This window comes from Patagioenas fasciata, chromosome 5, assembly GCF_037038585.1.
Source record: "Patagioenas fasciata isolate bPatFas1 chromosome 5, bPatFas1.hap1, whole genome shotgun sequence".
NCBI lineage: Eukaryota > Metazoa > Chordata > Aves > Columbiformes > Columbidae > Patagioenas > Patagioenas fasciata.
Window position 1 is genome coordinate 61248422 of NC_092524.1, and position 72089 is coordinate 61320510.

The window sequence follows — 72089 nt, forward strand, 5'->3', positions numbered from 1 at the left end:
AAGTGGATCGAGTAAACTGCAGCAGCAGCAGCATAAAAAACACATAATGACTATACAGAAGGAACAATCTAAGCACGGAAGAATAGATTAAGGCAGTCTTATTTGCACGTAATTTGTTCCTTTGTGAAAATGCTGAAGACCTTAAAAGCCTTAGTAAATGCCTTTAAGGGAATATGACAGAGAAAGGACCAAAAAAATCAATACTCTTGATTCTTTTTCTCCTAGTTTGCATTAGTGTAACCTACTGGCTGAGTCTGTGTAATTTGGATGTCATCTAAATTTGCAGTTCAGACAGACTGCTAAATGTAGCTCAACAAGACAGAGCCTTGTCTGTCTGATTGTGACTAATGTAGAGAAAATGAGGTGTCTGATAGGGAGCTCAAAACTGCCATTCCCCATGTAAACTGAAGATTTCAATTTTTCATTCCTTTTCAGTTAGAAATTACATCAGGAAACAAAGCACACATGGAAAATGCACAGGAAATCTGGCTTTTGCATTGCCCATTTTTTGTGCAAATGCTGCAGCCTTATTTGATGTCATAAAAGATTAACCAATTAGTGAATTAAAGAGAAAAATGATTTTTTTTGGGTGTCATTAATCAAGATTATTTCCTTTACCCTGTGGGGAGGAAATACCATAGGCAACAAGCTGTAATAATGCTCAACGAGCTCTAATTTATTTGAACTCCTTTCCAGGCAGAAACTGTGGAACTTCTTTCTGAGTGCACTCGCAGGACTGCTCTTTAAGTTGCTTGGGCTTGGGCAAAGAAATTGCAGAGAAAATTAGTTTCTGCCTCTTTAATGGCTGGGTGGGAGAAGAGAAAGCATGTCTTCAAGGCAGTGATGAAGAAATGGGTTGACACAATGACAGCCTCTTACACATCTCTTTTTATTGAATACAGGAAGACATAAGATCCTTCTAATTGCTCATTTTCTACCTGCCATAGAAGACAACAGGAGGAACAAAAGAAAAAGGAACAACACTTGTCAAATGATCCTAAGGATCTAATTCTCACAGAAGCTTGTCCAAAGGGACTTTGTAGTTCTCTGACATGTAGTACTACAGACCCATCTTGTCTGCTGAATGGTAGAAGAAGATGAGGAAATGCTAATTCCTCAGACTGATGTCTCACTATAAATGGAGACTCTGATCTGAAAACATGTAGGGATACACTTCACAGGCTTGCTGAAGTCAATAGTTAAGTGAAACCAAAATGGCAGGGTGATCATTTCATTAAATCTCAGACACGAATTTGGAAAAATAACTGACAGAATGAATACCATATTCTGTTTTAAATCTTTCGAGACCTTGGCTCAATAGCTAGAAGAACAGTTTATTCTGTGCATAATTAAAATGGCCACAAGAAAGGAAAGCTTATTGTAATGGAAAATGTGGTGTCACGTCTTGGAGCAAACTGAAGTGTTGCAATAACCACAGCATAGCTGTGCTTGGAGACGGCTCCAAACCCAAATGGTGCAAAGACTTTCCTTGGTTTTAATAAGCATTGCAGGAGGCACACAGAAAGCATTTGACTGAGAATTCAGTGTGTACCAACGAACTGGGAGCAAGAAGGGGAGCTCATTCTAGGCTGAAATCGGTTGAATGGAAGGGGAGATTTCCTGGCTTTGGAAACACCTGGTTATTCATTAACATGCTGTACTGACTTTTCCCTTGGAATCCATTACTTGGACAAGTTTTGGAAATTTGTCCTCCCTATTTTCCTTCCTTTCTTTTTGCTGCTTCCTAAGATGATGCACGATTCATTTCCATTCTTTACTGCCTTTTTCATTTTGGCAAAAATCCCTTTGTTGATGTAGTGCCTTTTTTTTTTTTTTAAGAAAAAGTATATATTTGATTTTTTTAATGTCAGTCCATTGCTTATTGAAAAGCAGTGGCTTTAGAAAGCATCCTATCTTATAAGTATTTAGTTTTAGTATTTATTAAAATTACTCTAGTATGACACTTTTTGGAAAGAAAACATTTATCATTTGACTTCAAAATAACATTTTGCTTTGATATATGAATCAAATGTATTTTTTTTTTTTTAATATTTAAGTCAGAATATTGCAAAAGTTTTTAAAAAGCTAAAAGAAATAATTGTCCGATCATTGTGGTGAAAGAAAATACATAAAAAGAGTTAATGCATTTTTTTAGACTAACTTACATAGCTGAAGAAAACAGCCAGTCTGCCCAGTTGGTCTAAGGTAGGTGTAGCAACCTGGAGAAAAAGGCAATTAGAAGATGATCCAAAGACTACATTCTTGAACATACTTCAATATTTTTTATCTGAAATGTCAACTTTTTGCTCTGCTTTATGATTCTTTTTGTGTAAATCTTTTCCCCAGGGTGGGAAAATTGTCCTTCCACCATCCTGCCTCTCTTCAGCCACATGTCCATCCAGAAACTTCAGCTTGTTTCTGACAGATGAGATGATAGATGTCACTGTGATCATAGCCAGGGTGTGGTACTGCCTTCCACTCTGTATTCAAATAACAAAGCACCGTGAACTAGGGGATTGTTCCTTTAGGTTGAAGTGACTAAGATTAGAAGAAGATATTCAGAAGGTCTGGCAGCTACATAGGAAAAGTTCGGTCAGGGATTAGCGCAAACACAGAAGGTTTGATCATGACAGAACCCAGAGCAAAAGCAGTATCAGCTCTGGTGCTGCAGCAGGCATGGAGATGCTGAGGCCAATGTCTCTGACCTGGTTCCACCACTCTTTCTTCCTTGGTCCCTGGGGGCAGGAGTTTCCCCCAAACCCTCTGTTCTCTTTCCAGTCAATGACTGGAGCCAAGGCTCTGCTTGTTTCTTATACCAACTGTCCTTTTGTCCCAGTGGTTGCCAAAGGCGAGGAAGCAGCCTGTGTGGTGACAAGCTGTGGCCTGGAGCCTATAAGAAGAAAAAGGTGAAAAGGCCTTTTATTCCTCTGTAGTACTATTTAGTACTAAAACCACAAAGAATCTTGCAGCTGCCTTGAAACAAAGGAGCTATTAAAATAGTAATTTCAAGAGTGTTTTTGCTTTCTGGAAATGCATGGCATGGTTAGCTCATGTTTCCTTAAAGTTTCTTTGCAGCTGAGAGTGTGAAGAAGTTGTTCAAAACATTTCACATTCTTGTGGAAACACAGGTCAGGAATGTGAAGAATGAGAAGAAGAGATCCCCAAAATATTGTAACCATTAAGATAAAATGGGTAGGTTGTGCAACATTAATTCTAACACTAAACCTCCTGCCGCAAAACATTTTGATTTGCGCAGAAACTAAAAATGTTAAATGCAAGGTGAGGATTTCAGCCACCATCCATCTTCACATGCTTCTGTTTGCCAAGACCCGAAGGGTGGGACATGTGGCATGTGAGGCACTCTGTCCCATGCTCTGATTTTATGATCACAATTGCTTCCCCTCCTCATCTTATCAAGCCTAAGACACACTCGAGAGACTGAAAAGTTATGGTCTCGCATTGTAGCTACACTGAACATGCAGAGCTGACAGTGTTACAGCTCTTCTAAGGCCTTAAAGTGTTTCAAAGATAAGAGAAAAAGTCTTATTGAATTAATTGCCTTTTGGACAGGATACCATGTATGAGTTCTTATACAATATACATAAAATTCCGTTAACGTGTATAGGTCTTTTTCTTTTGGTTCTTTGTGCACACATCTTGGCTTTAGAGCAGTGAACTTATTTGAGGTTTAGATGAATTGAGCATGCCTGTATCAAATGGAAAGTAAGAAGGAGAAAGTGGGAGGCAGAAGAGGTAAAGCACAGATGAACCTTAGCTGAAATCCTGCTCCTGATGCCGACAGTGGCAGGTTTATTTTGTATGTGGGACTTCATCTATGTAAAAGCCAGCCACTCCTGTCAGCCTCCTGCAGTTTTTGAAGGCTTCTTCATTTTCTCGTACATAATAAAACAGGCTTGTCCTTTAGGGAGAAAAAAATTATTATAAAAATGACCTCATCCGTGAAGAAGACTATGGATGTCTAATTCAATGGGGCAGAAGCTCAGAAATCCAGACTAGCTCTGTGGCAGTAAGGAGCAGTTGGAAAAACCCATCTCTCCTCAGCATTGAGCACTTAAGTGAATCAAACATGAATGAGAAATACCTGTGCCCAAAGACAAATGCCTGGAATTCAGTTTCCTTGCTGGAAAGAGCAAGTGAGAAAGCAGACTTAGATTCTACTCATTTCACAGTATTAATATTTTTCATTATTCAGTTTTTCATCTATAGTGGGACTAAGGCTTAACTCATAATCAGCCTGAAGCTAGAAACCATGAAGTAATTTCCACCTTTGGCTGGCATTATTTTCACATAGAGTGACTGTTGGTTGCCCCTCTCCCTTTCAGATAAGAGTTTTTTGTAAGAATGATATCCTCTTGGTGAGTTCCAGCCAAAGGCTGGCGGCGGTTTGACTGCGACTTGTTAGCAAAAAAGTCCCCTTTTTCTCACTGCTGAAAGACACTGGCAAGTCTCCTTGCTGCTTAATACCTCAGTTTACCAATGAAAAACAACACAAATAATGTTCTTACTTCCCTCAGCATCGGACTTGCATTCTGGAGAAAGATCGTATTTTCTGGACATGCTGCTAGTAACTTCACTTCTATTCCTTTTTAAAACTTGTAAGCTATTTTTCTTTCTTTTCTCCTTTCCTTTTTCCTCTCCTCTCCTCTCCTCTCCTCTCCTCTCCTCTCCTCTCCTCTCCTCTCCTCTCCTCTCCTCTCCTCTCCTCTCCTCTCCTCTCCTCTCCTCTCCTCTCCTCTCCTCTCCTCTCCTCTCCTCTCCTCTCCCCCCCTTTCCCCCCCTTTCCCCTCCTTCCCTTTCCCCTCCTTCCCTTTCCCTCTCCCCCTCCCCTCCCTTCCTCTTCCCTCCCCTTCCTTCCTCTTCCCTCCCCTCCCCTCCCCTCTCCCTTTTTTCTTCTCTCTTTCTCTCTTTCTCTCTTTTCCCTCTCTCCACTGATTTCAAAATTTTTAATGATGATTTTTAATCCTGGGAGTGCCATCAGCCTTAATATAATGCTTTGCACTCTGTGTCTTCTCCTATCTTATTCAAACCAGATTTTCTTCCTTTTTCTCCCTCCTCAGTGCTTTATTGCTGATTCTGAGATCTGTTCTCTCATTCTTATCTGCAATTTATTATATCTATTTTTCTGTACATTTTCTCAGTCTCTGACTTTCCTGTATTTTCCCTACTTTTATTTTTCAGTTTTACCCTTTTCCTCTGCCCCTAGTTTTATCACAGTCTCTTTTCCTTCTCTTTCAAAGCTCTATTTCATTAACTGTACTGAGAGAAGTAAAAAGTTTACATCAAACTCAGATGAGTTTTTCAAATAATTTGTTTCACTGTAGTAGTTATACTCTTTATGCATCTGTATACTATTTCCAGTGGAGGCTGGGACAATTCTTTGCATGCTGTATCTTTTTCCAGTGTGTTGAAATGTTTTTTATTCAATTCTCTGTGCACAGATTAGCTTGTTGTGTCATTGTTCTGCTGCCTCCCGTGTGTCCCTAAATCCATTGTTATAACTTCTGAGTTAAAATTATTTGACAAAAGCCACTTGAGTGTGTATGAAGCAATACCATTTAATCTCCGTTCTTTGGGGAAGTAAATGGACTCCTCCCTGACATTGTGGAATCATCTCTCTGAATTATGAACATTTTTTCCTTCGCTTTCTATGGGGCTTCATATCTTCACTGCAATGCCATTTAAAAGACTCTGTAATGTGAACTTGCTGTGAAAGCTTGACTGGCTCTGCTGCTCTGTCTTTCTTTTGTGAGACACTGGCTGGTTTTAGAATATACAGATTCCTGAACTCGCTGCTCCTTGGGAAAGAGATATCTCTAGGAAAGGACCTTGCCATATATCACTTTTTTCAGCACATTCCTTCGTAATGTTTTTTGTTTTAAAGTAGTGAATATTGTGGGTCCTCTGAAGCTTAAAATGAAAAGCATGGTGCTTTTCAAAAAATGTATTTTAAGAGCTTTATTTCTGCTGACAGCGCAGGTCTCAAGAGCATTCTGTCTGAGAAAGTAGCTTTAGACTGCATCCTAGGCAATGCACTACAGCATGCAATTATTTTGTTCAAGCCACCTCTTGCTGACCTTTTTGCTCATTCCTAATTGTGAGTCAGCTATAGCCAGCTCCTCTCTTGAACACTCAGTGATCAGGGAGTGTTTGGGCTTTTCATGAACTCCAGGTCCTCTGACCTCCTCAATGACAACACCACCAACACCAAATCAAATATTTTCTTCCTTTTTCTACCTTCTTCAAATCCCCTCCATGATGACAGTTTCCCCAGAGCATCCCCACCCCCAGGAGTGGCAATGCTTAGAGCACAATGCTGTCCTGGAGGATATTCTTGAAGAAACTCCTTGTGCAGCCTTTCCTCCCAGCTGTTCATCTTGAGCCACCAGGCATTTGCCAACCTGAAAAATGGCTTCATTACCAGAGTCTTAATTTCATATTAATTTTGACTTGGAATTTTCACCTTTTGAAAACTCACCAGCAAAACTGTGTCTTCATTTTTTTGAAAGCAACTTAAAGATGTAGGCAAACATTCATTCAGCTCTTTCCTTTTTAGTCCTACCCCTTAGACAAGCTACTTTAGGAAGGCCTGACTGTACATGATAAAGCCATAAATTTGATGCACAGATGGTCCAATCGTCTTTGTAATTATTGTATTGCACCATTAGGTACACGAGGGTTTCATTTGTTTAAGATATATTTTTCTTCTAATTGGAATCTGTCGTGGCAGGTTGGCTTCTCTGTTTGCTGGTGGACAAAATGTTTGTGTAACAGGTTTACTGGGATATGTTGAGCTCAGTGAAAGGATATTTTTTCACCATCTTCCAATAAAGAACAAGTCATGTGTAATATATGGTGCTGTTGGCTGACCTGTTGTTGTCATAAAGATAACGTGTCCGTTGAGAGAAGCATTCTCTGTGAGGTTAGCGATTTGTTTTTAGAATGAGTTTCCTATTAACATTAAATAGAGAAATAGCAATTATTTGTAAACAGTTCATTTAAATCCACAATAAAACATTCCTGCCTGCTTGGGGTAGAAAATAGCATGGCTTCTACAAAAATATGATAAAAAAATACCACTTAATCATTTGGCTAAACAAAACACCATATCCCTTTTTGTCAATTCCTGAGATTTAATTAAAACACAGAGGTTGATTCCAAACCAAACCAAACCAATGCCTAATTATCACAAGTGTTAATTACTAGTCTTGCTTTAAGTGAATGACTAATAGAACAGAATGGCAAATGCATTCCCAACAGCAAACAGATTTACTGACAAATGAAGCAGGATGCAAATTGAGGGCATCTTCTAGCTTTTGAAATCCTGCTTTACCTCTGCTGTGAATAATAAATGGGAATTGTTTTAGCCCATGTTGGGGTTTGTTTATCGTGAAATTCTGCTTTCTGATTGAGGCCATGAAAACAGAAAATGAAAATAGGGTAAATACCTTAATCCATTCACCCTTCTCTATCCAGTGGCATATTTTAAATAGGTGAATACAGAATAAAGGAAGTCTGTCTGCTGTTTGTATTCTTCAAGGCAGATACTGAAATCAAGTTGAAGCTAAAATACATATTTCAAATGGGAGTACCTCCAGAAGACAGACATTTATAAAGAACTTGTAAATGGAAGTGTTTTTGTACAGCTGTTAAAGCCAAAACAGTGCCTGTTGCCAGAAACCATGGTCTCTTCACACTCAGGGCAACTCACTAAATTGCCACCATAGTTAATGACAAATGCTATAGCTTTTCATTTTTAAACTATAGAGGTGAGGGTTTTTGTTTCCATTCTTACTGTTTGCTATATAGAAAGCTGACCTACCCTTTTGCTTAATTCCTGGGATTTGATGTAGCATAGAATTAGCATGAAATAGAATAGAATAACATAAAATATCAAAGAATCCAGGAAAGTTGACACTAGTTTAGGGACAAACATGGGAATACTCTTATGATAGCTGAGACATTTATTTGCAAAGGTGTGAAGGAATAAGGATGCTCAGAGACTGAACAGGATTTTAGTGGGTAATGTTTTCATAGATTCGGTCCCAAGGCTTGCAAATGTTAACCTTCTACTTAATTTTGTGTTCTTGGCATATTCTGTGAAGGTAACAGAACTGTGAACAACCAGAAACTCAGTCACAAACAAAGCAGTTTTGTAAGGTTGGAAGTTGTGCTCCAAAGATGCTTTCCACTTCCTTGATGTGATTCATCTGTGCATCTCTGTACCTGTTTATCTTTTCATCCACTTATTTTTGTTTCCTGTCGCAGATGATCACAATATATTACAAGTTCTAAGTTCTCCAAGTTTAAGTTAAAATAATTTTAATTTGAAGTTACTCACTACATATTCACATAGTTATTTCTGTGGTATAGAATAAGAAAGAATTATTCTATTTCCTCTCAGAAAAAACACAGTTCCAGGTGAAGCTGATGAATTTAAAGATAGTAACCATGGTACAGTGACATTTTACATTCGTATTACTGCCTGAATTGTAGCACCTCAGAGTGTTTTGTGAACATTATTAAGTTTAACCTCCAGCTTCTCATGGAACAGGGATTGTTATCACCATTCTACAAACACAGTAAGATGGAGGGCTGCATTACCCTAAATCTACACAGTAAATTGGCAAATAAATGTATATAAATGAAATGTGTTGACTCAAAGTCCAGGTACTCTTGATCAGGCTTACAGAGCATCCTGTCCTGTGTTGTGAAATCAGTTCCATTCTTTGCTGCATTGGACCTGATGGAGCAGGTCAAACTGATGGTTTTGCTGGAAATCAGCTGCCTGACTGTCCACCAAAATCTGTGGGGTTTGTTTTGGACGAAGGAAAAGAAACACCAGTGATTTAACTTGCTGTTGATAATTACTAGCAACAACATCAGACTAACCTCACCTTAAACTTAAAACAATACAATTCTTCTCTGAACTGCCCCTTGATTTGATCAGATTTGGGTCTGTGTTGGCTTCCTTGCACTCCCTGTTGCTTCTTTGCTTCTGGGAGAAGTAAAACATTGATTCCTTTCTGAGTGATATGTCACCAGGGACCTGGTCCTGTGCATAGTGGATCTAGCTGGGAGTTGGTCTTTTCCATTTCATGACAACTGTTGCAAAGAATAACCTTTTTTTTTTTTTTTTTTAATCTTGTGATATTAAGTTCCAGATATTTTATGCTAAACATGCAATTTCAAGCCTTAATTCAAGATACACCACTGGGAATTGCAGAGTGCTCTCCTTAATGGGAGCAGGATTGGTACATCAGCCCCCTGGTGTGTTAGAGCATTACATCAGCTACTTATCAGCAGCATTTTTGTACTGTTTGTATTCAGATGAGATTAAGTCTCAGTATGATTTTATTCTGGCCTCCTCTAAATTAGATTAGTGCAAATCAATTGAATCTTTCTTTCAAAGAGGTAATTTGTTGCAGATATCTTGCAGGATCTACTATTGAAATGGGATCGGTTGATACAGCATTCAACAAGGTTGATCAGCTGTACCAAAATGAAGTGGTTTGGTATTCATTAAAAAATGTATTGCTTCTGTGGCTGACGAATTCCTTTTCGAGTAAGACTCTACATTTGACAGGAGTAGTCCAAAGCAACACATTATTTACTGTTGTTGGGTATTCGTTTTGGAAAAGAGCTGAGTTGGAAATCATGCAAGCATCTGTTACATAGTTAGATTAGATAATGTAAATGTTTTGAAAATGCAAATGAAGTTAATGATAATTAGTAATGATGCTTTTCTACTTTTATTAATAAGGTAATGCTTCTGGCAATTACATTTAAATTTCATATGAGGGTTCAAAGCACTGGAACAATTTTCTCTTTAGAATAGCAGAATTCAGGGTGAACTTGCTGAGCATTCTGTACCAGTGGCTTTGTAAAGAACTAGAAACTACTTGTCTCCATTTCTCATCACAGAACCATTGCCTTTTCTTGATATGTCTGATTCTGGGAAGGAGAACCATATATAATTGTGAATGACTGCATTAGAGTTTATATACAAAGGCTGCTGTAATAACATTTTGAAATAAAAGACAGCCCTCTGTGTGTTACTTTTAGGTTATGCAAACACATAGAGCTACAGCTGTCCTGTGTAAGGGTGAAGAACTGAACAACTGTCAATTTAAAGCAACATTCACATGCCATGCTTCTTAGTTTAAATCTACATTTGTGAAACAAGCCCTTTCTGAAATGTCTAGGACCTGCTCAGGGTTGACATCTAAGTCTGTGTTGTTGGCATATACCACTTCAAAATCCTGGCAGAGACACAGAAAGGAAAGAACACTGAATGTTAACAAAGGCTTCATTAATATTGATGTGTAATTCACATGGCACTGAAAAGCTGCATTATTAGCCACTATTGTTATGGTTCTGGCATTAATATTCAATGAGAATGTGTGGGTATTGAAATTCCCTGACTTCTGGGTACCCCGGTGGTCCAATAATAACAAAACTGTATTAGAGCTAGTGGGAGCCTGGTGCTACCTATGTGGTCATCAAGCTTTGCTTTGTTTTATGAAGGTTTCTGAGCTCATACTGATGTCTCTTGTGGAATGGAGGGCACCCATAATTTGTTCTGCCTTCAGAAAGCTCCTGCATCTACAGATGAGAGCAGCATCCTTCCTCTACAGCTCCTTGCTGGAGCTCTGTTGGAGACAACTGTCACGGGAGGTAGTTTTATACCTGGTTATCTGAAAACAACCCACCTTCTTTTCTCTTAGGAAATAATTTATGTGCTACCAAATCAAACAGCAGCCCTTGTTTTATCTTCAGTTATAAGTAAGTTGATTTTTTGAAGAAGTGCACTACTAAAAGACCTCATTCACACTAAGCTTTTCTTGAATCAAGTATTTGTTCATCTGAGTTGGCTATCTAAATATGTGAACAGAGACACAGTATTTGTGCACGTGTGCAGGCTATGATCAGTTGAGACACATGGAACATAACTTTATCCATTAAAGCAATTGCATCAACATCAGTGGGTCTAACTGCAATGCATAAAGGCAAATAAATACATGAAGTTCTTGCAGGCTGAAGGCCTCAGTGTGTAACTTAAAGGCTCCATTTTTTGAAGACTTAACTGAGGCTGTATTCTGACTGTATCAATACGGTGCTTTCCCACTGAATTCTCACCATCTTTCTGAAAAAGAATTTCATTTAAAAAAAACCAAATAGCTCTGTACATCTTGAAAAGTCCATAGTCCAGGAACAAACCATACGTTTCTTGAGATCTTTATTTATTTATATATTTATTTACAAAATGCAAATCTAAGACCTTTCAAAGAAATCACCAGGTGCATTGGCCTTACAGAATGCTACAAATAGGTAGATGAAGTCCTGTATATTTCACTTTCCCCAAATATCATTGATAGCTACAGAAGTTAAATCCATCCTTATTTTAACCATTTACAGAGCCAAGGTTTTCCTTTCTAATCCCTGTGACAATTGCCACCCTAAAAGCAGACGGTTCTCTCCCCCTTTTCACACCACCATTTTCACAGTTGAAAGTCAAGCTTAGTGCATTCTAGTGAATCCTAAGGTACAAACCAAACCTCTGCTGAAACCCCAGTCTTGGACAGGGGCTGTGACCATACTGCAACCTATCTGTCATCTCTCATGCCTGTTCCATGGTGCTGGTAGGTTTGGATTTCTCTTTTCATCCTTCTCCAAAAGCAAATTGGCTTCAAAATCAACCAGTGTTTCCCTGCTAGATCAGTTTGTGTAAGGCAGTCTCTTACTGGTTACTGCAGAATAGTCTAGGGCCTCCACAATTTCAGGTCTAGATCTCTCACACTACTTCACCTACTCCTAGACACAGGTGGGTGTGATACTAACAAAAATCTCTAGTGGCACACAGCCTAACTAGAATGAGAAATATCAGTCTTTTGGTGAGACTTATTGTCAAGCTAGTGTTTCAGTGAACTGTTCAAGTGCCATGTGCACAACCTGTGGTGAAGCATCCAGACAAAACAGAGCTCTTTGCTCTTTGCCCCTTTCCTCACTCAGGACACGTTCAGAGATGAGTCAGCAGCTGGGAATGGGAGAAAAGTTTGGTTGCATTATCAGATGTATTTTGAAAAGTTTTCTTTAGTGCATCCATGCCATTCATAATTCATGTTGAATAATAGTTATTTGTACTGTGCCACCAGCTGCTTGTTGTTTTATAGCAGTATCATTAGCTCACTCCTACAAAATGACAATGAACACCAAATACAGCTGGGGTGTTAGTGTGGTAACATAATGCATAGAAAGAGATTGAGATCAAGTGAATATGCAGGAGCCCTTGCTCCAGAGAATCCTAAACACTTAGTGGCATTCTGGAGAACTGTATTCTACCCTTGACTAATAAAACACTTTAGCCTTGTTGCAAGTTCTGAACATTTAAAAAGACAATTTGCATTTCTTCTCACCTTCAAGACTCTGTGTAGGTATTTAGTATTTACTTTACTTATCCTGCACCTCAGTCACTCATATCGGCTGATGAATCTTTCCATGTTGGCTTTAAGCATATGGGAGGCTTGCTCTTCTGTTTCTTCAGACAATTGATGAAAATCATCTGAAAATGAGAAATGGGCAGATAGTCCAATCACACTGATTATTAGCATGACCATTTCCTACCTTAGTCTGTTTTGTCCCCATTTGGTCATCCACTCTGGTTTAACCTCTAAGTCTGAGCTCTAACAAGGTATTTTCAAAGTCATGCCAAGACAGGACTCACTGTGTCTTCCTGATTTTAGCCTCTCAGTACTGACTGCACTTCTTAGTTTCCCATGTGTATTGTTATTTCTCCATCTCCAAGGTTATAAATAAAGCTGTCCTTAGTGCTCTATGTCAATGCCACCCTTAGTTTTACATAGACCACTTCTATTTGCTTGAGAGGTGTTTTTTGTTAAAAAAAAATAATAAATGCAGTGCTTTATTGTAAATGATGCAATGTGAGACCATATGCTAACATCTGGGTAGTGGCGATTACTAGTGGCTTGCTCTGAAATCAGTGCTACCCAGCCTGGTAGTTTGTGCAAAATTTATCTGATGACAAGTCCATTTATCCTTTTGCCTTCCCAGCTGAGATTCTCAATGCCCTCTTTTAATCAGAATTTAAAGTGAGTGACATGCAATCAGGGAGAGTTTTTAGAGAACAGTAAGATGCTTGTCATTTCACTTTTGCACTTAACATGGTTTCATTTTTTTCACCAAGAACAATGACACTCACAAGCATAAAGAGCTACCAGGCAACACTCAGCCAGGCTGTCTAACGCTGAGCAGGACATTTTGCTGGAGCAAATTTGCAGTATTTATCTACAGTTGCAGGCTGACTGTAACTTGGAGTAAACCCCTGGCACTCTGGGGCTATCTGTATGTTCTTTTGTTCCCAATGGTTAGAAGATTAAAAGCATTTTACAGGGTAATGGCCACTTCTGTTGCCATCTCACTTTAGAAGTCTGATTTTTAAGCTCTGTTGGTACTCAATGCCAAGAAGTGGCTGTGCATTAATACTCTGTATTTAACCTGTGAAAGGAATGTGATCTCTGGGACGGAATGAGTTTCAGCATTGCCCTGGCAAAGTAACCAAACTTCAGAGGTAACCAGCCTTCAGAGTCGCATCTGTAATATTGTGTCCAGTTCTGGGCCCCTCAGTTCAAGAAGCACAGGGAACTGCTGCAACAGTCCAGTGCAAAGCAAAAAAGATGATGAAGGGAATGGAGCATCTCCCTTACGAGGAAAGGCTGAGGGAGCTGGGTCTCTTTAGTTTGGAGGAGACTGAAGGGTGACCTCATTCATGTTTATAAATATGTAAAGGGTGAGTGTCACGAGGATGGAGCCAGGCTCTTCTCTGTGACAACCAATGATAAGACAAGGGGTAATGGGTATAAACTGGAACACAGGAGGTTCCATTTAAATTTGAGAAGAAACTTTTTCATGGTGAGGGTGACGGAACACTGGAACAGGCTGCCCAGGGAGGTTGTGGAGTCTCCTTCTCTGGAGACATTCAAAACTCACCTGGACACCTCCCTGTGTAGACTCATCTAGGTGTTCCTGCTCTGGCAGGAAATGGACTAGATGATCTTTTGAGGTCCCTTTCAATCCCTAACATCCTGTGATTCTGCCATTCTGTGATACCTAAATTGTCTGAAGGCTCATAGTTGCCAAATGTGTGTTACAGTTATCAGAGAAGAAAGGCAAAAGGGAGGTCTGGATAGAGGTTTCAGGAAAGAGATACCAACGACTTGACTGGGGTCTACTCCCACACTGAACAGGCTCCTCCATGGTGGTTGAGGGTCAACAAGCGGTGTATCAACCTTCATGGACTCTATTGGTTTGTTTCATCCCAGAGGAATCTGGGTTACACAGAAATCCATATGGTGGCCTTGACATGGGAGCTGCATGACACTTGTTGGGTAGCTTTAGCTTTGCCACCAGCGTGGTCTGCTTGTCCTTGCTGCGTGCTGCATAATGTGTATCAGAGGTTAAAGCAACAAAACAACACCAAGGCAAAGTTGGAGTAGACAGTACTGCGGTAGACAGTATTATTAAGTCTGTCTTGAAAAATGGCAGGCACCTCCTAGACAGTAAGGAAAATCACAGCAATTTCATGCACCACATGAACTGGGGTCTGTATTTATGAAAGCAATTTTTGTGTTGTGCTTTCTTCGAAACTTCTTTCAAATGTGTTTCAAGAATACTGTATAATTTTAGCCTATGCATCTCATTTTCCCCATCAACCAAACTGTAGCTTTATAAAACAGCATACTACAAAGAATTATACTTAAACCTATCAATATTTCCTAGTGAACCTGTATATTAATTCAAATTCAACCTCCTACTGGTTTAATTCTGTAACCTGAGTGAAACATACTCCCAATACATGATGTATAGTAGAAGATACATGCCCAACATGCTATTAAGCTAATCACTGTTATTTTTCACTTGACACACCACATTTATATTTTTCATAAGACTTTGTATCATCTGCCTATTTTCTAGAGCTGTGAGGAATACATAAATTAGATAAACAATATCTCAGGAATCTATCTTTTTCATATATAATTTTAAGCTTTTAAAATATTTCAATATTCTGATTCAATTTTTGAGTCTTTTTGAATTTTTATATATTTGTGAAGATCTGGTAAGAAGAAAATTAAAATAATTTACTTATAACTAATACTTCTCGTTTAGATGTCTAGAGGCTTAAAGTATTTGAAAAATCATGTTTCCTTCCTGGAAAAATTAAAGTACAACATATAGTTGCTGATTTCTGTGTATAAAGGAATAATAGACCTTTTCCTGGTTGTCCAAGTGACTTAGGAGCTTGGAATATCATTTACAATCAGACAAATTTGGTAAGTCTTCAACAGGTAACATATCCCCGATGAGGATTTCCAAAGTGGGTTTAGTTAGTATTTGCATGACTTTAATTCTTCTGCTGATAGGTATGTAAGTACATTGGGATGTCTCACAGCAGCTCTTTTTGAAGGATATGCCTGCTCAGCACATTTCTGTGGAAACCTTGGCTGCACTGGTATTTATAAGACTACAAGAGGAACATGATCCAGGCAAGGACACTCAAGGAAGACAAAAACATACATACATAATGTTGCATAACGCTTCCAGCGTGATTTTCTTTCAAAAAATTGTTCCCCTGGCAAAGTCAATCTTTATCCTCTCTTTTCAATATTTTATCTCACTCAAATATTTATGTCCTTGTTTTCTCTGATGTCGAAAAACTTTTCATTTTCTTGTGTTAAGAGGTTGGAAATAGGCTGAGGACTCAACTGTGATCTCATCAGTCGTAAGGCAGCACCATACTCTTACAAGTTCAGTTAATGAGCTAGTGAATAGAGGCTCTACAGGAACCTCTGCAGATACAGGATAATACTGTCCTGTGTCGTTACACTGTGAGTTTTGTTAAACTATATTAAAAAAGTTGCGGCAATGTCAGATATGTATTGCAGATTTTCTAAACTTGATGTGACTTTCTGCCTTTACATAGAGGAAAGTGGAGGTGCAGAAGGATGAAGGGTCAAGGAGGACAAAAACTAAAGTGGATTTGAATTGCAGGCAGGAACTGAAAAGCCTGTATAAGCTGTTTAGTAATCCAAAGGCAGAGAGGACAGCAAGTGACGATTTTTTAACAGTAGACAGATTTTATGGCAAAGAAGCAAAGCATTTCTGTGTTTAACCGTGCTTACAATTAATCAACTTTTAATTCTGTTCATTAAGCTTCATTATTATGAAGCTGTGTATTATAGTCACAAAGGAGTGGATTTGATTAAGATGTGAAGTGGAACAATTCAGAAATAGTACTGCCACCTAACAAAGTTAAGCAAGATTCACACACAGGCATCCTCCCACATCAAATCCAATAGAGATGCCCTCTATTAGATCAGAATTTGGCTCTAGTTCCTTGGAGCTTCATGTTTGTCTTACATATATGTGTGATATATGTGCATGTGTGTTTATAAAACTACATAGCACAGTTCCATACACACCTACAACATTGATTTTCCCTATTGCAAAGCAGCTCAGGTGGAAGTGTGATTATGCTACATTCTGATGTATGAACTATTTTACTTACCCCAAGATAAACACGTAATGGGGCAAGTCTCTCAAGATTGTTTTTTTCCAACAGGAAATTTCCTGCTTCAAGGAGTAATTTCTGAAGCATTTCCCTTTAATTAAAGACAGTTGACCTGTGATTTTCTTAATGCCTAGTCCAGTTTTCCCTAGACTCAAACCTGTTTTGAGTGTATGTGTTGGCTTTCCTCACCCAATTGTGTGACTAGCTAGCTTTGAGCACCATTTCCAACCTTTAATAAATACTTTTGCTGTAATGTTAAAGCAAAGCAAAGTATTTTGTTGATTCTTCATCCTATAATGAATCCAAACTGAAGCCCAACCAGTACTTCCTTATATTCCTGTTGGATGCGCTATGCTCATCAGCCACCTTTGATTGCTTTCACTCTTGATGCCTCTTGACTTGTTTCAGAGTTGTCTTACAGACTTGGTTCTTCTCATTGAGAATGCCCTAATCATAAAAACACTCAGCAACTGCTTCCCCTTGCAATGCACACATTTATTTGCCTGTTATCCAGAGAAAATTGCACATTGTAAAGGTCCAAATTTGACCATTCTGGGATTTTCTTTTCCAGCACTTGTTCCACATCATGTAGGATGAGGCACTGGACATTTTTTTAAAACCTGTTTCAAATCCTGTTCACTTTCGAAGGAACTTTTTGCCTTTCAAGTGAATGCCATAATTAAGAATGCACTTGGATGTATGAAGCCAAACATAGAGTCTGGCCTCAGGAAATCCATGGGTCTCGTTTCCTCCAGATCCCTTGGGAAAATGTGCCTGTTGTGAAATCTTAATGATGTCCTGCCTTCAGGAATTGCTCCTGCTGTCTTTTTCTCACTTACATAATTACATCTGCCCTGTTGCAATCTGTAATGAACAATATTCAGGACAGGTCCAAACTTGTTTGTCTTATTGACACAAACAGTCTGATGGAAAGCCCTGGTATTATTCATGTGAATTAACTCAGCAGGGTGTAGCCCACTCTCTCACTGCTATACCTCTCTATTTTGGGGAATATTCACAGTGTTTCTCAGATTTGTGTGTGCCTAGCTACAGAGGAGCATTTTGTGAGGACACAGACATTTTTCTCCATGTACTTCTTGTGACTGTGAGTTCACTTTGCTGGCCAGAACAAACTGCTGCTGTTATTTGCTAACAAAAATTTTGAAATCAAAATCTGACTTTGTATCTTATCTTCAGATGGTGATAATGGTCTTTCAAAGAGTTCTGAAGGGGTAGGATCAGATCTCTGCTTTTTTGAGTTTGGAGTAAAGTCAAACCTGCATCTCTGCTGGCCCAGGTCACGGCAAGGCAATGGAGGCAGCTGCTGGCTGTGGACTGCTGAACATTGAGATGCGTAATGAAGTGGAACTGGCTCCAGCAAAAGCTCAGGAGACTGACTGCTCTGCCTAGTACAATTGTGCTTCTGACCCAGGGATGTTGCCATCCATATAGTTTCATAAATTTTGACTGACTGGGCTATCCTAGCTTTGACGGGTCTCTCTTTCCAGAGAATTTTGGTTAGAGTGAAGAAAGTGTGATCAAAATTGGCTCATCTCGAACAAATGCAATTTTTTCTGGAAATGTAGTAGCAAATATGTCTTTCAACAAGTTTTACTACTTCCTTTACTCTTGCAACTAGTTCTGTCAATACACTTTGAACCTAGCTCCTTAAAGCCCAATTCTTTTCCAAGTTCAGTGACATTTAAATGTTAGCATTTTTTTTTGCCTAGATAGTTCAAAGCTATGAGGACTTCTAAGTTAGCTTAGACTTCTTTCTGATTTTAGAAATCTGTGTCTTACCATATTTGTTGTAATGTAAGGGATTGTGTGTCTTTTGTTCATGTTGGATGCAATATAGGGTGGCATCATACTGCCAAGACACCTTGGAAGAACTTGTTCTCAGGGAAATTCCTTTTCTTGTTGTTGAACAGCTAGACAAGCCTTCATGAGGGCTTGGGACACCTAAGGGGCAGACTGTAATACCTGTTATAAGAAATAAAGAATAGTAGGAAGATTTTACAACATATCTGTTAAAAGATCAATATTTTTTCTTGACAAATTCTTGTTATAATTTGTCATGAAAAAATGGTAAGAAATTGCCATTTTTCAATTTTGCTAGGATGACAGGGAGTTGAATTTGCATATTAGCACTGATGACTGGTACAAGCTTAGTCTCTCTTTGAACAATAGGTAGAAAAGCATAATGACATAGGAATTATTTTAGGGCTGAATAGTCTGAATGGGATATTCAGTGTTCATAAAATCTCTTTCTTTAGATTTGCAATATGAAAGTAGAAGTAGGAGTGGTAAACTATGAACGCCTGGTTTATCCTTTGAGATCAGGGTGGTAAAGTTAGTTAAGCTGTTATGGAACAATTTTCTCCTTCCCTAAATTACAGAAAAAAATGCCAGGAACATGAACACACAAAGTACAAAACATGGAACAAGATCCCTCTATAACTCCTTTCCCTTATTCCCCACAGGACAAAAATGAAAACCACTTTAGAGGAAATTCTTATATCTATATAAAATAAGGATTTTTTTTTTTCCCCCTGCTATCATCTAATTTCTAATGAATAAGAATTACTTTCATGCTATGTCAGAGTCAGATGGGATTTTAGTTGAATTTACCCTGAGCTATATGAGCATAAGAAAGTGAAATCTTTTTTCCATAGATATGTCTGTTCATGGCTTGTATATTACAGTTTGCCTTATTACGTCTCATGGATTGAAGCCTAAGGCGCTGTGAGTTGCCCAAAACTGAAGGACCCTTACAAGCTTTGACAACCAACAACCTGCATTAACAAATGATGTGGATATTTCATTTGAAGTGGGAAGAATAAAGAACATTGCTTTAAGTCAGTGAGGAAAATGAAAGTCTTAATATAGGTTGAGTACAAAAGATGAGTCCAAACGTGATTGCTTTCTGTAAGAATAATTAAAAGGAGGCACTCTAAAAAAGATACGCTCTTTAACAAGTTCCTTCTTCAAGTGTTTTTCATTTATTTTTCCATTTCTTCTCCTCTCTCAGCACACGCTGATCCACTGACTGCTGCCTTCATTAGCTGTTAAATTAATGTAGTCTGACCAGGACACTTTTGCTGCGAAACAGACTTGGAAGACCATGAACTGGTTTTACATGGTGGTCACTTGGAAAAATAATGTTCCTGTTTTCACGTAAGATATTTGTACAGTGGGAATTTTTAATAAAATATAGCTGTTGAGACGTAAGACTTTTAGAGAAGTATTTGAGCACTTCCATTATTTGGCATGATTTTCACACAAGCTGAGTAACCTGCTGCTTGCTTACTTGCATTCTCTGCAGTCAGCATCCCTGAAAACCACGTGAGATTTTGATTTGACCAGCTATAGGTCTCATGGTACAAAACACAATCTCCATCCTCAGTGGCATTTAAAAGGTGTGTTATCTGTCCTTGCAAGATGTGTATGATGTACTAATTTTTCAGGGAGAAAGCAGGGAGCTAGAATTTAAAGTTTTGTAAAGTATTGAAGAATGAGGCGTACCAGTCATCAAAATGGACCAAGACACAAGAAGTAGAAGATAAGGTGTCCCACCCTGAGGTTCAGTTCATGTGCCATGAACTATGAAATGTGGTCACTGGTTGGTATTATCTAACAATTATGTTGATAAAATAGATGCTTTCTATAAGGAAATCAGCTACACAGTGGTAAATATATATTACTTTTATTTTAAGAGATCCCATGATTCTGTTTTATATCAACTCTTTAATCACTCCTGATGGAATGAGCTCCACTCTGCTGTCATACAAGAGCTACACGTCACTGGAGCTAGGGAAGAGATTCTGATTTTTGAGTGGTGTGGCAGAATTCTCTATATATTGATGCAAGACACTGTTCTTTACAGCCCTTTGTGACAAAGCTCCACTTTGTCTTGACTTTTTCTTTTTTTTCATGAGAAATTAGGTTCTTATGTTCCTGGGAAACACAAATAATTGTCAAAAGGTTATATTTTTAAAAAAAGGAGCTGACAAACTGCCACAAACACAATTAGTCTCTGAGGCCCAGGCAACTCAAGAGAGAGATGGTTTTCAAGACAGAAGACTCTTGTCAGGCAGGAGCAGACCTGATTGTGTTTAGTTATAGTGGCCTGGGATATGTAGAACTGCATGTAATGGATGTCTGCCAGGATTATAAACTCTTCTGAACATTCATTTTGACGTATCATTTAATCCCCTCTTTCTTATTGGACCAGGTTTTTAAAAGACATTTGGAAATATAATGATACAGACAAATGTCAAGGATGATATTCAGAAGCAACCAGGTGCCAAACTCTTATTGAATATGGTAGGTGCTGAATACCGATGTGATTTATTTAGATTCCTAAGAGCTACTAGAAGTCTGACTTTTTGGATCAGGCTGTGCACCAAGTGAAGTCAACAACAGTTTGGATCCAGAATTGTGCTCTCCTAGTTTAATCATAATCAGGTACAGTGAATGGGAAAAAAAAACCAGAACAAAACAAACAGTAGTAAAAGGTATTGTTGAAGTTTCAATCATCTAATTCCTGTGGCTTTTAATGACCCGTAACAATTTATCTCAGTTTGTAGTGCAGGGAGAACCCAAAAGTCCAATAGCAAAACATGTTGACCTCAGCTCATTCTCCATCATTCCCCTGAAAATGGCTTCTGATTCTCAGCACCTTGGGGACCTGGTCCAGTCTTTTTGCATGGTACAACTGCTTCTCATCTCCTGTTCCCTGCCTTAGAAATCTTGCATATCTTCTGCCTATAAACGTATTTTCTGTCTACATCTTTGATGGCTATTGTGGTTTCTAGTATTGCTAATTTATGTGGCTGACTATTGGCAGGAGATGGGTTTTGAGTGATTTTGCGTATATGGCTTAGATATGGTTAGTTTGCTTTGCTTTTAAGAACGACGATTTGGAACCGGCTCCTACAGAGGAAACTCTTGACATGTTTAGGTATGCATCTGAATCTAAAATTAAGAGCTTTTCTCCTGCCTAATACTGGCTGAAGTTTTCACTTGATATAAATTATATCTACTGATACACTTAATTTTTTTTTTTCCCTTCGAAGTGCCACAGCAATGAAAATGTTGTGATTTGTTTGTTATCCAGGATTACTTTGCCAAGTGAGTAGGAAAAGCTAGGAGGCACTAGCTTGTTTTTTGTTCAGGACACATAATAAGTCTCCTCAATTATCAACAGCAAAAATGTCTCTTTCTTTAAAAAGACATTTTGATATTTATCAGTTCCCATTGTGCAGTTTTATTTCCCATTCTACACTGTAGTTTAAAGGTCAACAATGAAGTCATTTCAGATTTAGTCATCCTAATGTTTTGGTACTTTAATTTGACAAAAATTATTAGGAATTTGAAGCTGTTGAAAACTATCAGGAAAAGAAAAAAAAAAGAAGGAAGATTCTTGGCCTGTTTCCATGTTCAGATTTTTGTTTGTTCATTTAGTTTCTTTTTTCTGTCGGATTTTGAGTGGCAGAAGGAATTTTGGAGCATTCTGAAAATTCAGAAAATACACTGGTGGGACTTTTAAAAACTATTTTGTGACCTTATCAGGATTTTACAAAATCAACCTTCTAAGTAGAACTGATATTTCAAAAATAACAAGGAACTCATGAGCTGCTGAAATAATCTAATATTCTGCACTCCTAGTTCCTTTTAGATAATGCTAGACTTCTTTTTCAGACAAACCATACTTTTGGGAAAAACAAACAAACCACTGAAAGCCATAAATACAGGGTATTTCAACCATCTCCTTACATTCCCATGAAAGACACATACCTAATTTCTAGATTTTTGTGTTAATCTTAAGCATTGTTCTTTTGTTCCCTTAGAACTGGCCCCTAACTGTAACCATTTTGGAACTATTTCATGGGAAAACGTGTTTAATTTACATAGGTAAATAAAAGGTGGCATAGTTTAGGGTACAAAATGGAAAGAGAGAAGGTGAGAGGACTAATAAGGAACAGACTTGGACCAGCCAGCAAAGTTAAAGTGTTGCAAGAGGCCAAATAGATAGGAGGATTACTATTAAATTCCTGCCACTGTTGCATTATCACATTGTACCTCTATCTCTTTATTCAGAAAATGGAGACAGTATTATGGTTTTTTTTGCATAGCTAAAAAATACTTTCAATGTACTATGTAGCCAAGTCACCATCAATGACAGTCATTAAAGGGAAAGTATGATAAATGGAAGTTTTTAGGGATGTAGATATTGCTGATAAGTCTGATGTTATCCAACAATTCACTGCTAATTTGGGTGTAAATAGGAAAAATCTTGCATTTAGAATGTTGCAGAAATTCCATTTTATTTTGTAGTAGGAAAAAAATACCTGACTTGTAAAGACCTAACAAAACACAGGACTTATTTAAAGTCAGACCTACCTATAATAATGCATCTTCAAGAGCTGAATCTTATTGGAGTAGGATAAAGATCACTTCATTGCAGTGTATAAGGACCTTCACAAGGAGAAGATGAAAGTACCAAAGAACTGTTCAACCAATCTAAGAAAAGCCTGAGAAGAATCAATTGCTGGAAACTGAAGCCAGATTAATTTAGATTAAATTCATTTTTTTTAACTATCAGAATGATTAAATGTTGGAATATGCTCCCAAGACAGGTGAATTCTCCATTTCCCAAAAATTTTCAATCCAAGGTAAAAGATATTTTCAGAATCTCTGTGTGAGCTGAATATAAGTTATTTCTTAGACAATCACTAAGTGTTTCATTTAGTAAATGGAAAAAAATTAATGGCAGAGGTGGTCAAGCTATGTAATGATTCCTTCTACTGTCAAACACTTGGAAAAAAAGCACTTCGAGCTATGCAGATAAAAGCTCCTATGTAGGTTAGGATTCAGCTAATTTTGCAACTGTCTTTTGATTGTGTCTTGCTAACACTGGTAGCAGGAGATGCTGCTGACACATATTGGTCTCCAACAAACATCTATATTGGTGAAGGAACTGGTTTTATACTCTGCACAATGAAAAGAAAGCCTTTGCATTTTTTTTTCTTTATTTCCAAGTTTTTTTCTGGTTAGTGTTTCACTTAGAGGATTTGTCATCTGATGCCCCTGATGCTCTGAGTTGTGCTCCCACCACCCATGGTGCTGCTGATCTCTTCTCTGCTCTACCCAGCTACTGCTGGATCAATGGTGGAATGTTCAAAGGCTTCCTTCACAATTTTCCTTCAATTGTATGTTATCCAAAGGTATCTTAACAAAACTTCTAGATGTTTCATTAAGTGCAAGAGAAAATCACAGAGCCCTATTTCACCTTTCCCAAAGTCTCAGCTATTCCTGGGGTTACCCCAAGTAAAGATGAACAGTGATAAAATCGATAATATTGCCAGTTTCTGTGCCCTGTCATCCTGTGTAATTTCTGTCCACTTGCTGTTGCTTCTTTTTCTTTTAAGTTGTTACCATCTTCTATGTTTTTTGCTGATTGAGGGAATGAATTCCATGTAACCAAGAGTGGTCTTTTTTTTTTTTCTCATCAGCTAAACATGGAGAAATAAATGAATCTCTGAGTTAGTTTGAATTTCTTTCCCAAACATTTATATTTTTATGATATTACTTGGTTTCAAATCACTATAATAATTATGAAGGGTTACATGAATTCCATGATTAAGAGAAAGTTAGAAAGATTTTTTTTTCTTTACCTTGTTCATCTGTTAGATAGCTCAGCAGATCACACTACCATAACCATGTTTCCACGATACTTCTGCTACTCCAGAGTTGCTGGATTGCCATGCCCTGGGATAAGGGCCAGCATCCTTTAGGTTCCACAGTTCTTTTAACAATAGTTTGATTTTATACTGTACTATTCTGAGAGGGTCATTACACAAAACCACATCACATTTGCTAGGTCAGGTAAGGTAGAAAGCAAACCTTTAATTCTTTCCACATAAGCTGGTAAAGGAGAAAGATGATGTAATTTACTGAAACTCTGATGTTTAATTATGCTAGTAACAACAGCAGTGCCAGCCTGTTCTGTCATGAAATGAGAATAGTGTCTGCTAGGCAGCACTCTTCACACATGCCAGTCCAGCTTTTGATCTTTATTTATGCCAGCCTGCACCCAGAGTTCTTTTATTGACTTTATTGATTTTCCCTGAATGAAGAATAAGAGCTGAATTTCTGCATCTAAAAAGTAACTTTCAACATGTGTTTTAAAAGTACAGGTCTTTTCTTCTTGAAAAGCATTAGAAGTGTAATTCTTTTTGCCTGACTTCTGTCATTTACAAGCATCTAGGAGAAAGTGATTCCTAAGGATCTATTCCCAGATCGAGCTGCAGACACAGCACTCTGCTAACAATTGTACCGCCCATTCAGTTCCCCTTACAGTTGTCAATGAATTTTACATCAGCCCATTTTCTCTGTCACCAGTGTTAGCTCTCCTGTGACAGAAGGCATTAGCATATTCAAAGCATCTCCTTTTATTGTTTTGCAAGATGACGTTAGCAAAACCTCCAATCCTAAATATGAAGCAAAGGGTGAAAGAGTATACTGAAAAACTAGCATTGCAACAGACACTACAAATACTTTAATTCACTGGTTAGAGCTACTTTGTTGCCCTCAAATGCTTGGTAAAAATGGTTTTACATTGATACACAATAACTGAATACAATTTCTGATTTACTGAATGTGAGTGAGAAGAAAGCACAGGTTCTGCATATTTAAAACACAAGAATTTGTTTTGTTCGTGAAGCTAAAATGAGTGTCCTGTTTGACATGATTTATAGCAGTGAGGGCAGGTCTGATAACCACCCAAGTTCAGTCTATAGCTCATAGAATGGATAGATTATTATCTTCTTTTATTAAATTCATGCATGGCTTGCTGTTGAAGCTGTATATTAAAAGGAAAACAAATACTGTATAGCTATATCTTGCTATCAATTCAATGAATAGACTTCCTACCATGCCTGATCAATGAGGAGTTTGGTGTGAAATCGATGTCCAGCTCTGGCCCATAGCAGTCTGTTCTCCTGAGAACAGTACATCCATGATAATGTCACATTCAAACACAAGCAAATTCCTATTACCCTGAAAATCAGTGAACCCTTTACTGTTGATTTAAAGGTGGGGTGGTTGTGAGGGGTTGAGGTCCTGACACTTTGAGTAGAGTTTAAAAGGCTGTTATTCTCTTTATCCTTCAAGGACGACAACTTTGGTTTTGCAATTTGACAGAGAGCTGAAAACAGCTGCATCACAGATCTGTTCCTCTGTGAAGTCAGGCAAAAGAATTAGGCTTTCAGCCCCATTGGTAATTTTCCAGTATCTGCTTGATGTGCTGACTGTAAAAGGTTTTTCCTTTTTTAGATCCAGACATCTAACAACACCTTTGCTAATACTATTTTTTATTAGGGGTTGGAGGGACTCGCAATGCTTACACGTTGATATCTGCTTCATTTCTTTTCTGACCACACACATCCAGCATGAATAGAAACCACGGCACCAGATGCGAACTTTCAACCCTCCGTTTGTTTTGAGGTTGCATCAGTGATAGGTACATTACATCATTCTTTAGGCCCTTCATTTCCTGCCCAGGAGGTGTGGAGCAGATAGGACTGTAGGGGAATGACTCACAGTTGACTGGAATATCTCCTGTACATCTTCTGTTTCAAGTGACACCCTGTGCAGACTTGTACAGATGTCATTGTTGAGTCTGTAACAGTAGAGGTCACAGGAATATCGGACACATCAGTAGTGAAAACTTGGCTTTCTGGGCCTTTGGCTCTAATATTAAACAAATTACTTAGATTGCTAAAATGAGCTAATTAGATATCTTTCTGTGGCCTTTCCATTATTCCCTAGCACTCTAGTGTTCAAAGCACTATTGTGTGTGTTGAGTTGATTATGGTCCTGTAGATTTTAAATGCTCTGCGTTAGGATACATTTAAACAGCAGCAATCACAGGACTCTGTTCAGTGACTTGGAAATATGAAAACTTCACGGGAGGGGGAAAAAAGGAGAGAGATACAATGTTAAACTACTGCCCTGAGAGTGTTGAAAATAACTAACATCAGCTTTAATGGCAAAAACTTGAAATCCTGGTGGCATTATTAAATATTCCAGATGACAAAGGAGACATCAGTGAAGATTTAATTACCATCATTTAAAAATATAGCCAATATTCGATATATTGTGCTTTCTTTTTTTTGGCAGTGCAAGCATAAAGAACCTTCCCTGCAGATTCTCCACCTGTTTCTTTCCCTCCATTTCTTGACATGTAAGTATGAAGTATTAGGAACATTGTGACCAGAGCCGGATGTGGTGTTGGGTTGTGTTATTGCACCTCTGCTTACCTCTGGATGCAGAAGCAGTAGGGATAAAAAGAAGGGTGGGAATGGTTCAGGCAAAAGAGAACAGAGAAAGAGGAAAAGCAGAAACACTGAATAGAAAGAAGGCTCTAAGTGGAGAAACACCTCAAACAGTCAAAAGAACAACAGCAAAATGGCCAGAGGAAAATACAATACCGGTTTTCAATAAACATACTTGTGACCTTGGGTCTAGAAAAGGCACAATAATGTAAAGTCCAGTGCTTTTGACATCCCCCATTCACACCACATGCTGCAGTCTCCTGCTAATGAGCCCCATTTAAGGGTGCAATAGGTAGAGCCATTCAAAGCCTCATGCCTGATTAGTCAGTCACCTTTGACACTGCTGATCATGAGGTACTGCTGACCTGGTGGTGGGGCCATGCAAAGTCATAGGCAGCTGCTCCTCCCCTTCCTCAAGGTCCCTGACATGAGAAATCCCACAGGACTCGCCACTCTTATCTCCTGTCCCTGCTCAGCAATTAAGGGACACTGAGAGCAAGCCACGTGGTAAAGCAAGGGTCATCAAGACTTGAGTCATCAAGTCTTTTCCTTTGCTACTGCAGCTCTCCTCCCTGTGTTGTTCCTATCACAGGCTGATGAAGGGCCAGCTTAAAACTACTAGTTTTCTCCCTCCTGCTTCAAACAGAAAGCTCTTCTAGAATTGCTTTGTAGATTAGCAAGTCCAGCCTGAGGATATTTCTGGTTAGGCTCCGCTCATTAGTTCTTGTGACAACATTTTCCTTTAGCTTAATTACCTCATCTTCCTCCTCTGACATTTACCTCACTAATACATTTATAGAGAACAAATTATCTCTTCTCCCAGGCTTTCTTTGGCTGAGCTGACCAAGATATACTTTTTTACTTTCACCTCCTAATTAAGACTCTCCATTCCCTGATATATCCATTTAAATTACTTTTTTTATTTTTTTTTTTTAAATTTTTTTTTAATTTTTTTTGACTGTGGTTGAGGAGAGCTGAATATAGGTCTCACTGGTGCTTCACATGGTAGTACTATGTCTTCTGGAGATACTGTCCTTTTTACAGGGCTTCATATGCCCTAACACATTTGTGGCTGATATAGTAATTCTCAGTCCCAGCTGCTTCACTTTTAACGTCTATATTGTTTCTTTGTTGTTAGGAATAACAAGAATAGTTTGTTTTCCTTTGCCTTTCTAGCTCTGGCTCAGGCTGATTTGGCAGTTATCGCTTCCTCAACAGTGGTATCAAATCAACACCACATTTTGATTTCTAAGACTAGTGCCTCTTGAGTTGATTTTTAAGTACATAAAACCAGACCTGAGCTGCAGTTCATCTCACCCAAGGCTGTGTCTCCAGCAGTAGAGGGTGGAGATCCTGTTTAGGGTGAGCACTGGAGCCTGCCATCCTCTCCAGTTTGTTCCCTGCTTCCCCTGTTCCAGATTTGTTCTGTCAAGGATGTTAAAAGATATGTCCTTGTCTAGACCTTTTGGATCCACTTGTGGACCTGTCTGTCATCTGTGAATTTTTCTAATCCCTTTCTGACCTTGCTGACACCTCTGTGTCCACAAACTCCTGTGTAGCAAGTTCCATGAGTTCACTGCCCTGGTGTAAATACATACTCGCCATCTTTCATCCGTTTATACTGAGACCCTGCTAGTTTCGCTGAATGTCCCCTAGCCCTCATACTGCAGGTATGGCTGAACAGGTTCTGCATTCAGCCTTTTGTTTTTACCTTTTCCCTGACCCCAAGACAGTTTTGTGGAGATGCAGGACTACACCATTTGTAGCACCTAGTACTCAGTACGGAGGCTCATCATGGGTTTCTGTAGCAGCAAAATGACTCCTTTTGTCTTGTTCTCAATAACCTGCTCCACGATGTGAAAGTTTTTCTTCATGGCTTTGGCTGCAGTTGCAAACCGAGCTGATGATTTCAAAGATTAATCTTAAACAGATTGATCCAGTCAAACTAAATCAATCAAGCCTGAATACATCTATACTTTTTTCCTCACTGCTTTGTTTACCTGTTCCAGGTACCTTTTGCACATTCTATATGTTCCATCAGCCTGCGAACTCTGGAGCTTGCCTGTTTAATTACTTTCAGTCACTCTTTTGCTTTTTTCCTCAGTGTTAGCCCTTTGGAAAAGAAGAATTCGGCAGCCTTGTTTGTTTTAGCTGTCCATTAATTTAAATTGAATTATATCTCTCAGTTATTAATGCTCCATTATGCACTTTTATTGTTTCCAGAGGAGAAAATACTGCCTTTGTCTGTCTGATGGTTGTCTGGTGTTTAGTGTATTTTATTTCTCTTATAATTTGGCACTAAATTGCTTCTTTGGCAAAGCTAAGAAATGCTGAAGATAACCTCAGGTCAAGAAAATGTATATCAAGAGTACAAGTACAAATGTGTATCAGAGTAAAAGTACTGAGCCCTAGCGTAAAATGAATATACTACAAGCAAAGAGCTCACCAGAACTTACCATAAATTTTCGAATACCGAAGGTCAATTGGGAAGCATCCTTTCTATTTGACACTGTTGACTACAACCTACAGAGCAGATTCATTTCTGAGCATGCAAACACCCCCTCCATTTCCTTCCATCAGCATCAGGTCTTATTCATGGCTTTCTCTTCCCCAGGTCTCACTCCTGCTTTTGCTACTCCTTCCACCCCCCATTTCTTCACCAGCAACTGAATACCTGTCAGCATCATTGTTTTCCCCCTGCCTCTAATTCCCAGACCCAAGGCGGAGCCATTTGCATGTTTGGGAGATCTCAATGTATCTCTTTGCCTATTTAGCATGTAATGGTTACACAACACTAAGCAATAGAAATGCCAGGATGGTGTGAGCTGTGCCTCAGGTAGTTTCCTTGTAGATAAGGTGGTTACTCCTGCAGGTAAGGGCTGAACCCAAGCAGAATACTTGCTGCTTTTCTACCAATTGCACAGCCAATTCTGTATGATCTGGTCTGTACTATCCTTTTCCTTACAAACAGGTCAACTGAATTTAAATGCATATGAAGAACGTCTTGCAGGACTGGCCCTCAGGACTCAGTTCAATCTTTGGTTACATAAAGCAGTTTTTATTCACTCTGGATTGGAATATCAAGTCTGTAATCGAGATAAAAATTAAGCTCCTTGTGTGCATGCAAATTATGCATTTCAACAACAAGCTTTGCTAACAATGCAGAGGCAGAACAAAATTATGGAGGGAGCAGAGAGCTCATTCTTCCATCTCTTCAGAATTTCTTTAGAAAATGATTGTACAAGCCCTGGTCTTTAACCTCTATGCTGAAGTGGCAATCTTTAATTACAGTAAATTGGCCCACATGAAGAAAGGTAAATCAGTCACTTAGTATAACACATTATAATCTTCCAGATATTTCACTACTAGGAGCCCATTTTTACTAGATAGAAGGATCACTAATAGTTCTTCTCATATTAAAACAAAAAAAAAACAACAACCAAAACAAAAACAAAAAACCAAAACACAATTAAAGAATCAAATTACAATAATTTTAAGCTGAGAGCTTAAACCAACAGATGCAGCAAAATAAACCCAGAAATCCTGAAAGTTACTTCCAGATTTCAGTCTTTCCTGGAGCCAGTCTAATGTCCTCGTATTTGTGCCAGAGATACGTGTTCTTCTTCAGTGTGTCTTTGTTGCCTAGCACAGATTTAACCTGCAAGCACAAGCCTCATTATTACAACAGTGATCAATAGTCCCCTTCCCCTCCTTATATTTTTAATCATAAATCTTATTTCCAAGCATCTCAAAATGAACCACAGAAACTTGTTCTGAAGTGACGTACTTATTATATAATGTCTTAGGACAGGAATATTATTTACTGTTACTAGGTTCGTGTTCCTATCACATTAAATTTTTGGAAAGAAAAAAAACCCAATAACAAAACCAAATGAAAAACCCTACACAAATAAACAAAAAAAACCCAACCAATCAAAGATCTTTCAATATCTTCCTCAAAAGAACCTTCGTGTTTCTTGTTATATATTCTGCTGAGAAGTCTTCAAGTTCTATAATTGTCAGTTTGGTCCTTACGTTGATTTGAACCATTGGCACCCATTGATGGAGATAGAGGGTGGTAACTCTTGAACTGATCACCACATCTACAGAGGGGAACTTTTGTCACGTTTTTTGGTCCTCAGTCTTTTAGTGCCCTTTTCCTGCTCTTCCTAGTTTTTGCTTATATTTGGGTTGAAGATCTCTGGAGTTCATTTCTTTTGGGCACCAGTAACCAAACCTGTTGTTAGCGGTGGAAGAGGAAGGCAGCTAGAAGGGCACCTTGGTAGAGACTGCACAGCTGGAGCTGCATTAATCCCTGATATTCCCTCATCATTAGGCTCTGAGCATGAGAACAACAGGATTTGGATAGTGAGAACATAGGTGGATCAGTTCAGGCTACAAATAAATAATTCTGAGATTTAGAAGATGAAGACAGGAGATATGAGGAAAAGGATGAACTGGAGAGTGACTGAGAACAAGATTGGCTGTAAAGTCTGATGTGCAAACTGATACAGGGATGAAAGATACTTTGAAGGAACAGGAGGAAACAGGGGAGCTGGGAGAAAAGGCTTTACTGAGATTCTCAGGAAGTCATTCCAGTGAGATCCAAGTTTGTTCCTGACTACTTTTCTACACAGGATGAACATGGACATATACTTAAGAGCTTTGCTGAATTTGAGATAATGTAATCTATGGACAAATAAAATAAATCATGGCTACAGAAGAAAGACCGTGGAAATGACAGAAATGTAAAACTGGAAGGAATCTCAGACATCTTCTCAAACTTGCTGCCTGAGGCAGCAACAGAAACTTCCAGACTCCCTCAGGTGACTGTTGCCATCTTGTCACACAGTCTGGGTAGGCAGCCGAATGGAATGTTTAATAAGCCTTGAAAAAAATCAGTGAATTAAACAACAGATAAAGCCACTGGAAAAAAAAAAAAAAAGAAAAAAGAAAGAGTCTTCAAGATATACCATAGAAGGCAAATAAAAGAAAAATGTGTTCAAGAGGGAAGAAGATTTCAAAACAATGGAAAACCAGGCATCTGTATTGAATCAAAACTTGAAGAAGCTGCACATAAGGAGCTGATTCTCTGCTAGTGAAGAGGCCGTTGAGGAGAAAGTAGGGTTTAGGACTGCCATAACCTTTGCCCTCAGGGGTAGATTCTAGGAGAGACAAAGTGGAAAATATTTTCTACATACTTTTACAGCAATGTGGGTTGTTCTTATTTGATTTATTTTTCTAATGTTTAGTTTGTTTTGGTTTGGGTTTTTTTTAATGTGTAATTTTTAAAGCAAAGGAAGTCATTAATACTGAGCTTCAGCAGGTCAAGGACCTTCTGCTCAGACTGTTTCATGGATTTCTTGCCAAATATTTTAAACTAAAGGCCTTGCTTAATGGAGACAAGTGAAGATATATCAATTTTCTTGAAGTTAGGTATACCAAGGGGGCTATGGAAAGCTTTACACCTAGATACTGCAAGCCAAAACTAAATCTAAAGATGAGTTTCTGAATAGCAGATTGTGGTTTTTGTGTTTTCCAAGACTGTGCTATTGTTTCAGTAGATGGAAACTTGTATAATAATTTCCTTGTGCAATATTCTGAATTAGTTTAGGGAATTTAATATTTTCCTGGAAACCTTTATTTCTGACACTTCTCTGAGTAAACCAAAAGCAGTTCCTTGAGAAGAACTGATGAAGCATGGTTACCTGCAGCTTTATGCTAGATTCTCTGATGTTTTTCAGGGTGATCACCCACAGAAACATCTTTTGTTGTAGGAAAATACCTAAAGTATTTTCACTTGGGGATTGATTCTGTACTGTCTATTAAGAGTTTACTTCATATTTCTGTCATTTGCTCTGTGGAAGCATAAGATGGATCTTTCTCTACCTGGCTACCTTTGGTCTTCATACCTGTAGAAGCACATCTTTGAGTTGCACACTGCTTTGACAAATTTTCTTGAAGATGTCTGGTAGGTTCAACGTGGGGGAAAGACAATTTCATGCACACACATGCAGATGACATATTTAAATAAGCATCTGTTCTTATAGAAATCAGGTGAAAACAATTCTCTGGTATCATTCCATTATTTACTGCATCTTTGTTTTAAGAGATTTTTCTGCAGAGTTCTTTGAACTTCGCTGTCATACACTACATTAGAGATGAAAAAAATCTATCCTTGTCGGAACACTCCTGCAATTTTTTCCTATAATGGAAGTCAGTTTTTCTGGTTGTGGATCAGTAGCTGAATAGATTATAAAAAGGTAGTGAAGCCCAGTCTGTAGCCTAGTACATAAGGCAGTACAAACTGGTATCTGAATTGTACCAAATGCAGCCAAGTGACTGGTGAAGAGAGGTCCAGGAGCATAGGGTGTGTACATGTATGTGTGTTCCACAATATAAAAATGGTACTGTAGAATAATCTATGAAATAGCTCTTGAATAGAGTACAGCCGTGAAGGGGGCAGTCTCTGCTGCTGTGAAATCGAGTGTGTAGCAAGTGGTGATGACGTGGGGTGTATGTAGAGAAAAGGGAGGGAGAAGGAAATTTCTCCATCTGCCTTCGTATAGCCCAGTAAATCTCAGACTTGAATGGATGCACAACACACACACAAATAATACTCTCTTGAAACCATTTAGCATAAGAGCCTACTGTGCACAGGCAGCAGAGAACACAGACTGCACAAGGCTTTGGTTTTGTAAACATGCACTGCTCTGCTGCATCAAGAGTCAGTGGAAGAAAGGTCTTTAGCAGCCACTGGCACTGTTCAGAGCTGTTATTCTGTCCTGCCAATGGTATGTGCTTTCTAAGATTGCCCCAAATACTTCTCCCAGTACTGTTTCCCCTTTTCTTACAGCCCAAGGCCAAGCAAATAGACAAAATCCCATAGATATTTAGAGGAGAAATTAGTTTTAGTGTGCCCTGAAATCATGTGAAGGATGTAATGCTATTCAGCAGAGCTAGAAACTTGTGGAAATGTTTCTGCTCACTTCTTTCCTTGATGTGAAGATACATAACTGCCAGGCATTTGTGGATTTTAAAATCAAACCATTCATGTTACTTTAATGTAGTTTGATGTGTGTTAATAATGTATACATGCCTAATTCAATGGGAACAGTACCATGTCTAAACTTGGAGAACATTAAATATGTGCATGTTATTAATTTCTGCTTCATGGGAACAAAGAAATAGCTATTTTTCTACATCTTTTTACCTATCCCTAATATTCCATTTCTTTTGGCTCATTTACAAACTGAGTTTTAGGGATTTCAGTTCTTTTTCCATTTCATATTAAACTTATTATTTCACTCTGTTGTAAGGTGCTCTGATATTTTTTGGCTTTTGTTCTAAATAAAACCAAGACACTTCTGTAAAGCCACAACTTTACTGCTGGCAGAATGCCATGGTTATTTAGCCTGTAACTACAACCTAAATAAAACCCAAGTCTTCCAACAGCTTACAATGTACCCTTTGTTTCCTACTAGATTTGTTTTCTGCTTCTTAACTTCTGAAATAATTCACATTTATGTTAACTGATCCATGTTTGAACACTGTATTTGAGGCAGCAAAGATTAATTGAAGCCAAAGTCCTGATTTAGAAGCTCTGCCCAGACCATCAGCTGCTCTAAACCAGCAGAACTAAAATGGAGAAATGGGTTTGACTTACAGCTGCTGAAGACCCGGTTTATTTGATCCACAAATGGAAAGGAAAAAAAGAAATGGTTGAAGAAAACCTGTTTTCTTTAGAGACTGCTCCTCAGAATTTGGCATAATGAGCACCATTGGGATGTGGTAGAGTTTTTACAGGGATCCTTTTAAACAGCTGCTGTGCTGTAAGGAATAAGATCCTGAGTATTGGGCAGATGATACTGCGTAGGGACTTAATCTGTATCCGATTATCTAAAACTCAGGCATCTAGGGTGGGACTGGTCAATACCAGAGAAAAACATATCGTATTATCGTAGGCGCCTGCAGCATCCTGCCTTGCAGTGGCCACCCAAAAAGGGTGCTCTGTGATGAGAGCTGGCAGTCCTGGGTAGCTCTGATACTTGAGGAAGTCCTAGCAGCAGTCTACAGCCGTGGCACCTGAATCCCACTCCAGGCTGGACTAGTTGTCCAAGACTAACCATGGCCAGCAGAAAGAGACAGAAAAGCATGTCCAGGAGGACAGGTGGAGTGAGTAATCTCTTGCATGCAAGGAGCACAGATGATCTGCTTAGTAGCACTTCACTTTTAGACAGCTCAAGTTAGGTGGAGATAAAACGTGCTGTATATAAGATGGGCCCAGTCCATCAAGACACTTGCTACCAGTTCTTAGTCACGAAGTCATAGAGGTCTGATTTTATTCTTACTGTTTACTTGTGAGTCTCAGTGGAAAATGAAACAACTCTAGCACATGTTGCAGGAAGTATTTAGCACTTTGTTGCATCATGCTCAAATATATATAGCTTCGTTATACTAAATCCAAATTCTTGAAGTGGGAAAGCCCAATAAAGAAGGTTTGTTGCTTAAGATCTATGGATCGAAACTTACCATCAGATGTGGTTGTGAATCCACACAAGAGAAAGAGCTTGTCCATGCTGGGACCTTATTGTGGATTCAGCTTACATCAGGCAACAGCAAGGTGATTCACAGGCATCTGCATATTTCTTCTGACTCTCATGCCTCCTCTCTGTCTAGTTGTGTGGTTGTGTGTGAAGTAGCTTGAATGCAACAGTGCAGGTTACTGTGTTTGGTACCAAAGGTGTAGTTGCTTTTACATACAATCCTTCTTCATCATAGCTGCTTTTAACAAATGTAAATTAAAAAGCCTGCCTCTTCAAGCAGAATGTGCTGTGGATAAAATACATTTACCAAATACTTTCAGCACCGCGATAATCCATTTCATGATTTAAAAGCCTTGTAAACATGTCAAAATGGTTGGATGGTTCTACCATCTTTGTGCCATCTATTGCACTGAATAAATAAAGGGAAATGCAATTTATTCAGTGCTTTGGAAGCTCAACATTTCTCCTACTGATGTGTGACAACTATTATCATATTTATTGTCAGCATTACACTCCTAAGCATGCAGGTGATGCATTGTGCGTATTCCATACTGATAAAGCCATCAATAACTTCCTACTGGACCTTATTTGCTCAGCTGAATCTGCACAGCTGGCTGGCCTATTGGGAGGTAACTGATGAGACACTCAAAAAAAAAATAAAGATAAACCAGGAAATGCCATGTTGCCTACTAGAATCTTAGCTAAAAAACAAACAAACAAAGAAATAGGAAGTTAGGGCTTTTGAGGAGCTGAAGTCAAAATTTGCAAGTCCTCTGTCTCCCCTGTTGCATGGGAATTCAGCAGCCTCTGGAAAGATGGCACGATCAGGCCACAGACACAGTTTTATTCTGAATAGGCTTCAAAAATATCTTGCAGCAGCTTATATAAGCCATTTACCACCTAATCATTCTGACATATTTATATTTTCAAAGGCACCACTGAAATGAAAATGAAATTAAAAAAGGTCTCTCACACAGGGCATAGTCTAATGGAGAAAGCAGCTCTGCAAAGTCCCAGGGGCTTCCTAAGTCACCATTCTCTGAGATGCTGAGGAAGAACGTCTGCTTTTGCAGCCTGTCAGCTTTATGGTGAATGTTTATACAGGATCTTTGATCTCTTATTTATACATATTTCTCCAGGACAAGGAAGCAAGCAGAAGGAGAAATTCTATTTATATAAATCTTCCTATATCCCAGAGGTCAAGAACAACAGCATTTCAAACAAAGTGGGTGAATTTATCTTTACCGCTTCGTTTGCAGGAGAGATGCATAATTTAGATCGTGCCTCCAGATGAGGCTCAGGTATATCAATATATAAGTGAATGAGTTTTGTAGGTGACACTGCCATAATTTCTCTGGGTAGGCTCATGTGTCTGTGACACTGGGACAAATTTTGGGCTGTCTCCAGAGTCTTCTTGTTGCCTCAGCTGTCTTCAAGGAGGTTCCAGCTGTTTTCTGACCTGGCAAGGAGATGAGCTAGTGAACTATAGAGAAGGTGTTTAAAACTATAGCTTAAATAGTCAGTTTAGCCTCATCATTCCTGTAGTCACTGTAGCAAATTTGCAATTGGGACTGAAATCAACTGAAGTCAGGCTTCAAAATTTCCTCAGGAATTTAATTGTTCTCTGAAAATAAATGGAGCTGAATCAGAATGGATCAGAACCAGAATAAGTCTCCCAAGCCAGAAAACCCAGCTCTCATTAAATTAAAAAAGGATGAAACATCCAAGTTCCAACCCGCCCCCCCCCCAAATTCTCTGTTTCTTACACGAGCTCAATCTGAAGTGTGCTTCTGACATGTCTTGCAAGGTGTCTGACTTTGCTAATTTTAACCAGGCAGAAATATACTGTCCTGGAGGGTTATCTTCTAAAAAAACCATTTCAAGCAGCAAGTAACTGCTGTGGAAAATAATAATCCATAAGGTTGTTCCTCTTTTAAAACATTACCTGAAAATCCAAAGGAATCTTTTGGAGCACTTTTAAAATAGGGAAATATAAAAGCATGCACTGTTTTCTTTTCTTTTAAGGTACTTGTAGATCCTAGAGTAGTTCTTAGGAAGTCTTCTATTTTTTTTTTCAATAGCGATTGGAAATGTCTATATTGGTGCGCATTAACTGTTATACTGAAAAATTTTCTTGCAAATCGGGTGTTTTAGAAAGTTCCTTATTTAAAAAGCTCTTTTTTTAAAATAAAAATGTTTGCATGCGATTTTTTTAAAGCTGCCTAGCTTGTAGTGGAAATAGCTCATGCAGATGAGACAATATTCAATCCAAACAGTTATGATCACATGATGATAATTGAAATGTCACGTATACAAATATATAATAATTAGCAACTAATACAGTGAAAAATTGGCAATTAAACCAAAATGGACTAGCATTGCTGAAGACCATAAAAGACCCCATCACATGATAACATAATGCCTTTGTTTTTAGACAATAAAATAAACCATGAAGAGCATATTTCTATCATTTATGTGAAATCAAGTAGGTTAATCATTTATGATTTTTATGCTTCAAAGCTTATGTGTGCTACATGCTGTAGAGAGATCTAAACCATTATTCTAAAGCCCAATGTACCATGCATGCTCCCTGCTGCTGCAGTGTCAGCCTCATCAAATTGGGCTTTGTCTAGAAGATATTTTAAACATATTATTGGATGAAAGGTGCTGCTTGATTATGCAAAACCAGCATAAGAATGCTGGTTAGCAAAGGTACATAGCTCTTGGCATTTATTTCCTCTGAGAGCTCATATAATCAAACCTGGGAATACATATACATAGACTTGATGCAAACCATGTATTCCAGACAAGATGTCACTGAGGTTCTAGGAAGATGAAACATGAAGCTGCACTAAACATTTCCACTCAAATTGCTCATCTGAAGCAATCACTAGCTATTAAATGCACACTTGTCTCTAGCTGGGTAGCAAGACCAAGAAAGATTTCACAGAGGTGGAGGAGGAGAATGTAAACTGTATTAATTCACCAAACTTAACCAGCCAGGTGGAATAAGTGGAAATATTGGATAAAACACACAACATTCTCCTATATTTCTCTGGTGAATTTAGAAGAGTTTCCTTCACTGAGCTGACAGTCAGGAATTGCCTGTAGGTGAGCCTTGGTCCCTGTCTCAGATCAAGCCAAACCATGTTCCTCTGGCTCATGTTCTGCAGAGTGGGAATCTCTCCTCTCTCTCTGATCACATCTGTGTAAATGAGATATAAATTATTCCTGACCAATTTCTGCCTAACATTTTGTTTATCTTCTATGGTGGAAATTTCTTGGTGTTTGGGAGGAGTATTCCATGAACACTCTTCCCCTCTAACAGGAAGGCTTCCCATTGACTTATCTAAGATTTGATCAAAACATTAGGTAGAGTTAATCCTCCATCAGCTCCATGTTCATTGTAGGTATCAGCAGAAGAAGAAGGACTTTTGCTTGGGTGGGGTAGCAGGAGGAAGAGAAGGAGGCTGGAATCAAGCATAAAACAATTGAAATGCCAAATAAAACCAGGTAGCTGAAGTTCTTTTCAGGGTTACCTCTGGAGCAACCTGTCTACAGAATGCAACTGCATACAATGACACACACACACGTCATAAATAATAACGGATCTTAAAAATGTAATTTTCTATCAGGAGTTTGCATGCTTGCAAAAGCTCATAAATAATGGCTGTTTATTCTCCACATGGCACTTTTGCAGTAGCTGATAATAGCTGAGTAAATGGTGGATGGGATGAATTCCTCCACTGACTTCAAATAAACCTTATGAGTTGGAGCAATAAAGAATGTTAAACAGTATACACAAAATAACATGCTGTTAGATACCATATATGCTGCTTCAGTAAACACTAAAGCATTTTCATTTTGGTTCCAACATAGTAAACAGCAAGATAATAAGCTAAGGAAGAATACTATCCTTTAAGAGTCTTCCAAATGCTCGTGCATACTGTTGCCCTGTGCTTGAGACTGTTGGCAGATGCTTCTGTCACTTTATTTCTGTGTCACTGCAATGAAATTGGTCTGAAGTTCAGATGAACGTATTCATTTGTGCTGAAATGTATTAGTGTAACTTAAATTCTGGCTGGCTGAGCACTGTTGCAAGCGTAGATCACAGTACACTCAGATCCTGTCAGGAACCAATGATAAAGAGGACCATGTCAACTGCTAGTAAAAATTTATATCGTCTCGCTTATTCCACTTGTTTTAAAAGAACCCCCACCCCAAGTTTGCTTTCATAAATGACTTATAGACAAAACCACTACAAAACAGCAAACAACCATAGCAATTAGCCTGGAAAACCAGTGCCCACCTAACATTCCCGTCCCTGATATTCAGCCCACAGAACAATAAACTGAGAAATCATGCTGGCAATTGAGGCAGGCCTAGCTTCGCCCAGCTCTGGAGACTTCAGTGTTAATGTGGCAGTGTGTACCTGGCTCCTGGTACAACCTTTCAGGAAAACTCAGGGCTCCACCCTCACTAGTGACAAATTTCCATTACCTGAATGAGGCCAGGCCGAGCGTTGGCTGTTGGGCTAACAGAGCATCAAGCTGAAGAGAAAGAGCAGAAAAGGAGTTTCATGGTTCCTTAGTTTATTCTGAGCTTTCTTCTTGTAGGAAGGATATTCTTACAGACTTCTCCCTTTCCCACTCTGCCTCTACTGTGCATGCTGGAGTCATTGCCAAAACCCTGTGTTCCTCCTCTCTGATACACACAACATGAATGTGACATGAGCAAGCATCTTGCTTCTTCTGAATGAGGCTGAAGGCCTCTAGGTATTGTGCTGTTGCCTTGCTCTCTGGATTAATCTGTCTCCTTGGCACTGTACCAGAGGAATGATGCAGGGAGTAGAACCTCCTTTACTGAAGGCTGACATCCCAGCAAAGCAACAGCTTTGGCTTCAGCACAAGGACAGCAGGTAGCATTGCGATCATGTAGGAACAGTATTACTAGACAGCCTAAAAGAGAAAGGTGAGCTTTGTGCTTAGGGTACTACTCTGGCAGGAAGAAGCTTGGGTGTAACCCCAAAATTACAGCCCATGGCCCTCTTGCTTGTACTCTTGTAGCACAGGAATCCTACACTGTTCCTGACGGCACATCTGCAATGGGAAGTTTTTTCTAGAGCCTGTGATCAAGTAATGGTCTTCTGAGAAATCTGAACATTTGGTGTCCTAGTTAGTGCCCTAATCCCATGGACAGGGATACCAATGCTCTTGAAAAGTGGCAGAAGTTCAGATATGCCCTGTGCTCAGCATTTCTTTATTGCTTAACACCAAGCAGCTCCAGCTCAGAACCCATCTCTGTTTCTCGTCCTGGTTTACCCCTGCACACCGTAAATCACGCTGAGTCTTCCAGCTCTCCTCATTGGCTTAATGATCTGCTTCATGTACTTACCTCCACACCCTTAAATCACCCTGTTGGGGTCAGCTGCCTCACTTTAGATACTGTGCTAGGAAAGTTGAGGATGCTTAAGGTAGTTTTCTGACTCTCTTCCAACTGCACCCTATCTTTCTGAAACTCAAAAGAGCCATAGGAAGGTGTAGGAACCAAAAAACTGGATGGAAGTCCCTTGGCCTGATAAGAAAGCAGCTGGGAACACTGTGCCTACTGCAGCTGGTAGGATGTTCCTTGGGTCCCCATGTATCAACACGTAGCTCTCATGGCTGTGTACTGTAGAGGGCATTGAGAAAGAAGCTGTTTTGCTCTCTGAGCTCCACTAGTAGCTCTGGCAGACCAAGGAATGTGTCCTGGCCATAGAAAGTTAAACAAATATCACTTTAACTCTTACAAACAAGAACTATGGATGGTGTTTGCGGCTCAAAGAAAAGCTGCTGTGTGCTATAGTGTTTAATGTAGGAAGAAAAGAGGGTGTGGAGGTCTTTAAGTCATTAAGTACTATTGGCTGTAGAGGTTGTAGTACTCAAAATTTTAATGGAATAGTGACATTGTTATCCTTGTAATAAGATGTGACTGAGGTTCAAAGAATTGAGAGCATTTTCTGGGTCTTTGCCATTCTCATTAGCAGAAGTTCTTGAAGGTACTTATGTTAATAAAGTAGAAATAGTGGTAGATGCATAAAGATAATGACTGTTGTCTATCAATTGAAGTGAATGAACCAAAACTCTTGTAAAGTCAAAAGCACATGATAAATACATTGATCTCCAAGCAAAATTCAATGCTTCAAAACATTAGTGTAACTTAAGGTGTAGTGTGAAAAGGCACCTTGAAAATATGTGGGATGAGTCCCCCCACTACCAAATCTAGGAGATCTTGCACTTCACTGAGTTTATTGCAGGTTCTCAGCTCAGCCGGGCTTTACAATAGCATGGTTTGGCAGTGGATTTTAAAATATCTTTAAAAGCTACTCTGTAAGCTTTGTACAGCGCACTACTGAGCAAATGCACTGACCTGCTGTGACGTGCATTGAAATCTGTTCCCCTCTTTGATTTCATTATGCTGTGGTGATGCAACGTGTTCTCGGGCCTGAACCCAGACATGTGGTGGCCCCTGGTTCTCTGAAGTGGTGACGGGTCGCCCCCTATAGGGAAGGAAAAATATAATTCAGACGCCTTCTGTTTACATCAGGTTTCTTCTGCTGATGTCTGGGTGGAGCCTGGCAGGAGCTGAGCTTGGGAGTCCCTGAAGTGAACATGCCTCCTAGGATCTGCCAGGAAGCGAGAGAACAGGCAAGGAAAACTATTTCAATGCCCTGGATATATTTTTTAAGGTCATCAATAATACATAAGGAACTTTGTGTTTATTTAAGGTGAACAACAAAATCATAGATTAAAGATGTTTGTGAAAACAGTAGAATATCTCCAATTGGAATAGCATGACTTCACAAAAAATCTTGACCTTAGATTTAAGTGTCAACTGCGATAGTGAAGATTAGGTTTCAACTTCTCCAATGCTATATCCTACTTTAAAGAAGATAATCTCAAAGGAATTAGTCTTTACAGTTCAACTATTCCTATTCCTTTTTGCATGATATTTGGCTAGCAAAGGGTTTCAATGATCCAGTTTCATGACAGATCTTTGAGCAAACCAGGCTGTGGGAACAATGTCTTTTTAATCCCCAACAGTAAGATGACCCCAAGTGTTTTAACCACATTCATGTGTTGCCAGCAGTTTTTTTGTTATTGATACAGATGGTATGGATAAGACTCTTCTCATCCTTTCTTTAGAGCTAAAACCTGTGGTGGTATCCACAGTGTTTGAATAGTCTGGTTTTAATAGAAACATGAAAACATCATATGGAGCCAGACAACCATTTCCTTCCTTCAGTGTGTTTCATGAGTTTGAGTTTACTTTAACATGACATCTTATAAATCATGTATCATGTAGTGACCATATAAGGTTACCTTTTATTGAAAGGATATTGGTGTTGAGAGCTTGCTATGCTTAGATATTTATTAAGGAAATGAAAGATCTCTAGAACATAGGATATACTTCGTGTTGCTAAACATTATTAGTTTACAAATAGAAAAGTGTTTCTTTCTCTCGCCCCTCTGAGCCTACAGATAAAACACTAAAGTAAAATTTGCCCTTGGATTAAAGTCTGATACTGTGTACATCCTGTTGGAGTCACAGACTATTTGACAATGTGTTTTAAAATCACTCCCAAGTTCATGTTTTATGCAGGAAAGAAACATACCTGTGGAGATGGCCTCAGGCAGTGGTAATTAAAATATGACCGTGTGCCACATGACCTTAAGGCATATTACTGCTTCAACCCTTCACCTTGCAGTTGTTAAAATACTGGGCTTGGCTTATTAACAAAGCACCATCTCTGTATCAGAAATGTGCTGGGGGAAACAGGTCTATCGTCTTCCCCTTTTAGAAAGGAAGCAGTAAGCGGTAGCTTGGTTAGTTCAGTGACAATGTAATATGTGTCCATTTTTTGCTGCGCCAGCTGCAGAATGCCTAAAGCAGGTGGTGCAGCATAATGAATCAATCAGTTTTGGAGAGAAAGCACAAATATTAACATAAAGGCAGTGGCAGAACAGAAATGTCCAAGTATAGGTTCCAATGCACCCAGTCTCCTAGTACCCACAATTTTCTCTGAGCTCTCACAATAATCAAATCTGAAAAATGTGTACCTGGCTTTTTCTTTGTATGATGGACTGTTAACCAGAGAGATCCACTAACTGTTTCAGGGAGAAAATCCTGATTATTTTCTGGGACAACCCAGCTCCTCGCAGGGAGAGGGGCTACCTCCATGTGTGACCCTCTTACCACCCATGAAACCATTTAGATACAGATCTCTCAATCTGTATCTCATCAGGGCTTGTAATGTAAAGTGACAAGGCTTTTGCAACACTTTGGGATTGTCTGTACCATGACAGCAATACTTGAGTTCCTCAAGCTGCTCTTTAAAAAACAGGATTTCCAAGCACTTCTCACAGGCAATAAACTCGTCACAAAAGGAGAAAAAATATGACAATACAAATAGAAGAAGGCATTTCATTTTAGTATCATTTAGAAATGTTCTTTTTCTGGATCATTAATGTGTAGTGAGTAATCCTTGCAGTAGCTCCTAATGCTCAGGAGGTAACAAATACTGTCTCACTTTAAAATTGAGAAGTAAAGGCCAGGAGAACTCCCCAGGTAAATATCCCAACCATATCAGAGACATACTGTCATGCACTGAGCCCAGAATTTTCAAAAATACCCAAATACAGGACTTACAGATACACAGGACTTGGTAGTTACTAGGGAGTTTCGGGCAGAACTTCCCAGGTTCACCATGCAGCTTAATGGATGCTCTTGAAGAATGGTCTTGAGGAAAACCTCAGTGAAGCAGGCACTGGCGCTGGTGATGATGAGTAGCTGGAATTTGTCATCACTCAGTTTGTGGGGTTTGCACTGTGTGCCAGTGCTGGTTGTGGAGTCACCTTTTGTTTGTTGCCCAAACAAAGCATGTTTGCTTATAAATGCGCATGCTCTGGGATGGTCGTTGTTTGGTTCCACATATATACACTCACACTACATCAGACTATATCACTCTGCATCCATGAAGTGTGTAAACAGATGTGACACAGTGGAAGGGTAACCAGAGACAAAAGCAGCAGCAGAATAAATAAATCATCTACTACCGCAGCCTCTCTGTAGACAAATCCTTAGTGTTTGCAGACTCTGAGGCCAGCAAATAAAGGGCATTCAGAAGTACAAGGCGTGGTTAATGACTGTATTGCAAATGCTGGCTGTGCTTTCCTTACATTCCTGTCTGTTTGCTTTGTCTTCTTTGTTTTCTTGCTACTTCATGGAAGCTCATCCCAACCCATTTCATTTACATTTGCTTTCCTATAAATAACTGTGCTCTGTTCTATGTATTAATGTTTAAAATCATGTTTACTTCAAAGGCAGAGGGACTTCAGACTTTCGTAGTTTACTTCTGGCAGTGCACTTAAGACATCTGATTTGCTCTCATCCCATGTACAGAGGAGCCAGGCATTAAATCAGAGCACTGAATGACCTGCTTGAGGCTCACACCTCTTTCTGAGATTACTTCATCCTTTTGTCCTTTCCTCAGTCACATTGTTTCCTGTTCATGATGAGTCTTTCTTCACTTGTGCTGCTCCTTACAAGGACTGTAGCCTGTGAAACGACTGTGTGGTTAGATACAGGGGAGCTAGAAGTCCAATCACTTATTCTATGAACATCACTTCACCAATGATGATTACAGGTTCACCTTTTTCAAACATGGATGAAGATTTCTGAGCTTTTAAAGTGTCACAGCTTTAACAGACTGTGTAAACTTACACAAGGAACACCATCTTCTTAGCAGCTACTGAAATACTATACTTTTGCACCTGGGAAGCTGCTGAGTGATTTTAAATACAGGGTCAAATTCAGTCTTTTTGGTTTAAAATCACTTTCAGAATTGATTTTAGGCTTCATTTGGACTGAAAACAAATCATTTTCTGCAGAAGCTGACATGGGGCTTCTTTGATCAGTGTAGTTTTTAAACACTCATTAGAACCAGCGACCGTTGGAGGGCAATGGCTGGAGGTTATGGTCTAGAGCCACGAGTAAGTCTGGCCTGACATATCGGTATGTAAAACATAACTCAGGATTTCACAGTTAAGTAGAAGTACATGAGCTGAGGATCTAGCCTCTTTTTATAACATTTACCATAACTATCGCAGCTGAAACAGAGTACATAACACTGAAAAACTCTGGAGAGCAAAAATATCGATCAATACACCTGAGTGTGGCTATCAGATTCACTAAGTCTGTCATTCCGGCAGTGTGATTTCCCAGTTTGCTCATGTGAGACAGTGAGATCCCTATAACCCTAGACAGGAGTTCAGGGGAAACAAAGTGTTAAATGTGCAAAAAAATTTTTCCCTCATACTCCTCATGTTCTAATAGAACAAAAGGGCAGAGAAGAAAAGATTGAAAAATAAGAGTTGATCCTTAAAACAGAGTTGTGATCAGTAGAGCATAAGCAGTGGTTCAGAGTAAATTTTATAGAATAACCGGTGAAAATTCCATTCAGATATGCATCACAGATGAAACAGAAAAACAGAAAAGCACACAATGAGAACACAGTTATATTTTCCAAGAGAAAATATATTACCACAGCTTAAAATGACAAAATATCAGAAAGATTTCCACTTCATGGTATATTATCTTATATCAGAAAGCTTTAAAAGTGCTTTGGGCTGAGTTCAGAAGGGAAATACTTGGATTCATTATTTGATACCACCTTATATGCCGTGGTAGTCAAACAGGGCTTGCATTCTCCTCTTGGGACCACTTTGAACAAATGTAGTTTGTGTGAACCCCATGAACTGCTGGGGGACACACTTTTACAGGGGCTGTTCATTCTGACCTTATTTTCTCTGAAGCTCAAACTCATTGAGTGAATTGTTCAGTTTCATTCCAGACAGAAAGTAGTTGGTGGCTTTTGCTTCCCTCTGCCAGGTTTTGCTCATCAAAATGAGCAAGAGGGCTCATTCCCCTATAACACCACAGTGAATCCAAGTGAAAAAGAATAAAACCTAGGCATTTATATGAAAATGTATTAAGGAATCTGCTTGGTGATGCGAAAGAAAATTAAAACCCTAGTTGATAACTTGGATTGCTTTCCTGGTATGACATTTTACAGCAATAATTATTCCTTTCTGTGAAACCACACTTTCTTAGGAAGATTTTAATTAGAAAGTTTCTCTGTGTTGTACGCATGGTATCAAAAAGAACCCCCTCAGGGTCCCTTCCATCAACTCACAGGTAAAGTGGTTCCTGCTTTACATAAAATATGGATGTCTGACGTTGAAAAACAGCACAGCTTTGTGTCATTTTCTGATTAACTGATGAGGCCATACTGCATCTTGTCTGCATCTTTTTTTTTGTCTTCATTCTGGTAGTAGGATATTTGAATGTTATAGTGAAAAGCAGTGAGTATTGGAAGAAAATAATTCAAAATGCCCTTTAATAGTGGTACAGAGCTTTTTGCTGTTCAAGACATATGAGGATTTACAAAGAGACATTTTGGAGACATATAGAGCTCAGAAGATTGACCTAACCTGTATTTCTGATGCAAGCAATTTGTTTCTATAAACATAAGCTACTTTTTCCAGAATATGAATCAAAGAACCTGCCAGTGTGCTGGAGTTACTTAACTATTAGAGGAGGCTTCTGGTATGTTAGTCTTTGTGGCAATAAAATCTCCTTAGGGGATGAAAGCAAATTTATGGCCTACTACTACAACATGTTTAGTGTTTTCAGACCTAGTTCTGTGTCTAAGGGATTATTTTTCTCCCTTACAGTTTAATTTATTAAACATGGTTATACTGTGGTATTCATAGAATTCATGGGATTACAGAAAAGTAGACTGGAAGGGAGTCTCCAGAGGTCATTTAGGCCATTCCCCACTCCAGGACAACATCAAGTTGTACATGAACCTTCTCTAAGGGATCAAGTCTCCACGTCATCCCTAAGGAGCCTATTCCATTGCTCAACTCTCTATAACACTGGCGATTTTTTCCTAGTGCCTAACCTTAAAGTCTTTTCCTGAATTATAAATAATTTGTTTCTTGTGTCACGGAGGCACCCCGAGGTTAGTTTAAGGGACAACAGGGTCCAAAACAACTTTTATTACAGGGTCTTAGCACTCCAAAAGTGACTTAAATACAGGTTTGGATATCAGTTGAGGAAAATTATTAAGGGGCAGCAACTAATACAACAGGTGGTCCACAGAGTGCATGCACATGGCTTCACCCAAAACAATGCCGGAACCATCTCTGAGTACCGGAGGAGTACACACTTGCCTGAACACGGTGCGGGATTATTTTTAAAGAGATACATGTACTCGTAGTGAGTACGGAAAGTGTATGCTTGCCATTCCGCGAGGGTAAATTTATAATACACTCACAATCCTGCGAGGGTTAATTCACTTACACGTGCAAATATGCACGGAATACTACACATGCTTATGTGGAAGCACGGGAAGAAAATACACTCGCGATTGTGCGAGGAAATAATTTATACACGTGCTCGTATTGAGCATGGAAAGTTACACGTGCAGATGTGCACGGAAAGTATACATGCTTGTATTAAGCATGGAAAGTACGTGTGCAAATGTGCACAGAATATTACTCGTGCTTGTATTAAGCATGGAAAGTTACACGTGCTTATGTGGAAGCATGGAAGAAAAATACACCCACGATTATGCGAGGATTAATTTTACACGTGCTCATATTGAGCACGGAAAGTTACACGTGCAAATGTGCACGGAAAGGATAAATACACTCGCAATCCTGCGAGAAGTTTTACTCACACCCGTGGTGGCACGGCAAGTGGAGTCTCCATCCCGGGGAGAGGGGCTCTCGGTGGCAGCATCTTGCTTGTGCTCCGAGAGACCTGTGACAAACAGGCGGAGCCTCGACGAGAGTCCTGTTTTTGTACTGGCTGATCAGACCTGACTGTAGGCATTCCAGAAGCTTCTCTGCACCCCCACACTGGCTGTGGGGTGCCCCTGAAGCCTCCAAACATCCCCCACACTGGCTGCAGGTGCCCAGCGGCTCACTGGCACCTCGGCATTCCCTACTCCTAATGGCCCTGGCCAGGGTGCTCTGAGGCCAAACAAAAGAAGCTGTTAGCCTCAAACAGCAGAGAGAGAGGGAGATGTGCCTACTCCTTCCATATTGAAGGAGGGAGGGGGAGAGAGAGGGGTTTGCATCTTGCCACATCTTGTTCTGTTTGCCATGGTCTCAGAGAAGAAACTCTCTGCTTTCTCCTTACAATTACAGATCCAAAGATCACTGCTGTGTTTTGCATCAGTCTGTTTCCCTCTCAACTATGCAGGCCCAAGTCTTCCTCCTAGATGCCCAGATTTTTGGTTGTGGCTCTTCCTTGGACCTCCTTGATTTACATGTTCCTTAAAGTTAGGTGGTCAAAACCTAGTCTGAATGCAGTGTCCTGAGGTCTTGCAAATGTTGAGTAAGGCAAAAAAATATTCTTCTGAAGTTTCTGTGTTCCTCTTCTGGCCAACTGTAACACATAGATCTTTACCTACAAAGCTGTAGTACCAAGTCAATTATTCTTTAAGTTTAATTTAAGCACCAGATCATTTTATAATATAATATTCACTTTGCTTGACTTGCATCCTATTTTTTGAGACTATTTCAAAATGGTCACAATGCCCTTGAACACTAGTCCTTTCCTGCAGCAGATGTGAAACCTCTCCCAGTAACGGGCAATGTGCACAACCACCTCTTCTATCGCTCAGTTCATTAGCAATGAGTAGGATCAGGCCAAGAGACACCTCAGTGGAATCCACTTGATGCAGCCTTTGACGGTGAACCATTGATAATTATTCTCTTCAAGGTGGCTTTCTAACCAGTTTTGCACTCACTCTTTAGTAAGTTTCTCCTAATCCGCATTTTCTTCTCTTATTTATCAGAATGTTATATGAAACAATGTCAGAAAACTTACTAGGCTCAAGATATATTACATCTATTGCTTGTCCCTTGTCCACAAGGTCTATTATACTGTGGGGAAATTAAATTACATTAGTGTGACACGATTTGTTCTTGACAAATCCATGCTTGCTGTAACTCATCTCCTCGTTACCTGCTAGATGCTTACAAATACTTTCTTTGATTATTTTTTCCAGCATTTAAAGTAATACAATTAGAAGAACTGTCAAACATCTTCTTTCTGCATTTTGTGGCACATCCATTACCTGAAACCGCACTAAGATACGAATTTTGTCAATTTGCGCTTGTCTTAATAATGGTAGAAATAAAGCTGCAGATCTATTTGCTCCTTGTCTAGAAAGATTCTGCTATGTAATGAAGTCCATGGTCTGATTCCAACCTCTTTTACTGGACATATATCTATTATTTCTCTTTCTGCTTTAATAGGGGAATTTAATCAGGAAAACTGAAATTCCACAGGCTTCACTTTCTTTTTCCGGTCTGGCTGGTGGGACTGAGAGGACTTGCTCTGCTGTCCTCTCCTGGCAGAAGTGGCACTGCCACATGCTCCTCCTGAGAAAGTGCCAATGCTCTATGTGTGCACTGAGCAGCAGGGAGAGAAACCAGTTGCTGCTGATGCGGGACAGGGCAACATTGTTCCAGGAACCGGGCTGCTGGGATGCTGGAAGGGGTCAGGGGGAATCAGAGGGGAGGGAGAGATGAGGGCAGATAAAGCCCTAAATATTTTCACTTTTTTTTGTAACATCGCTAGGAATAAAACATGTGAGATTTAATCTAGCAGAGTAATTCTTTCCTAACTGTGCTTTTCTTTAATCATCCAACAAGATACATACAAGCTGTAAGGCTTGGAAGAACCCTTTGTTATTTATTTCTTTGCACTCAGTAATTACCTCTGGTTAATATTTATTGCAAGATGTGGCAGGCAGAACAGCGTGACCTTCCTGCTCCCCTCTCTGCCCTCAGCCTCCCCTTGGAAGGAGGCAGGCATGGTACATCCCTTGACGAAGAACTTTCCTCCAGCCCCCAGTCAACTTCAAAAGCTACTTGCTGTGATCTAAGAGGTTAATACCAAAAACACAGTGCAACCCTTGCCAATAAACCTCCACTAACTGATCCTAATCAAGTACAGAAATGCTCTCTGTTTTCTCTACACAAAATAAAAAATATAAAGAGGCAACAGAGAAATTGTGTATTGTACAAATTTGTCGTTTTCAGGGACTTTTATTGGGTACAATATATACAAACTTCTAAATTGAATACACTGGTTTGCCTCCCAGCATCAGCTTAAAGGAGGTGAGTGTCAAGCCAATTACACATAATCCTTTTTGATAGGGCATATTAGGCTTTTTAAACACAAATACTCAGAGAAGAGTAAATGTAAATAAACCAATAATCCATGTGTTCTACTACACAGCCAGGCAAAATAAGTGAAGATTTCTCTTCACTGCCACTCCCTTACACTTCCCATACCCTTCCCCCAAATTAGACTCTAGATTGTGCAAGGTTTAAGATGTGCACCTAGACAAAGGGAGAGTGAAGAGCATCCTACACTACTGTGTGTCTGAAGCTTTCTATTATTTAGCAGAAATCATTAACCATTCCTTTGTTAGACCATGCTGCTTGAGAATGCAAGTTCAAGCAAATTCACTGCTGTATCTAATATGTTTTACAGAAGGGAACTACAGCTGTTTGTGCAGATGCCATAGTACAAGCACTGAATTGTTACTAATAAAATTTTAGCCAGCTGTAAAAATAAGAAGAAACTGCATTCAGTTTCTTTTATTTTTTTTTTAATTTGTGTGTTTAATCAAAATAATTTCTGCACTTTTTTTGCTTCCGATTATAAAAGGTATCTTCCTATTTCTCCACTTTCCCTATTATTTTTTTTCTCCAAGACTTTGCAGACGACATGAAGCAGAGCTGCTTCTGTGTTCAGATGTCTGAGGTGTCCCATGAACAGACTGTGAACAAACAAGAATCTTGGAGATGCATCAACCATTCTGCTGTTAGTTTCGCAAAAATTACCTTCCAGTACAGGAAACCAAATATGTTTTCTTGAAGTTTATGTTGAGCTGCAGATTTATATCTTCTAAAGGAAGATAATGAGCTTCCTGGTTCTCTCTGGAAAAATATGCCAGACAATGTTTAGGGCATAAATGGATTGTGATGAGACTTTTGGATGAATGTCAGAATGGAAAAGAATAAACAAGCCAATACAATAGACAGTTGATTTGATATGCTTGCTGTTGCTTTTGGTTCCTTCATCCATATTGAAGTGGGACACAGGAGAACTTCTCTGACTCACATCTTGTTGGTGTGTTGGGCATTTGAAGGAATGGAATAAAGTCTGGATTGCTCTTTGATAAGCGTTCATTTCAGTAGCTTGCTCTTTGGAAAGGACTTTACAGATAACCACTTGCATTTGGTAAGAGGTTTTCCATGGCGTAAGTGGCCTTTTTGGCTTAAGGTTTAGTGCATGAGCTTCAAGGAATCATTCTCTGGAGAAAATATTGCCTTTTACTTTGAAAGTGAGGTGCTGTGAGCAAATTGCTGTTTGAAAGTATTTGCTGTGTCACGTGTTAAATACTTGTGGCCTGCGTATCACTTGTGAGCAGATAACCAGATCACTGTCATCTCAGGCTCGCCCTGTCCAGTTGAACAGGACCTAACTCCACCTGACAGCTAAGCTGGTGTCTCTGCCTTGGAGAATTGTACTCAGGACTACAGGTGGGATTTACTTCATTCTTTTTCCCTGTAGTCTTCTGTCTGAAATATGTTTGCATCTGGCTCAGATGTACTGGTATGCCATAGCTCAAGAGCAAAGGAAAAGGTGAGACAGATCCTTCGATGGTCTTATCAATACTGTTGTGTCCAGGTGCTGTCTGGGCCTCTTTTCAGGGAGATGTAAACCTCCTGGCTGCCAAAAGCTGTGAAGATGCAGTAAGAAAGAACCATCCTTAACCTGTTTAGTCTGTTACTTGCTTCTTTAGTCATTGGCCTCTCTGGCACAGGAGAGGAGCTCTCTCCTTGAATCCTCCCCTCACGCAGGGCAGTGTATTTCTCACTGCATATGAATCACTAAATATATGAGGTCAACCTTCCCTCCCTACAGGTATTCCCATGCGCAATTCACGAGCTCACCTGCATATTTTCAGGAAGCCAGAGTTCCCTGGGCTAAAATGCACGGCAAAATTAAATTATTTTTAAGATGCACTTAATGGTAGTAAGAATTTTTTTTTATGAGCTCATCATGTTCTGTTTCATATGCAAATCTCTCTTCTTAGTTAATGAAAAGTGGTTGTTTCTTTAACCTTCTTTTTAAGTAGATATTTTATCTCATTTCCTGTATATCTGACCTGACCACAGTTCCTTATTTTTACTGCTGTAACACTCATAATCACAGTAATAACCATCCTCTTCATTTACACAGCACCATTAGCCAAGCCTCCCAACCAGTCAGGAAAGGAATTAGATCTTTTCTTTAGGAGGCTAGCAAACCGAAGGTGTGACAGGACACGGTGTAATAACGAGAATATCACCAGCCTTGGAAGTGTAAGCAGTGTATGGTGATTAGTCCTGAAGAGCTCATCAAGGGGGATTTTTCTGGAGCTTCTCCCCAGGAAAAGAGGCCATTGAGAAACATACTCTGACACAGAGCAGTGCATGCTTATGTGTGTGTCTTCAAAGAGTAGCTGAATGGCCAGCACTCCTGAATTTCAGTGAAAATTAGATATCTAACTGCTCTTTGAACTGTTTTTAGGTTACCTGCTTGAGGGAGTTTGAGGGACACAGTCACTCTGACAGGTAAGTTCAAAAGCAGATGAAACAGTTATATTTATTTGTTTGGATTTTTGTTAGTGCCCAAGGTAGGTTCAAAGTTCAGACATGATGGTGCAGAAGCTTGATTCAAAGATTATGAATGATTATCTCTACTTTCACTCCCTGCTCTGGACAGAATGACCTCTTTCTTTTTTTCTGCGTCACACCTTGTGTACTCTTTGATTGTTCAGTGATTATATCTAGGTGTTCCTGCCCTGGCAGGGGGATTGGACTGGATGATCTTTCGAGGTCCCTTCCAATCCCTGACAGGCTTTACACAGACAGCCAGGCCTTTGTTACCGTCATTTAAAAAAAAAAAAATAATCTAATGCTGTTTTCTGCAATGTTTTAAGGCTATTTGCAAATTAAACTCAGTAGAGAATGCAACAGGCTGCTTGCTCAGCATTGTTAGCAGCAGGGAGCAGTGCGGAGACTTGCTCTGCCCTGTCTCTGCCTGCGCTGCACAAAGACGTTTGCCTGGGGTGTGGTAACGGGAGTTAGTTCACTTCCAGATTTCCCTGCGTCTCCTCCTTCTCTGCTGTTGGCAACTCCACCAGTGGTGTTTTATGCCCTTTGGGTACATGCAACCATGGGACAGGGGCTATGAAGACAATTAAGAATTGCACTACAAATGAGTATTTGGAGGAGTCATATGAAGGTCGAAGCTTTGTGGAAGTCAGGTCCTTGCATGTTAGCATTTCCTTCCTGCAGTGCTGTGAACACCACCTTTGAATCTTATTTTTCCTGCTGCATCAAAGGTTGAGGACAGCTTCTTTCTGCTCTCCACAAAGGATTCTTTTCCACCATCCAGAGAAACAACTGCAGCAATTTTGTCTGTCTTTCAAGTCACTCCTTAGTGCTCTGTTCTTCTCCTTGCCTTCCTGGACTCGTCTCTTTTCTAGAATTGCTCCCAGTTTTGTTCCCTGTCAGCATATTGCCTGCCTGCACTCTTTATCTAGCTAGAGCCAAACTTATTCAATCAAAGCTCAGCAGGAGTTTTGGTGAATTATTGTAAACTCACTGGGGCAAAAGCTGTGCCTTCCTATTCAACAGTGAGACACCATGCACATAGATTGTGGTTGAGAGAAAATAAAAATGAATACATTCATATTGATTACATGTGTTCTTACTCACTATTAGACTCACTGCATGGCCCTGGTAGATTTATAACCCTTACCAAGAAATCAATTTCTTCACACCCCCCCACCCCCATCCCCCCAGCTCTTTTTCTCTTCCTTTTCGTTTAGGTAATCTCATGTTCTGCAGAATGAGTTTGAATAAAGAGACTGGATTGTAAAATAACTTGTGGGAAAGTTTGATGAGCTGCCTTTAATTTCCCACTCACTTGGAAAAATCCCTCCTTAACACATATATGAAACCCAAACTTTCCTCCCACATGCAGTTCAGGGCGCAACAGACACAAGTTTCGTGTACCAGTGCACTTTTTCTAATGAGCATGCAATTTCTTCCACATTATAGTTATTACAGGTATTACGACTGGGGACCAGACATGCAGAGTGATGCTACTCTTCCAACCTGGGAAACTACAGATATTTGCATAATTCCAGGTATATATTGGAAGCTTCAGAAATTTAAGCAATACAACTTTGCATATTATTTTGTTTTCCAAGACTGTTCCATGTCACAGACCTGCTGTAGTGAATGACATTGTGAAGCTTAGGCACACTATGCAGACTTAATTTCCAGAGCTTTGGAGAGCAAGGCTCTGGTTTGTGAGCAGGAATTGGTCAATCTAAGAGAATTATGCCTCTATTGCAATATGAAATTGGCAGCATAGAGATCTGAGCCCTAAGCAAGGCTGATATTTCTGTCTGTCAGCAACACACGGCAGACTTGAACTGAATTGGCAAACTGGAAGGAGGCACAAAAGGGCAAAAAGGTGCCCTCCCAAAGCAGAAAGGAGCTGGATGAAGTGACACCAAAGATTGAATGAAAGAGCTACAGTTTATGGGACTCAGCAATGACTGTGGAAAAAGAAACAGAAATATTAAATGGTGTGGATATTGATGGAGGTACAGTTAAGTAAAAAGAACACAATGAAGAGAAACGGACAAGGTGAAGAGAAAGTTCATGTCCCATATGGTGCAAAAGATCTCCTGCTGTTGACATCTGTTAGGCTCAGGAGGACTTTCTTTCAGGAAGATGGTGAAATCCCCCTACTTGACACATTTAAAAATACGCTATATAAACCCCAGTGATCCAGACTCTCATCCCCTTACTCACATGGGGCTGTAACTCACTCCAGCAGTCGTCCTTCTGAAGCCTGGAAGCATTTGCAGAATGAAAAGGTCTTGAGCCGAATGCAAGGCAGAAAGCTGGTCCCAGGTACTGCAAACTGCCATCCTGCATTGTAGTAGCCATGGATTAGGTGAATTTTCAGCTCTTTTCATCACCAGAGCCCTGACTGGCACACCGCCTTGGCATATAACTTCCTGCACAGGTATGAACTCTAGGGAAAGACTTAAAGCAAAGCATATATTAAAAGGTTTTGCAGGATCAGGACCTGGAGGGCTGCACACAGCAAAATACAGGAGTGTTCTGTCTCACTTCCATTCAATCTCAGCAGAGGTCTGATAAATGTATAAACTGTTTCCTCCTTCTTACACAGTTCTGAGTGATGACAGTATCTTTATGATCTTCAAGAGGAAGTAACGATTTGCTGATAAACATCTTCTCTCCAAATGTACTTACTAAAAAGAAACATTCTTTTGTATACATTTAATTACAGGAGAACAGATTTTGTCCAAATAATTAGGTAATTTAAACCATGCAGTCTTTCCTGAAGAACTATATTTAACCTTCATTTGAATTTAATTTACACATCACAATGCCCCTGAAGCAGTTTTGTAAGCCAAAACACTGATCAAATATTTTTTAAATGTCAAATGTGGCTTAACTGTGGATAGCACTGAATTTGTTTTTAGAGATAACTCCTTTTGATCTGCTTCTATTTTTTGTCTTTCCCATTGTTGTGTTCCTCTTCATCAGAGGTTTTCTTCAACTGTTTAATCCATACAACACCAGAGTTTCTAGACAACTGACGAATTCAAAGATGATGTGTGGAGGATCCCTTCAAAAGTTTCACAGAGTATTAAACAAGATACAGATTAGTGTCTTGTCACTACAGACCCCAGCAGTTAGAAGAAAAAAAAAATAATATTCAAGTCTTATTAAAGGATTACAGAGTTTTTGCATGAATTAAGAGGAGTGCTGTAAAGGATAATAGAGCACTAATATACACCCGCATAGCTTTAATGCACTATGCACCTATTTTGATTTACACAGCTCAGGATCTGGCTCTGTATATCTACATGTATCTTACACTGCACGAACATAGATCATTTTTCTCCTGACTTGCTCTTTCCTATTGTCTTGGACCTGTAAATTATATATACTAGTTTCTCAAGCAGTGCAGTAAAAGTAAACAGCAAGAGATGGAGTCTCACGATTTGAATGAATTATAACACAAACTACAGTAGTTCTGACCTACATTAAACTAGTTCAGTAGAACAAGCTTTGCATGAAGTGACTTGTAGTTCATTGTTATCTCTAAGGTTGATTCTTAATAAAAAGAAAAAAGAAAAGAAGAAAAAAAGGAAAAAAGAAAAGGAACGGTTCCAAATGATAGCCAGAGCATTATTGGTCTCTTCAGAACAGACAAAAGCTAATGTTCCACAGCTCAGCCATAAAAACAGTTGAGCAGGAAGACTTTCCTGTAGCATCATCTCCCACTGGGTGATAGCAGTTGAAACTACTTATGATGATTATGATTAATTTCATTAGTGCTTGATTCACTTTAATACTTTTCTCCCTCTATCTCTGAATGCAGATAATTTTTCCCTGCAAGTAAATCCAGGGTGACAGTTTAATAGGCTCAGACATCCGAAATGAGACTGTAATATTAATATACTATTGACCAGTTATGGATTAAGCAAACTGAGACCACGCTTAAGTAAATGACTTCAGAGGGACAAGTTAATGTGCTAAGTGGTTCACAGGCAATGATTAAAAATATTCTTCATTTACTTGGAAATTAATAGATTTTTTTTTTTAATTAATCTAATAAAGCCAGCTTTTGCTATGTTACAAATTTGGTGCATGCTTTAAAGGAAGATGCTGAGTTGCTGAATTTGGAAATTCCGGTATTGCTCATCAAAGGAAGGAAACAGCCATATATAAAGCCGGCTGAATTTTCCAACAGGCCGTCTTCTTTTCTCCAAGTATGGTTACATTTGTTTATTGCATGAAGGGCATAATGAATCTAGAAGTTAAAACATCAACAGCACTGGCAATCCTATATATGAATTTAGGATTAATCCAAGTATCTTTGGAGATTATTAGTGTATTTCACAACTGGATCTAGTCAAAGGGGCAGTTTTTTTCCTCTATCAGCTTTGCATCTTTCAAATCCAATTAATCAACCAATTATAAAAAGAATAACTGCAACAAATTTTTGCACTAGCAACAGCCTATATGCCAATTGTTAAAGCCTTGCAAAGGGAGAAGATGCAGTGGGATGGTGAAATCAGCTAAAAACTTTGCATGAGTTTGATTTACCCAGAAGATGCTTGGATAATATTGTTATTTGAAATATATTAATAACCCACCACTGACAGCTTTATACTGGAGAGGTTAATTTAAAAGATAGTGCCTCATTAATAGTGTTATTGTGGTTTGTATTTCAAAGGCACTGAGAGGATCCATCTGCTGAACATTGTTCATGTGTCAGAAGGGATGCTCCTGGCGCCCAGAGCTGTATAAACCCAGACAAGGGCTCTGTATGTGCTTGTACCTGAATGGTTATGAGGGAGTCAATGAGAGCTCACTAAAACCTCAGAGATTCTCTCAATTTTTGGTGGATGACAAAGTGGCCAAAGTTCAGGGTCTTTCCCTGGACTCTTCGTGGCACGTTTACCTCACTCAGACCAACTGCTGTTCCTCTTGTGGAAACCTGCATTATTTTCAGAGTAAAGGTAGGTCTATCCAACTTGATTCCATCAAATCCCACTCTGGTGATTACCTTTTCTTTAGAAAATAAAAACAGAAGCCTTCCTTATCTTTTGACCCCTTTTTTCAGCATCCTATCGTGTGATTGTTCTCACTTTAATGATGTCTGATCTGGGCTGACATTGCACAATTCTGAAAATGAGAACCTCTTCGATTTAACCACTTCAAGGCCTAAAGAAACTATGAAACAGGGATCAAATGTTCCACTTTTTCCGTGTCCCCCTTTTTTCACCCCCTTGCCCTAATTACTGCAGGACGAGGTCCTTTCTCTCTGGTTTTCCCAGCAGTTTTCACATGCACACTGCCAACCAGGAGATGCTTCTCTGGTGTGTCATATCTTTTCCTTGGCAAACCACATGAACTAGGGAAAATGACTATCTTCCCCTGACTTGCTGGGTGAAAACCATTATTGAAAATGTTAGACCAGCACATTTCTACTTTCCTAGCAGAAGCTACCACATACTTAGTGACCTGGCAGCTATGAGGAGTGTCTGACAGAGTGGCGCACAAGTGTGTACAGCACACAGTAACAGTAGGAGGAAAAAAAGAGGAGGAAAGGACGCTTGACTTAGGATTCCACATTAAAAGTTCTTGCAGAACCAAGCCCTAGCTATTGTTTACATTCATCCCTCTTGCCCCAGGAACATTTGTGTTGGAAAGCTTTCAAAGTTTGCCTTCCATGTCAGGTTAAAAAAAAAATGCTGATGCTACCAGAGTTGAGAAAAACTTTTTGGACTCATTCCATTTACCATGTATGTGGATGTGTGTGTGTATGTTTGCGTGGCAGGCGGGGAGAGAGGGGAGGGAAGTGCTTTCAACTCACAGACAGATTATCCAGTGGGTGGAAAAGGCATCTGAAATCCATGGAGCCAGGTTGGGTTACAACTGATGGGGATCTGGCCCAGGCAGCTGTAATGTTTTGCAGAGCTGTGGTTTGGAGAAAACTGAACAGTAGTAGCTGTACGGAAGGAAAAGCTGAAAGAGATGTTTGGTAGCTGGACCATTTCTTTCATGTAGTGAAAGACAGCTGTGCAGCTGCAAGGAGTGATGCCTGCAAACTCATCGGATATGTGCATTTTCTCTCTCTTTTGTGGGTCGGATCACAACAATTAACTTCTCTGAATGTTTGTGGTGAGTTTAATCTGAGGCGTGTCAGCTCCTTTGCATTTGCAGCTGAGGGTGCAAATAAAATGGCTAAGTATTGCTGCGGGCAATTTTGTCACCAAGCCTGGAAGGAGGTAGCCTGTGAGAGGCCTTGAAAAACCAGTCTTCTGCAGTAGACCACAGGTAGATAGGGCTTGATACAGGCAGGCTTTGCAAATGTGCCTTCCCATTTGGAAAAAGAAAAAGAAAAGGAGAATCAGAGTATCTTGTTTCATTCATGTCTGAAATAAGCTGAAACAGGGCAGCTTGGCATTCCTGTGTTTACAAACACAGCTACGGTGAAAAGAGATTATCATTAGAGTTAGCTTCATGGTAGTGATTCTTCAAGTCATTTACTTCAAATGATTGCCTCCTGGATGCATTAGGGTTGCAAGGCACCGCTTGATTGCAAGAGGCATGAAATTCCATAAATCAATGGCATGCAAAAACACGTGAAGGAGAGACAACTCTTATTCCAAGCTTTCTGAAAAGGAGAGAATTCTGAATTGAAGTCCTAATGACTGTGAGTCTTCAGGGGACCAGCAGAAAAATGTTAACATGAAAATTGTTTTAAATACCGTCTCTTATTCCTTGTAATCTCATTCACCTCTCCAGTAAGCCACAGTGGTATAATGAAGAGAGAAAAAAGGTGAGATTTCACGTGTTGTTCTTAGCTCTGCCACTAAGCTTCATCAAATCTCTTTGCCTGGGATAACCTTTCCGTAGAATTGGTATCTTTATAAAACAGAGCTCTCTCTTCTTAGTAAGGCATTTATCTAACATAACTTCTATATAACTATTCTTAGATACAGCATGTTTCTTAAAATAAGTATTCTTCATTAAAAATATCACAATGGTTGTTTTTGTCTTATAAATGAGGTGCACAGAAAATGCTGCAATTTTGATGTGATTTACTTCAGGTGATGATTTGGCCTTAGCCATAAAACTCATACCTTTTTTTCTCATTTCTTGAAAACTGAAAGATATTGCTTGTCCAGCATCATCTGACATTGGAAGTGACTCCACCAGCTCGGTATTCCAGGCTTTACTAATGCCTGGGATTTGATTATGCTCACATGACTTGTTTCTGAGAGGAGCTAGTAAACTTCGTTTTGCTTCAGTTATTAGTTTTCAAGGCTATGAAAGGTCAGGATAAACCATCCATAAATGCAACAGCGATTAAAACCTCACTTAGCTTATTGCACAGTGTGTAATTGTTCATCCTATGTCACATAATAAAACCTAATGGAAATAACTGCCTGGTGTTTCCTTTCATTTAAAGGAACAGGCATGCACTACACATACTGTTACCTACATGCATATCAGTGCTGCTTCTGTTTAGATATAGTTGTGTATTAAAACAGGGGATATTTGAATCTGAATGCTGTACTGGTCTGTCACTCTGCTATTGCTATCTTTGCCTTATAGTTCTTATGAAGAGAAAATAGAAGAACAAATGTAATAGCAGTCTGTCTGACGGTGATATCTCTGAAAGATGACTGATGGCATTGCCTTTATGGTTCACAGGTTCTCCTATTTGTAAGTAAAGTTGAGAAATGTCATCCAAGCATTTAGAGCTCCCATTTTCCTAAGAGCTCAGCTTTCAATTATTGCCAAAAAATAGGAACCAATTTTCCAAAGAGCTCCATATACTGAGTGCTTCTGATATAACGTTGGCTTGAGAACATGGCTATGATAATCATGTTAGAAGCTATGTTGAATGGGTTTAGAAAAGCTGGGTGTGCCCAGAGCACCCAGAGCTGTTGAAAGTCTATCACTGTGATACTCCTGTGCCATTCCCTCCAAATAATTATAAGTCATTACTGTACGATTAATTATTTTTCTATGGCCTGTGTGATTATATCAAAAACTGGCACTGTATTTGCTATCTAAACACCCTCTTGGATTGCCTGCCCTCATCCAGGTGTAGTGGGGTACTGCTTCCCTAAACCTTGCATTGCTATGTAGATTATCACAGCCATAATCTTGCTCTTTGTATCTTTAGCAAGAGAGTTTGCAAATGCAGAATATAAGCACTGCAGAAAGAAATCTGCCTCTTTTGTTCCCCTGACTCCTGACTTAGTCTGCCACTCTGCCAAAACTAGTTACCAGAGTGGCAGTTGATAAATAAAGAACAGAGTGCCGTTTTCGCTGCACTGTAAGTGCCCTGTAGCTGTTAATGTATCCCTTGTTACTGAGGCCCCTCTCTTTTAATAAGTTCTCTGAAATAGTCAGCTGCTAATGTGGCTGCTACTGAGTGCCCACCTTTTAAAAGTTCATTCCCACTGCTTGCTTTGAAGTCATCACTTCTGCTGCCAAAAACCACAGGGCAGGGTACACCAGGGAAAGGAAATCAGAAGGGAAGCCGCCAGCATTTCCAAAGGGGCTCTCAGCCAGCAGACAAGCTGGTCTCCTTGCCGGGGTCTGGAGCAGAAAAGCAAATGTCAAACCATATCTTATGATGTTAGTAAGTGGCTGGCGACTTGCAGGGCAGGGAAGTTTTGTGGCAAATGTCTTGTTTGGTTCGCTCTAAGAAATATGCTCCTCACAATGTGCTGCCTTTTATTCAGTCTTCCCGTGGAGCAGTCTGCCTAGAGCCCCCTTTCTTTGCTCCTCACAAATGTGTACCATGTCTGATGTTCTGTGTAGTCTGGAAGAAGACCTTTTCTACATCCTCACTCAAATCCAACGACCAGTAGATCTCTACTTAAGCAGCTCAGAACTTGAGATACCCTAAAAGACTCTAAATTTTCTTGCAAAGTCTTTTATGGTTAGTTCTGCTATACTCCAGAATAGGATTACTGTTACCTTAGCCAACAGGAGGGTATCTACCTCTTACCTATGCCTGATTTGGTTTACAAAAATACAGGCTTCTCTGCTCCAAAATCCCCTGCCCTGCAGGCCTTAGTTCACTAAACATGCTCAAAACATACCTACCATGCTGCTACAGAGTTCTGGCTTCATTCAAAACGACCTTTTGTACAATATGCTGATGCTAGGAAACTTTGCAGCCAGGTAGGAAACAGTCATGGGGCTACCTAAAGAGCAAGCAAAAGAGAGTGCAACCCTGAGCAAGACAGTAAGGCTGTCATGTGGGAAAGGAAAGACTTCTGAATTGACCCTTGTCATTTACATTAGAAAGTCTCCAGAAAATTTAGAGAGCAGGAGCTGGGAATTCAGCTCCCCATCTTCTCACTGGTTTTTCTAGCCCTGAGTTTCCTCTGGCTTGTTCTCCTGTGCCATGGCTTAACCATGAGGTACGCAATAGTGCAAAATATCTATGCTGTTTACTGTACCCTAAATTCATGACTTGGGCATTTGAACATTTAAACAGGATGGGTATTTAAGTCATAGAGACATCCAAACCTCAGGTCTGGACCAGGTACTTCTGCCTGGAAGAAATGCAATCCCTTACAGACCTCTCAGCTGGGCTTGCTAATGGCAATGCACTGTTTTCCTGTGAATCCCATTTCTCAGTGCATAACATGTAACAGAGTGTGGAGGTATAAATTAGATTTTTCTGCTCCATTCCTGAATCAGATACCTGAGTTCTGCATTGTATTATGAAGCTTAATTTCCTCCCTAAGGTTTAAGTCAAGTTACTGTTTCATACTCACTCTTTGCTGTCAATCCCTCTTCACGAGCGTCGAGGTGAACAGCAGCTGTTCACAGAGGCAGAAGCTACAACTACTGCTATGAAAAGGTAGTTCAGGTGAGCAGCCGATGGCAAAGAAGAGCAGAGCATCTTTGAACTACAGCTGGAGCCTGAAGAAAAGTCAGACCTAGAGTGGAAATGAAACCTGCAGCTGTGAAAGCAGCACAGAAACAGAATCTGCAACATCTAATTAGTGCTTAGGGGCCACAGAGTAATTTGGAGGGAAAATGGGCATCTGGGACACGGTGTATCAAAAAAGGGAGATCAAGAAAATCATCAATTATCAGGAAGGAGCCTTGGCACATTTGTTCAATTGCAACAGTAGGATTTAATTCCCCTCCCATCACAAAAACAATGAGGAAAACAGATGAGAGAGCCTAATATTCTGGCAACACCTGCTGTCTTCTGAAGAGGGCGATGCTGCCAAAATGCCAGCCTCTTATCCTCTTTCCTTTTATTTTTCTCATGGATTGAATTGAATTTCAGGCTTAACCAAGGCTGACCGTGCCAAGGCCCTCTGTTGACCATTTCATGCATCTTGGGTTTGTAATCGCACTTTTTACTGAACTCCCTGTTGCATAACCTAGCAAATGTCTTTCTTCTACAACTCAGCCAAAGGACACAGGTGAACAACACTTTGGGGTGTGAAGTGCAAACAGAGTTGAGGGACATGAGCAAGAGAGAGGGGCAGAACTGACGTAGCAGTGAGCGGTATTTTTTACTGCAAACCCTCCCTGACACACTGTGGTGGTGGGGCCAGGATCTGCGTTAATGGGAGTGTACATGAGCCCCTTTGTTGCTGGATGTGGCCTTATATGACCCCACCTGAGGCCACACAAGGATCTGGGTCAAGGCTGATATTGGACAGGCTTTCTCCAGATCCCCTGAGCTGGGCTAATTCTTCTGTGCTGGCTTCCCAGGCTTGAGATGGATACCAAAAACATAAGGGCTACTTTTTCAGACTAATGTCATTGCTGAAAGCTTCTGTTAGAAATTTCTCAAATCCATGTCTATAAACATTTCATATCATGTTGCATTTATATGATGTACAGCAGCAGAAATCCTTTTTGTTTCTACTGTGAATGGAGAGTACTCAGCTGGAGTATGTGGAGTATGAACAAGCTATAGTGCAGTACTTAACCTAAAATACTCCTTTCTGTTGAGCTGTGCTAAGCCCCCAGAATGACCTTTTATGCAATTCACAGATTTTCTGAAGTTCGTATTTTCCTCGGAAGAAAGTGGTGAAGCGGGTGGGCAGTACATCACTGTGATCTTTTTAAAAACTAAATACTTATTTTCTGTTGTTCTGCAAAGAATAAGAAATTCCTGGTCCTTTTTAAGTACAAAAGAAATCCCACAGACTTAATCTGAGGCACTGTGCTGTCATTCGAAACAGTGGACTCTGGAGCAGAGGTAATATTTTCACTAGGCTGTGAAATAAATAGGCATTTGAAACTGTGCTAGGATGTGAATTTCCATAGTGCCTTGAGGGACGTAATTTTTGCATTATGAGAACAGTCTGGATGAGAAGACCACGCAGTGAAGTTGAACAGCTGTATCCTGCCCACACATTGTGAAGTGAGGGAGAGACTGGGAGCCTGAGGGAATCCTTATAAGACACCATGTCCCTGAAGTTTTTCAACAAAGAAGTTGTGCATATATGTACTGTCTAGAAATGGAGCTGGTGGGACTATCCCCCCCCACACCACACAATGTAGTATAAATATCAGCTTCTGTCTACATGCATTTGTTTATTTATTTTGACATGAAATACTGTCTGTTGCTTTGAAGTCCTGGGAGTGATAGATTTCCAGCTCTCATTTATTGCAAAGGGTTTAATGCAAGGCCAGGAGGCGGCAACAGATTGTGAAGCTTTGTGGTGGCACTGGGTCAGTCCCATGCCTCTTTAGGTGACCTGAGGGGCTAGTAAGGAACCATATCCCTGAGCCCCTCTGTCAAACAAGCTTTTACAGACTTTTGCACTTGGTGGAGCATGTAGCAAATATCATGAAAAGAGGAACAAACTTTTGCCATCATGGCACCTTCTTGGGCTTGGGAAAGATTTGTCACTATGGATCTGGTAGCTGATTTGGGTTTAAGGCTCTGAATGGACCATAGTGCACTCCCTGTGAGTTTAATTGTTTAACTGGAGGATCAGTTTTAAACTAGATGATGATAAGCTTCCTGCAATTTGAAAAGGCTACTTCTCTGTGAAAACAAAACAAAAAAACAACACCGGAACAACAACAAAAGACAAGATTCTCTGAATTATTTGGAGTTGCCAAAGGTGTTGAGATAGGAGCTAATTAAAAAAATTTATCTGCAACGCAATGCTATAAAAGAATAATAAAATTCAAATCTCATTTGTTCCACTTCACATTCCTCGTATGCATAAACCTCTATAAAAGGCAGCATCTGTGTTCACATTGTATGCTGAAAAGATATCACACAACCACTAATTCAATTGACATTTTTAACTGTTCATTGTACCATATATTTCCATTTACTAGATTTTTTAAGTCCTTTTAAGTGCATCATGTATAGAACAGGATAAAAGAAGATAGAGCCATTTACTTCCATAATGAGATTGGCAGCAGGAACTGACAGAGTGTTGAGCTGTCAATTTGAGCACAAGCCATACTTGCAGGATTTAAAATAGTATTTGAAACTTTTATACCAGCCAGTGATTATATTTATACTTTGCTAGTTATGTGAATTTGGGTTGCAAAGGAAAGCATGATTGAGTATTATCTCATTTGAACCAACAATTTAGAGATCACTCATCTGTTATGATTTCAAATGAAATTGTTATAACATCAACAATGCCCTCAGCCGATTGTTAAATAATAGCATTTTTCAGCTTTGGTGACAAAACTGAGGCTTTCTTTTTAATTTTCAGTGGGAGGTGCTCAAGGGTGATTTTCACGTGCTTATCTAGTGCAAGGGAGAGTTCTGCGTTCCTTTTTTACTGTTGGTTTGTGTGGTTTTTTTTCTACTTATAGCTACAACACAACCCTTTCTTCTGACTGCTGTTCCATGTGGCAAATTCACAACAAAATCAATAGGAATGATTGGTTTTTAGATCCATGGCAAGACTGGCTCCAAGCATACAAATGAAGCTGGAGAACAAAGTCACCTGAGCTTGCTCACAGGGGGAAGATGCAAACACATAAGGCTCAAAAATGGCCTCACTGGCCCCTTTGCTCTTCCCGTGTTGCCCCAAGGCGAAAGGAGGAAAATCGCAGTAGTGATGAGCAGTACCTGCAGCTGAGGGTCAGGTCCAGGTTTTGCAGCCCGGGGTGCCAGCACCGAACAAAAGCTTTTCAAATAAGCCCTTTGTCACTCCTGGAAGTAAATGCAGTGAATTGATGGGGGAAAAAACAGCAAAACATCTTTAGTGGTGAAAATAAAAGTGACTACTTTTGTTTGTGTATTTACTTTTTTTTCACTTATAAAACAGGGCAAATTTCCCAGCCACTGCTATTTAATTTAAGAGCCTTTATTTTCTTCTCCAAAACAATGGCAGGTTTAGAAAACAAACAAATGACCCAAAGAGTAAATTTGAAAGTTGTTCATGCTCCTCTGTTTAAGAGTGACGTGAACAATGTAAGTTGAATGTGGAAATAAAAACACCCGGTGGGTCTCTGCAGTGCCAGGGGAGGTGCCGTGGCCCAGGGGAGGGAAGAGCTTGTGTCCTGTCTACCCATCTCTGTAGCAGGTAGTATCTGAGGCAGCTTCCTACCAAGTGCCTTTTGAAGCACTTAGCTTGCTCTGTGCTCCCTGTGAGAAGCCGCAGGTTGCAGCCAGACCACCCACCCATGTTATCGCACTTGCTTATCACACGTCTGCTTGAAAGAGCTGTGAGAAGAGCCAGCCCAGCTGCTGCCCAGTTCCCCACAGCTGGCTTGTTGGAGAGGTCAACGGGGAGATCTCATGGTCTGCATATGACCAATGATAACAGCTGGCCCAGGGCAAGTTCTGCTCAGTGGTAGCTAGCCCAGAAACCAGCCTAGAGCTGGATGGGAGAGAGGAGAGAAGAGAGCAGAGAGGAGAGAGGAGAGAGTAGAGGAGAGACTCCTGAGTGCTGCAAGAGGAGAGCTGAGATTTGATGAGTTGCTGTGCATCTATAGCAATGTGCAGTGGCTGCATGTGAGGGAAGGTGATCTCTCTGGTCCCTCCCATGCTGGGGTCAGGACAATCCTGCAGAGCAGACCTCGCTGCTTCAGGGAAACTGTTTGATTTGGCCATAAAACAACATCATGTCTCCAGACACACTCAGCTCATTTCTGTTGAGGATCAGTTGGCAGTTCTGTGCCTGGCTCCCTCACCCTTCTTTTAAGGACTTTGGGAATTACTTTATGCTTTGCTGTATGCCTGACAGAATAGGTCTCTGCATCTATTACTGAACCTGAATTATATTAAATCTAATCTAGGTGTTCCTAATAGCCTTTTCTGGCCCTAGAATCCATGAAATGTATTAACCTCTGCTAGATGAAATAACACTTTCTAGACTAATATAATAATGATTATTTCTTTAAATATTTTAATACCTGAAATTGGCAGTCTCTGACACTTTTATTCCATTTTATCTTTCCCAGAATAAAAGAATATACACTCAATCTACACAGAAACCACCCTTAGGAATTTTTATCTCTCCCCCTTTCTCCTTCACCCTCCTGGGACTCACCAGCTCAGCTGGCTATGATTTTTGATAGCTGTTTGATTTTATCAGCTACCATTACAGCCCTTCAAGGGTTTGTTGTTGTTGTTTGTGTTTTTTTTTTTTTTTTTCTTGAACTGGCTTCTCAGACAGTTACTTAGATTTTCATGGTTATTTTTGGGAGAAGGTGAATTGCTTCTTTCCAAAGCTGCAGCTGTTGGCCAAAGCATATTGCATTAAATTTATGTAGCACAAAACCATTACTACTGTCCTTGGCAAGGCTCTTTCCTTCTAAATCAATTATATTTGTCTTGTACAGTGAAACCATGAGGAATGAGAAAGCACATTTGCAATTCCCACCACTAGTGAAACCACCACAAGGTAAACACACATAAGCATACACAAACACACATACACACCCCACTTCTTGCCAAAATAAGGGAAGCTTGTCCTGAGTTGAATATAAAATCAGACTCAAAACAGTTTTAGCTTCATTAATTCTGTTCCATTTCTTATAGGGGTTTGCTGGTCTATGGCAGAGCTGGACACAGATGACCTGAAAGCACAGGAAGGGCTGAGCTCATGTTTCTACAGTCAAGCAGGAAGCTGGAAATAAGGACGATCTTGACTGAAAGCTTGATTTTATTGCACTTCCAGCTTGGTTTTAACAATCTTTAGAGAGCTGAATGACAACCCTGGAATAAATAGTCCATGTTTTGGCGTGCTTTTTTGATCTTCCCACTGTTGCAAGTAATGCACTTTGGCATCCCAGCTGAAACTGATCAGAAGACAACCAGCAATTCTTGAGGTTCTGAAACCTGTTTTCTTTCCACATTAGATCAAAGAAAAAGAAAATAGAAGTGAGTTAGAGGAGGGTTGCGAATAAGTCTGAATGACCTGGAGGGATGAGGTGAAGGAAAGGAAGGCGAGGGGGAGGGAGAAACACTTGGAGTCTGGGACCATGTCCTGCCCTGCCAAAAGGAGGTGGCCTCACATTTGTTCGTGGAGGAGAGACCCGCATCCTGGGCATGCTGGCATCTGGCCTGTTGACAGTTCCTTCTAGACTTGACCATTCACTGTGGGATGCTTTGGTGATAACATTTTACCAAACACGGTTACAGTTCCTGTAGTGTGCATAATGGATAGCCTCTGTAAAACTTGGATAGTTTGCTACTTTATTTTTCCTTTCTTTCTATGTACTCCACCCTTCTGCAGTCCTGAGTGAAACACTGTCATGCAAAGCTCGGCAGTGATGTTTTTGGAAACCGTTACAATGACACACTACTCACCAGAGGATGACAGGCACTTTCATCTCACTCTTCTTCTCGGATGCATGGTGCTTTTATTTTGTTTCCCCTTAAGTCACTTATGACATTCCATGGCATTGTATTCACTGAAACAGGACATCAGATCTTCTTATCCTTGCTAACTGCTAACATGCACAGTTATACATTGTTTACATATGTAATGAATGTTTTTTATGTTCCATAGGAAGTCAAATTGCCTCAGTAGAGGTGATACGAAAGTGGTTTTCCTCCCTTCTTCAAATTCTCCTCCCCCTGGTGGAGGTAACTGGATGCCAGAGGTTGTGACATCCTCAGATAGGATACAGCTTTGAACTCATCTCCTCTGTCTCGTGTTTTAGGTGGGGTTTCAGCCTGGGAGATGGAGAGAAAGAGGGTGGGACTTCTGCTCAACTAAGATAAAGACCTGGTCACGTCTGGGAAGAGGGACCTTCCTGCAGGGAGAGTTGAGGCTGAGTGCTGTGCATGGATGGAAGCCTTCCATCCAGAACCAAGTAAAGATCCCTCCAAAGGGTCTTTCCTGTCTATTCCTGCCCAAAACATTTATTTCTGGTCCACACAGATGAACCTCCTCCACCCCTTGCAACATGCTGTCTTCTGTAGTCTTCTTCATGTCTTGTCCATTTCACAAGGAGGTCCAGATGATGAACATGAACTGAGTAGGTGACTAAATGCTTAAATGTGCATTGTTTGCCACTGTGTTTTGTCCAGTTTCTCATCCCTACCACAACAGACTGGGCTGAGGGAGGAGAGGGACTGGTGAGAGCGATGGGGTCTCTCTGTCTCTCTGGGACAGATGTACGTATCCTTTTCAGTAAATGAAGCCAAACAAAATAAGACCAAGAGGAGCTGATTGGCATGTTCCTAATTGCAACCTGCAAGCACAGCATTTGGGTTGACCAATCTCAAATTATTTAGAGTACAGTTACATGTCTCCTCAGCAATCTAGAAGACTGAAGAAAATATCATTAGTTACAACCAGATACAGTAGCGGGCAGATTATCTTTTGACAATGATTTCATGCTTTGTTGAAGCAAAAGAGGAAAAAAAAAAAGCAGAGAAAGCAGGAGAGGGAGAACAAAAATGTTGAATTAACACTGAAGAAATAATATAAATTAACAAAATATCGATCCAAAGCTTTATTTACTGGCAGACTTAAGGAGGCCAGTATTGCTTACAGACTAGAAAACTATGGTTTTGGGAGCTGCATGACAGATAAACTTTTCCAGATGTCAGAAAGTTTCCATACTTGGTGTGTACCGAGGCAGGCTGGGCTCAAGGCAAGGGGTATGCAGAAGCAAATGCAGAGCCACAGTGGTTGGACTCTTTTTTCTTTCTTTTTAATTTATTTTTTTGGCTCTCATTGCCTGTTGGCAGCAAATAGACCAGTGATGGGTTTACTGCAGCTGCCCTATGAGCTGTTGTCATGTCAGTCTCATGTCCCAGGAGATAGATGCCACCAACACCAGGCTTGTGGTGACCTGTAACCAGGAGCAAACCAACCCAAGGAAAATCTTTGGCCAAACAACTGCCCATTTCTGCCAGACTTTGGCTTTTAGGCTCGGTGGAATTTGGGTCTAGCAGCTGACTGAGAGGGAGCAGGATGGTTGTTTGCTGAGAAAACTTTTGAAAACTAAAAGTCAAAACCTGACAGTGAAACTTCTGCTATTCCTGCCTGAATCGTGGTTCATAGGTGACTCAATGTCCAATCAAGGCCTTTTCAGCCCAGCTCAAAATAGCACAGGCAAGTCGGCTAATAGTTTTGATAACAGCAATTTTCAAAGCCTCGGCTACAATACAATCTGAGGGCCTGATCCAGAGATAATTGAAGTATTTCCCTGTATTGAATCCAAGCCTAAAATGGCAGAGCCAGAAAAGGAAAAATAAACTCCACAGATGTGAATAAAAACACACTTCAAAATGAATTCTGGAGGCAGTGGAGCCCATCTGCCTTCATGCGACCAGCAGCTTTTTTGCTCTTGTTGACAATGTGGCTGTGGGTGCCGAGTGAGCCGAGGCTGAGCATTATTGTGGGAAAAGAGGCTTTTTCAAAGCTGTATCGTTTTCTTGTCAGAGGTGAGCATCAGCAGCAGTTTCCTGCTCCAGGCGCATTCATGCTGCCCTGTTATAGTGACAGGTTTCAGTGAGAGGAAGCCTGTACTGTGAGACCAGAAATCTATTTTGTGGCCCTTGTAAAACTGCTGCCCCCTTTGCTTGTCTACTTGCTTAATGGATTTCCTCCCCTACCACCAGGAGCAAGTATGGCAGAGAGCAAACTTTGGGATTGCCATATAATGCACATAGATTACCTGTTTACTTTTCCCACCAGGCTTAGAAAGTTGATTAATTTTAGATGGACTAAGGCTGATTCAGAGCCTGCTGAAATCTGTAATAAATCACTAAAATGAAAATATAATTCCATTTACAACAGTGGCAAAATGCCCTTTGACATCTGCAGATAGGCCAAAATTCCACTTCGAGTACATGGGTACTGAACCACAGGTCAGCATCAGGAAACAAATTTATCAGCAGTCAAAAAATAAAAGACAGGTGAAAACTCACTGTAGAGATTTTGTAAAAATATGAAGCAGATGTCATTTGTTCCTGCATTTTATTTCTACTCTTTCCATAGGATATTTTCTCCATTGCTTGGCACTAGAAAGAGTCTCAGTGTGTTTTATGAGCTAGAGAGTTAAGTTTACATATCATCAGCCTGGAAGCACCCAATGTAAGCATGCCATAGAACACATTCAATGCAGCTGTTACGTTTCTGTAACTGTAATGTGAAACCTCTACATCTTCTTTGCTCCCAACATGAAATGAATTTGCAGTATTGAAGATGCAGGGTTTGTAAGCTGGTTGGGTTGTGTGTGCATGTGTGTGGGGGGACACCTTTCTCCCATTTGCACTTTCATTTATGCAGCAGATGATGAGTCACATTATATAATTACATAGATAGAAAGTTATTTGATGTTTAATTTTGCCTAGACAAATGTTAGTTGCTTCCTAAGCAGTATTTTCTCCCTATCAGTATCTTCTTAATAG

At 39.8% G+C, this 72089-nt stretch overlaps 1 long non-coding RNA gene across 1 annotated transcript; it reads right to left on the reverse strand.

Moving 5' to 3' along the window:
- Positions 1-12448: 12448 nt before the first annotated feature.
- Positions 12449-44446, reverse strand: LOC139828026 (uncharacterized). The gene is made up of 3 exons (XR_011739194.1): positions 44178-44446; positions 41898-42027; positions 12449-12580 (listed from the first exon to the last, which is right to left on the reverse strand). It is a non-coding gene; the product is annotated as an uncharacterized lncRNA (long non-coding RNA).
- Between the last annotated feature and the right edge of the window lie 27643 nt (positions 44447-72089).